This window comes from Anguilla anguilla, chromosome 1, assembly GCF_013347855.1.
Source record: "Anguilla anguilla isolate fAngAng1 chromosome 1, fAngAng1.pri, whole genome shotgun sequence".
Classification (NCBI taxonomy): Eukaryota; Metazoa; Chordata; class Actinopteri; order Anguilliformes; family Anguillidae; genus Anguilla; species Anguilla anguilla.
Window position 1 is genome coordinate 62,001,818 of NC_049201.1, and position 57,023 is coordinate 62,058,840.

Consider the following 57,023-nt stretch of genomic DNA (forward strand, 5'->3'; position numbering starts at 1 on the left):
CAGGCTTGGCATGCCCCAGTGTTACAAGGACAGAATGACCTCTCGGCATTTGGACAGTTAATGGAGACAGGTGGGAAAATGTTTTCATTTTCAAAGAATGTGACAACTGCTGGATAGGGCCTTGTGTTTCAAAGCAGTCACAAACTAGTCTTACTCCCCCTGGCTTTGTGGGGTTCCTGGAATTGGGTAGTATTTATTCATTGATCATTCATCACAACTCTTTCATTGCAAATGTTTTTTTTTAAGTGTGCGCAAATTTAATATGAATTGTTCAAAAGAAACACTGAACAAAAGGTACATGCAGTGTGCAAACCATTTGTGTACTGCTGCCATTTTTGCAGACTTGGTAGTGAAGTCCATCATGTTGTGCACAACCTCAAACTTTTAGAGGCAATGCTTCCTCTATTGTTGATGGGCGCAGACGGTCCCCCATACAGAATAAGCACTGAGCAGGTTTGGCTTGAACTGTAAAAGCGGGTGGAAATTCTTAATTCTTAACGTTTTTGAATAGATTGTTGGTAAAGTTGAAAAAAAAATTTTTTTTTAGTCATTTGAATAAACTGTGTCGCATAGCAGATTTGTTTGAAAAAAATGGTCATTTGTGACCTTGAAATTTCATTAAACTGAGTAGATCAGAAAATACTGTCTTAACCGTTCATTACCTGATTGAGGTGCCTCTTCAATCAGAGCAAAAACAGTCCATGATTTTAGATCTAAATGTGTTGCTGACTTAGAGATCCTTTTCAGCTCCAACATGAGGTTAACATGATGTCATCCTGTTTGCTTTCAGACTGTGTACCCTGTCAGGCCCGAGGGGTCAGTGCACAGATCCAGACAGGAAGAGCAAATGATTCAATGATTAGCCTATACAAACGCTGGGTTCTGTGTGTGCGTGTGTGTGAGAGGAAGAGGGGGGGGGGGGAGAGAGAGAGAGAGAAATTTGATCTGCATATCATGCATAGATCAACCATTTGATGAATCAACTGAACAATGAAAATTTATTTGTCAATAGAAAAGTGATATACATAACATTTATGTGCTAACCAATGTCATTGAAAAACAGCATAATTGGCACTGCATCTTTAAAATGTAAGGTATTATAGAAAAGACAGTTTACACGTCAGGGTTGTATGAGTGTAAGTATCTCAGTATGAGCTGCTGTGTTTTCTATGGCAGGCAGCAGCTGCTGAGAGAGTGAGAGAGGAACAGTAAATAAAATTGCATCTGCTTCTTCTCTTTGGCTGCCAGATATGTTCTTTGTGACTCTTTATGGGCATGTTCTAAATTTGTGTGTGTGCGTGTGTGTGTGTATGTGTCCCTCTGCCACACACACACACACACACACACACACACTTTCAACCCCTGTGGCTCATAACTCGATATAAGTACATTTGTGTTTATATAGACTGCTGGCTCTAAAATCTTTGTTCTTTTCCCCTCTCTCTCTCTCTCCCTCTCTCTCTCTCTGGGTGCTTTTAGAATCCAGCCACTCACACCTGCAGCAGAAACTCATTTCTCATGTAAACATGTGTACTTCCCACGTATTTCCCATTAACCCCCCCCCCCCCAGCAAGGTACAAACTCAAGTTTACTGTGTCTCAGCATGTGAGATAAACTCATCACTCTCATCTCTGGTCTCCTTACTGCCGAGAGATAGCTGGCTATTTTCAGCTCGCCCCTTTAAGTGGGATGTCTCTGGAAACGGGAGTCCAGCCTACTCCTCGCTGACACCAGGCTAGACGAGAGAGAGGTGCTCACAGTTTCCCTGAAAAATAAGGTATAGAAAGGAAGAAGCCTGTCTGTGAACACTCAGAAGCCAGTTGTTCACTGATAACACTAATACTGAAAGTGCAATTTGACTTTCATTTGTCAAAACTGTCAATATGTAAAACACAGTTTTGATGTGCTACACCCTCTGTTGAGAATGCACATTATCCTGACGGGCTATGGCCAAACCCAAATTAAATTGCAAACTTTCCCTTTGTTCAGTAACATTGTTAGCTGCCCATGCTTTCTCTCATTACTGTTGAGGGTTGTCCTGGCACTTCTCCACTGGGCAGTCCTGCAGCTTGTCACGTGCACCTGGCATGTAAGTGCACCAAAAATAGCAGGTGAGCTGCTCTCTCTCCCTCAGTTTCACAACCCAGAGCTGCAAAACTCACTCGCACAACAGGGCAGAAAGTCTGCTGCCAGCCAACGTGCCAGCCCTTTTCATATGCTAATCTGCTTGGACAAACTCACTCACTCACTGTTATACAAATAAAATTGAACTGAATTGAACTGTTCATATACTTTTTTCATAGACAAAAAAAAACAAAAAAAACAAAACAATTTAAATATAATTTTAAATGATTTTTTTTTTTTCATTTTTAATGTTTATTTCTTTTTATTTAGGCCTATTAACTAAAAGTAGGCTGCAAAATACTTGATAGAAAACCAAGCTATTACAATACCATTCAAAAAGTATTGTAATAACAGATCATAAAACCCCTAGCAAATGGCAATGAATGCAGTTTCATAGCATATAAAAACAACGACAGATTTCTCTGTCGTCTGCTCTCTGAGCCATAGTTACCACCGCTCTGGTTCAGTGATCTATTAGGAAAAGCCCCGAGTTAACCAATAGAAGGAGCTACTGAGGAAAGCCGTGTGCTGTTAAGGAAGTTAGAGAGGATGTGAAGTTCTGCTCAACAGAGGCTACTCTGAAGGAATGAGATTCTGCTGCTGAGAGTGTAGGGGCCCGGGCACTGCTACAGGGAGAGTGGTTTGGCCGGTCTCTGTGGGAAACTGGCAGGACGGGGTCTCTTAAGCCCAAACATAGAGCTGTTCCTGAGCGGCATAGCCTTGAATCCACAGAGTAAATACTGTCCTTTATGTTAGTATTAACTGCAGTATTTGATTTACAATATGCAGACACGGTTGTGGTTTTAATCATATTAAGACAATTATGTTTTTAACAGGGGTCAGAACCCCGGTGCTCAGTTTATATGAGTTTGATTTCTGTTTTATTTAAGAGGGGAGTTTTGTTCTTCCCTGTCCCAGTAGGAGTGACGCTGGAGAAAATCAAGTGTATGTGAGTGTGCCAATGGGTCCGTGTTTTTCTCTTGTCTTGTGTGTACACATGTGTATGTGTGTGGGTAAATTGCTTGGGATAATATACAAATAATTGTATCATTCTTTAATGCTTTTGTGCTTTTGTAGCTTCTCTGTCACATAGAGGACCGAAGGAAAACAAGCAGGTCTGGATGTTTTTTTTTTCACTTCTCAAGAATATCTGCTTTTCTGATCCAGTGAATGTATGTTTGGAGGAAGCTGTAAAAGTAAAATGCTCTTTGGTTGTCTTGCAGAGCTTCCCATACTCACATACTTTCTTAGCCTGATACATATCCAGAGATTCTGGCACTGTGCGTAGAAAGCTCTGGGTCTAACCATGAGGATGCTTTGAAGTTTAAATATTTATTTTAAAATAATACCATCTGTCTGAAATTCCAGATCTTTACACAGAAAGGGCCACCCTTTCACAGATATGTCCACTTTGACAGAAGCGTTCTCAACCACATTTGTTGCACATTCTAATATTACACTCTAATCAACTTTTTAACAACATTTTAAAGACGCACTTCACTTTTTTATTTCTCTGAGTAACATGTGCCCTTTTTTCTTTTCAGTAGCTGAATGGATGTGTGTGATGGCAGCTGATAATCTACATCAAAGGTCTCGTTTTTCCAGCTCTGCTACTTAATCTCATTTTGCATTATATTCACTCTGTGGATCCAACTTCAGCACCTTCTTTCCATCATTTTTACAAAACTTGTTTCTATGTGAAAGTACTGTGTAAGCAGTTTTAAATGATATGTAAAATTTATACAGAATCTCTGCTGTATTTTTACTGAACACAAAGATCCCCTTACGCCATGAATCATAGATATGTTGCCAATTGTCACTTAGAAACCTGACCCAGAAAAAAGCATTTCATGTAATCTTGCTAAGTTGCATATCGTGATAGCTGTTCATACATCAAAAAGACATTGACAAACAGGAGCTGTAATAAAACAAAATGCAGTGCTTTGACCTCAGACAGAACAGCAACACGAGACCATTGGGACATAGAAGCATTTTTCTTAGAAATCTCTGATTTCTGCTGCTTTTTTCATGATTCAAAGAACTTTGCCATGACTGCTTCCCAACTTCATCCAATATTTTCTGTGACAGACACCTAGCCTTACTGATCAATAATCTGAAGTATTTTCCCCTTAGAAATCACCAAAACTTTTAATTTCACAGCTGTTCTTTAAAACGTTTTCTTACAGGGTTGCACTTCTCATGGTTTATAATTCATCTACTTCATAGATTAATAGATTACTAATCTAAGAGGTATAAATATATTTAGCACTATTATGTAACCAAAACCAATGTGAAAAGCATTAACTGTGGTGTGTTCCGATTCCCAGAACTGGCATTCTCCTACGAACAGGCGCCCCCAACGGAGAGGCTTCTTGGTCTGCTCACAACTGCAGACGAGAAGGACTTCTTCTAGTGCTAGTTTGGAATAAACGTTGAGCAAAAACACAAAAGAATATGGTAACGTTTCCAAGATTTGATTTTTTAAGTCACAGCCACAATAATTAACATTAACCATTGTTGTATTCCCAATTTAAAAAAATAAATAAAACAGCGCATTTAGTTTTCCGAACTGTAGCTTATTTTAACTGTAGCACCACAGACTCCGGGAAGTCTGCAGTCTGTTGCTCTCTGTTCCAGCTACAGACCTCCAGAGAGGGGGACTATGAAATAGGAGCAGCTGTTGCATGTGTCAGCTGTCATCCCCTGGTGGCTAGGTGTCAGTGTTTGTGTGTGTGCAGAGGGGACAGGTGGCTCGCAGGGCTCTGTCTTAATGTTTGGGGGTTTTGCTAAAGAAACAGCCCTCAACAAAAGCCCAGTGTGCCCACGCCGCGCACACCTGTTGGCCGTCACACAGACAGAGCTCTCCATGCCACAGAGGGGCTTTTCCTCTGCGCAGCTTAGCTTACCTCTTCAGTCAAACTCCGGCAAGTTCTAATGTTTCCCTGGAGACCGCCTGTGTCAGGCATACATTATTTAATATTTGTTAGCAGATGTTAGGCATAATGACACAACAGATGTGGTACAATTGGTTAGGAGATTGCACTTGAACCGCAAGATCATTTATTGAAATGCTGGCTGAGAAACTGATGCCCATATTTACCACAAGAGGCCACGAAAATCTTTAGTCAATGTGTTCAATGATGGCATGCAATCATAATATATTCCGGGTAATGGTCTGTATGCTTGTGTAAGCCCATGATGACTAAAGACAGGTGACTGGGTCAAGCCCAGGGCTTCAGTGGACTGGCGCAGTTGTGGGGCAGTTTTTACTTATATTTTTACAGCAGCTGGTGTAATGTATTGAGAAAAAGGGAGAGAGAGAGAAAGAAAGACAGAGAGAGAGACTGTTTTTTTCAGTCCTTTTTTAAGAGGTGTGTAGATCAAACGTACAATCATGAAAGATCCACGTTCAACATTTAAATCACAGATTCAAACATGTCAGCAAACATGCCTTCATTAATTAAACTGTGTTATATACTGATAGCAACTTTTATCCTCTAACTGTAAATATCCACCAATTCACTGGCTTAAAAAGTTACAACAGCTACTAAAATTAATTTTAGAAACAAATACTGTTAAGGGAAAGAAAGGGAGAAAAGGAGAAAAAATAAGAAAGGAATAAAGAAGAGAATGAAAACAGAATGGAGAATGAGAGTTTCAGAGGTTAGAGGTCAGAGACCAACAGGTGACAACAGGAGTCATGTCAGTATTTCAGAGGGGCCAGAGAATTACAGCACATGCTACGCTCTGTCACCTCTCCCCACTCATCAAGCTACCCTTTGTATGTGTTCGCTCCTCTGCCTAATCCTCACCAACTTTCTCTCACTTGATGGTCTGTTTTCTCACACCTATATGCACATGCACACACCCGCACATGTAGCGTTTCCAAACACACTCAGCCACCAGTCAGAGAATCCCAAACATTTCAGCTTAGTTCTTTCATCAGTAATCTTGGGATACTGCCTCATGCAGCTGTCTAATACAAAGCTGATGTGTAGTAGTGATTATAACAGTGATAACATCATAATTATGATTTTTTTGTGTATAATAAAGAGGTCAATCATTTATTAATGTATTTTCCCCAAAACTAATGTTTATTTTAAATATTGATCAAAGATTACTGGAATCGAACTCCAGCAGCCTAAACACTGGGAAATTAATATTATGAAATGCTGTGGTTATTTACTCCTAGACGGTGATGCAAAGCCTTTATCTCGGTCTCTGTCACTAGGATACCAGACTGCTGTTTTTCACCTCATTCAAGGGTTCCTCAGCCCATATGAACACGCACATACTACTGCCACTTGGTGGTGGCAATGAGACAAGGCAATTGAGAGTCTCTGAAGGATTTCTTTAAAATTCAGCAATAAACAAAATCCTCTTGTGATGCCCAGAACACAAATTAAAGTATCACAGTTTCCACAACTGGAATGAAAGGAAGAAAACTATAACACTGCAAAAACATACAGCAGTTCCACAGAAGTTTCCACAACACAGCCAGTTTGGCTGACCTGGGACAAATACCCATGTATCGCTCTCAAAAGTGGTATGACTCACAACTAGACTTTCCAGTTAAATAATGATAAAAGAAATTGCCAGCAGCCACACCACCGTGCACCCTACTCCTCCTGAATGGCTGAAGCTAAGCAAGTGTGGGCTTGGTTAATACTTGGATGGGAGACCACCTGGGAAAATGAAGTGGCTACTGGAAGTGGTGTTGTGGGCCAGCAGGGGGAAATCGTTCCTCTGGTTAAATAAACCCCCAGCACCCTGGCAAAATTGTCCTTAAGCTTTCAGACCAAAAAAAAAAAAAAAAAGTAAACCTTTGATCCAAATTAATAACACATTTACTTCAAAAAATAAAAATACTATAAATTAGATATGTCAGGTAAAACTGCAAGAATGTAGAACAGCAAAAGTTCACAGCATTAGTGGCACACAATTGGTACTCTCTTCCACTGGTAATGACTTACTGGAAATTAACTTCAGAGGGGACAATCTAAATACCACAATTTGTGTGTACACATCAAAAGGTTGTAATTTCTCTCTCAGCCAGCAGATGTCTCCCTGCTTCACAATAATTATTTGAGCTCACTGTTCCAGAGCCTTCCCAGGAAGCTAGCTTTTTCAGCAATGTGATTTAGAAACAAACTTTGTCAGGACCACTGTCATCAAGTAGAACTTTATTGACAATAAAGGCAATACAGTTATGTTTGGCGGTATGGCTCTGTTCTGGAGCTCTCCCGCCAACCACGCAGCCCGCGTGGATAAGGCCGGGGGGGCAGCAGCCAAACCCCCCCTAGAGGGGTACACACAGAACAGATCCAGCAGCAAAGCAGTTTTTAACACATATGAATGGAGCAAATGCAATTTCTTAACACATAAGGATGGAGCAATACGACTTCTCAACACATAGGAATGGAGAATGCAAATTCTTGACGCATGGGGATGGAGCTGGGGTGGTGGAGGGGATTTACGAAGCAACGTGCAGCGCTTGCATGCAGGAGGAGCAGCCGAATGAGTAGAGGGAGGCTGTTTAAGTAGACCGCCCTGTTAGTGAATGTACTGTGATAGGCGAACATCACTCAGCTGAGCCATCAGCTGATGCGGCCGGAGCGCTTGACTCTCGTGACCTGCCAGAACTACGCGATGCTCCATTTCTGTCAGGACCACTGTCATCAAGTAGAACTTTATTGACAATAAAGGCAATACAGTTATGTTTGGCGGTATGGCTCTGTTCTGGAGCTCTCCCGCCAACCACGCAGCCCGCGTGGATAAGGCCGGGAGGCCAGCAGCCAAACCCCAAAACAACCATATGCCGATATGCTATCAATAAGTGTCTCCGGCTGATGTGATGACTATGTGTACGACCACCTGGAGGAAGCCCTTCGTCCAGTCGAGCCTTTCGGCTTGAGGCCGTCTATATTTTTACATGGATCAGTGGTTATGTGTACCAACAGCATGTTGGACGTTCCCCTGAGGCCAATACTTAGATGTAATATTAATTAATAACCCCAAGGAACATACTATGTGTGGTATGATATTAGGCTGTGTCTACCGACAGCTGTCGGTATTTCCCCTCGAGCGCCGCGATTTGAACTAACCGGGGGAAATATACTACCGACTACGTCAGTGTAAATGAATCCTCACTCGTTGCATAGGCCAGTAGTAGCAGCAGCAGGAGCGCGGTGGCAGTAACGCAGCAGCGTAGGAGCCATAGCGCAGCAGCAGTAAGAGCAGTGATGTAAAGCACGTGTTCAACGATGACGTGATGACTGTGTACGACCACCTGGAGGAAGCCCTTCGTCCAGTCAAGCCCTTCGGTTTGAGGCCGTCTATTTTTAATTTTTTTAAATTTTTAAATTTTTTTTTATTTTAATGGATCAGTGGTTGTGTACCAACAGCATGTTGGACGTTCCCCTGAGGCCACTAGTTAGATGAATTATTAATTAATAAACCAGTGGAACATACTATGTGAGATGTAATATTAGGCTATGTGTACCGACAGCTGTCGGTATTTCCCCTCGAGCGCCGAGATTTAAACTAAACCGGGGGAAATATGCTACTACCTGCATCAGTGTAAATGAATCCTCGCTCATTGCCATCCATACAAGCATGCATGGACAAGACCAGGAGGGGGCAGCAGCAAAACCCCCCCAAAGCAAACATACGCCGACATGTTGTTAGTACTTAGTCTCTGACATAGGGCGACATAGCTCAGGAGGCAAGACCAATTGTCTGGCAGTCGGAGGGCCGCCGGCTCAAACCCCGCCCTGGGCGTGTCGAAGCGTCCCCGAGCAAGACACCCAATCCCTAACTGCTCTGGCGAATGAGAGGCATCAATTGTAAAGCGCTTTGGATAAAAGCGCTATATAAATGCAGTCCATTTAGTCTCCGGCTGAAGTGATGACTGAAATGCCATTCGGCTACCAGAAAGACCCTTCATCCGGTCAGCTCGAGGCTGTTCTAACATTGTGGGTCAGTGGCTATGTGTACCAAGGGTTTTTTTTTTTTTTAATTTATTTATTTTTTTACACTATTTGTAATGTTAAAGGCTATGCCTACGTGTATGGCCTTGGCTTCTATCAATCAAATTTATTTGTATAGTGTATTTTACGGCAGTTGTCACAATGGATTTTACGGACAACCCTGACCTGAACCGCCACAGGAGCAAGCCTAAGGCGACAGTGGCAAGGAAAACTCCCTGTGGCAGATAGGAAGAAACCTCGGAAGGAACCAGGCTCAAGGGGGAAACCCATCCTCCTCTGGTCGGCTCAGGTTGTCGATTGTGACAAGCATGTCAGTCAGTGGCTCAGCTACCTCATAAATCCAAGGCCATTCAAACTAATCACCAAATATCATTAGGCTATGTGTACCAACAGCTTGTTCGTATTTCCCCCCAGCACAGAGACTTAAACCAATTAGAGGGAAATATACTACTCATATTAGTGTAATGAATCCTCGTTCAGTAGTAGTGCAGCAGCAGCAGCAGCAATAAACAGCAGGAGCAGTAGCATCAGCAACAGCAACACGGCAGCAGTAGTGGCAGCAGTACGCAGCAGCAGCAGTAGCACCCAGCAGCAGTAACAGCAGCAGCAGCAGCAGAAGCAGTACCAGCAGCAGCAGCTTCAGTAGCAGTAGCACCCAGCAGCAGCAGCAGTAGTAGTAGCAGTAACTGATTACAGAGGAAACATTAGCGGCTACGACACCGGTACTTGCCAGTAGACAGTAGCAGCCGTGCTCCTATACTGCAAAGCTCATGGCTTTTGAACGGAAATTATGTCAATGCCAACGGATGAAGAAGTACATGTCCAAAGCCCCGTAGCTTCACTGAGGATGCTGGGAACCATCACTGCTGCCGTTGCCACAGTGGAGCAGGAGTGGTGGTGTAGAACTCCGGAATGGGGACCACATTGCCAATGAGACAGAGGTGGACGGCAACCAGATTTCGTCATGGCATTTCCCAATGAAGGCTCCTCAGGGCTCGCATGGGGGCGCCACCACAGGTACCGGGTCATGGAGGAGAGGACGGAAAACAGTGCTAGTATGCAATAATGACACAAGTTTCTTCATTTTCTTAGATTAAAAGCTTGAGGTGTATACAATATATAGCTAATTTAAGCATATTTGCCATGGTGAGATCATATAAAGAACCATGAAACATAAGGAAATGCAGTTTCCAACAGTGGGTACTCCGGGGTTGAAACACTTGCCTTAAGAGAGACCAGTTGTGAACGCAGTTATGAGGCTGAATAGTCTATGAATCTTTTTTTTTTTTTTTTTTTTTAATTGTGGGGAAATGCATTATGCAGATATTGGATGAACATATTACTGTTTCTGCCCATCAGGCGTCACGATGAGGCTAATCTTGCGTTGCGCTATCGGAAGCGACTCCTACCAAACGGATGCGATGGAAAAGATGCATAGCCTGGTCCCGAAAGCCGAGACGATTGGCGATCGTGTTTTTGAGTTTCGCTTACATTACATTACAGGCATTTGGCAGACGCTCTTATCCAGAGCGACGTACGACAAAGTGTATAATCATAACCAGGAACAAGTATGACGAAACCCCTAGAGAGAAGTACCGGTCCAAGTGCAGGGAACAACCGCATAGTTCAACTTGGACCCTGAAGGTTAAACTGATTAACACTAACAACGATAACGGCAACAACGCTTAATTCGCTGACATAAGGGCCACTCCGGGCGAGGGCAGGCATCGAAGCAATAAGGTTCGAAGAATTATTTCTCAATACGTCGTTATTTAAATATTATTTAACAGTTGGGCACAGTGGGCTGCTTTAAAGGGCCACATTGCATTACTAATATGCTTACCGAATGAGTATATTAGGAGAGGAATTGGAACCAGTCTTTTTTTAAAAAAAATTAATTAATTAATTTATAATTCATGTATTTATTTATTTTATTAGCCATCGTATTGCACTCCATTTAGACGAAAATGCAATGTACGATTAAAGAAACTATGACAAAGTTGCGAAAGCACATGCTACAAATCTGCCTGGAACCAGCCATACCGGCAGCAGGTCCAAGGATGACGCGCCACGCCATTCGCGTGAGCATGCAATTGTAGAGACGGCGAAGCCAATACCTAGGCTATGTGGAGCATGTCCGTAGCAGGAGGTATCATTTTTTTCCTCAAAATGTGTGCTCAGTCGTGTGGTCACATGCCTGATCACATGCACGGTGAAGAGGTCAGAGCAGTGACGCGGAGAAGGCTACATGAAATCCCTTCTCCGCTGTGATAAGCCTAAACGCCCGTTTAGGTGTCATGGAATACAACGAGACACTTATGAATGCGGAACGTACGCATTCGCGTCTTGCAACAGCACAATATTGAGAGAACCAGTTGGATAAGACAACGTTAGCCTAATTTATCTCATTACAATAAACATTAGCAATCCCTAAACATTCAGCATCGTGATCTGACAGCTAAATTAGATAGCCAACCAAATTGTATCCTCGCAGATTTAACACCAATATGAATTTAATGTTTTTATTTTTCTGTCGCGATGATTGGGTCCTGATAGGGGGTCCAATTTAAGCGCAAATCGTGAATCCGTGGAGAACAACTTTCAGAAACCGAAAGATGAAGCCGAAGCTGGTTTGCATTTACAACATTGGCTGTAGCCTACTTGCCGGTAACAGTCCAACACTCATTGTAGTGTAGCGATTCAGCGAAGGGTAGAATGCAGCTTTGAACAATTTAGACATCTCAGCTCTTTGCAACACGCCCTGCCGCCCATGTTCAATCTGCCAAACCTATAACAGCCAGAGTTTAACTGCCGTCTCGCAGCCCAATTTTTCCGGAATAACTGTTTAGCCCCATGCCTACTTCCTGGTGTATCTAGTAGCTGCGTGTTAGCGACTGTCCTTAATCCGTCAGCCGTTCGTAATGAACAAAAGATTCTTTATCGATACGCCTACTTTTCCCATCTCAGCCAAGCGTGAGAACTTTGGCGTTCTCAATTCAGACATTTCCGCTTAGATTTACGTGCACGAACCCCAAATTCGCGTAAAACGGTTGATTGGAAGACCCCGCTCTGATCAAGTAGAGGATGTAGCGTACGACCCAATTCTACTGCGTTCAGGAAGGTAGCCGAAAACATTCACGCCAGGAATTCTTTAGCAGTGACGCTGCTTTGACTCTGGTGGTGAGAAACTCGACAATAAGCATGCCATTAACTTGTGCCCGCATAGGTTGGAACGTTTCCGCTTTTAGCGAAAGACTTGCGATATTCGTGGAACCAGCCCCTCTGTGAGACGTCCCCGCAATCGAACGTGTATATTCGGTGTTGTCAATTTAGCGACTTTTAGATGAGGCCATAGCTACTTTCTATAGAAATAGTTGGCAACACTGTATATTATGCGTTTACGCTAGACTCAGAGCTCAGCAGAAATTAAATAAGGTTGATGACATTACCCGGCAAAAATCTGCAGCTAGCAGATATGGACGTGGCAGCAGCTTCCAGGCTTGAACATGGCGTCCTCCATGGAGGGGCGGCGCCGCCGCAAAGCAGCGCTCCTTGAATGAAGCTCGCTGGCCAGTTAGCAGTGAGGACAGTGCACCGGTATCCTCAATATTTGGAATAAGCCGCTTAGACAACGCTTTGCGTGGCTGGCCCCGAAATGGATCGCCTGCCTGCTGCAGCTAGAGCTTAGAGGTAAGGAGCAATGCAAATGACTAGCGAGACTTCTTCATAGTGCCTAGGCTGTGAGCTTAGACTAGCAGCTAACATGTAGCAAGTAGACTTGGTTTAGACTGGCAACGTGCCGTAGGCTAGCTGGATTGCAGGAAGAAGCGCCGATTTACGAAGCAACGTGCAACGCTTGCATGCAGGAGGAGCAGCCGAATGAGTAGAGGGAGGCTGTTTAAGTAGACCGCCCTGTTAGTGAATGTACTGTGATAGGCGAACATCACTCAGCTGAGCCATCAGCTGATTCGGCCGGAGCGCTTGACTCTCGTGACCTGCCAGAACTACGCGATGCTCCATATGTGGTTGCTGAGTTGTGCTGTATGTAAAAGTTGCTCTGGATTTTCTAAACAAAATATATTTTGCTTGAATTTTAATACTTCACACTATACTCATATACCCATAGCAACCATTCTGAAAGTACCAGTTTAATGCTCAGAAATTCAGGGTTGAATTATTGTTTACTGTAACAAGTTTAATACGGAGAAGATAGGGAGATAGGTATTCATATAGAATGTCAGACTGTACAGCACAATCTAATTTTACTCAAGAGCAACGGCCATTTTGGTCAATGGGACATTGAAAAGGCATCAAAAGCTCTTTGGTTTAGGTCAGAGGTTCCCATCCTGGGGCACCACCAGGGACGCCGTAAGGGGGTGGGGGCGGGGGAGGTAGTTATGGTGATGCCACACTGTACACGGTGCCGCCGTGCGGCGACACCACCTCCATTCATTTTGAATGAGAGGTGGCGGTGGCCCCCCTCAAGGCATGTTGGGATTGCAGGCCATGGGGGAGATGGCCAAAGTTCAACTTTGACCCCCATGCTGCATCGTGGTAACAAATCAGATTTGATTTAATGATCTGTCAAGTAAATCGTCCCCATTTTTAAAAATAATTTTAGTTCCACATTCTATCGTTCCATATTCAAAAAAAAAGGAATACTCACTGGTAATTGCCATGTCGGGTTACCTGTCTCTATATGATCCTGCGCTGCCCTCCTACAGAGACACCAACAAGAGGAACGCAGCGTGGAGGAAAGTCACCGAAATTGGATGATTCCAAGGACCCTGACTGACAGGGACCCACAGAAAATATTAGAACATAGGATTTTCTGGGCTGGAGGGGGCCCCTTTTCATGGGGCCCAGAATCCCTGGTGGCACCCCTGGGCACCACTGTGTTTACTGGTTTTCATTCCAACTACAATAGCAAACCCAGCATTTTACCAATCTGTTAATTTTTCTTAATTAGGTGCTTATCATGTTTAGAGGGATTATTTACCCTCTTCAGCCACAATATGTCAGGAATAGCTATGCTTGCCATATAGAATAAATGTCCCGTGTTCACTTTGTGCTTACTATCGTCAACAATTTAATTAAGAGATGCCAACATAATTTAATTGATCAAATTGAAGACTGGGCTGAATTAATAGGCTCGTAATTGGTGAAATTTACATGGCCAGTAAAACGAACCGTTTGGTAGATAAAGAAGAATTGAAAGACAAAGGAAATGATGATGAGCCAAACCTGCAATATGCTAATAAGATTAAGGAAACAAATATGAAAGAACTTAAACACGTGTCCAACAACCTAATTAGGAGTCTATTTATTCTCCTCAGTCTTTATTCAGATCAATTTAAAACCTTTGCAACCTATTTTTATGTAATTGTTCTCAACATAGCATAATAAGTACAATGCGAACATGGGATGTTTATTTTACATGACATGTATAACTATTTCTGACATGATGTGGCTTAAGAGGGCAAATATTATGGCTGATTAAAATTCTAGGATTGCAACTGTGGTTGGAATTAAAAGAGGCATACCCAGGGGGCCCGAGACAGGCTGCAATCCAGTGGTTGCGGTGATCTCAAGTAGATCAGTTGGTAAAAAGTGCAGGACATTGAGTGCAGGCAGATAGGCTTGTCTGTATCAATCCACAGTAGCATGACACGTTGGCTTGGTCTCACTGAGACGGGGAGGATGTTGTGGGAAACAAAATGTCCTACTTAATTTCCTGAACATACGAAGCTATGTGTAAAAAGGGATAATCGTGCAAATCCAAATAGGAGAACGGCAAGATGCTGACATTTCGTATCTCAGCTTTCAATAGCTGATATATTTACATTGGGAAGAAGGTGCACATTGTGGAAGTTGGCCCCTGGGCATTATTTGTTACCTAGGTTTGACTAGCTAAGCACAATTTTAGAGTCATGTCTCTTCAAGAGAAACAAAGTTTTATCAAAATTGTTATTGCTAATTCTCTAGGATACCTGAATAGTGTTCATGAGCGTTGTGTATTTAAACATTCTTTCTCCATTCGAACATAACACAACAGTAGCGTGCTACAAGAGCTGTCTGCCTGTGTATATCAGAAAATCTAGTTCCATCATAGGTACGATACCAACACCCAACCGGAGTACTCGGGAATAGTTGATTTAATAAACATTAATAGTAACAGCATAATTTAGCTCAGCCTACCCTTTATAAAATGTCATATAATGAAAAATAAAGATATATTCTGTGTTCTAAGCAGGAAAGCTTGGTCAAAAAATTAGTATTCTGGTGACAACAGCGTGCGATGACGCAAGACGTCCCATAATTCAGGTGGTTGAGTTTTGGGTGGGATATGCTGACAGAAAGCGGTGCAGTTTAGCGGAACAACGAAAAAAGAACAGTATTTTCTATCGGTAATTGTTACACGGTGCTAGCTTGGGTCAGCTAAGGTTACCACTGTGAAGCTAGCAACAAAGGAACTAGCAACACCTGATAACAAGGTCAGTTATTCCGTCAACTTTTAAATATCAGCCGCCAAGCTAGCAAACGGCTACATAGCTAGCTAGCTTCTAGAACCTATTCTTTGCTGGTAAGCTCGCTATAATTTTACACGCTCAGTTATCGCGTTAGCTTGCTAGGCTGTGTACATAACTAAATATTCTGGTTATATAGCTTGTTAGCATAATGAACAGCACAGCTTTTCTAAATAACATATTTAGCCAGCACTAGTCTACGTGCGACACAGTTAGCTACCCAATGCAGCTATCGTAGCACATTCAGCCACGGCTGGCAACTGCTAACGAATTTCGCCAGCTCGCTACGCGTGCAAGGCAGGTATGTGGTATTAAATTATTTAGTATCGGTAACAGTTTATGGTTGTTGTGTCTAGACTAGTCTAGTCTAGTTGGCTAGTTAAGTTAGGTTAACTAACCCTTGGAAGCTAGTTAACGTTCACCAACAGCTTAAGAAGTTCTTTGCAGTTATCGTTAGCCGCTTGGCACGAATAATAATAATAATAATAATTTTGCACGAAGATACTGGAATGATCTAGAGTTGGCTAAGTGTAGTCGTAGTTAGCCAGTCGTACATCGCATGGCTACCTAGCTATCAGCTGATGCAGGGATTTTTCTTGTGCAACATCGATACGCCGAAAGCGGATGCTGAGTGTGATGGTTGCGAGTCACTGCATGGTACTGTTTATAGCAAATACTGCTAGCTAAGTAGACGGTCTTGAATAACTGTTGTCTTAGGTTCTGTTACAACTCTATTCGTCAAACGTCTCTAGTAACGTTAACGTTGGACTACCGATGTCGTAGCTAGATAATTTGTATCTTATTGGTTAGTTTGTTAGCGAAAACTAGCTAAGCGTGGATAAATGTTGTCAGAGTTTTTATTTATTTATTAGACTAAGGAATTAGCTAAGTTAGTCCATAACGTTAGCAAATGGTATAGCTAATGTTAACGTTTCATGAATAGCTACCAATTAAAAATTAAACGAGAAATTTTTATTATTAACGTAAATTAAAATAATTTAGGAAATAGTGTGGGGCAAGGAGCTTGTAATATAGTGATAGCTACAAAACTTTAGCTAGTAATAGATAGATAGCTAGCTAACGTTATTCTTCTTATTGCTCCCTCTTTCTTATGTTTCCCACGTTCGGACCCTTGTTTCCATACGAATTTGATACTACTAGGTTCACCCTCTGGGTTCACCCCACTGTATTTTCGGCAGGAAAATTTCCTGTTATTGCGAGTGGAAATTCCGCTAGTGACCATGCCAAACACTGTAAAATCGCCCGGATATACAATATGGTGGCGCCATAGCAGATGCTGAAAATGTTTGAGTGCAGTTTTAAATATAAACTGCAGAATTGAACGTCCATTTGCTCAGTCATATAGACTAGCGGCGAGTGTACATCCGTCTTGTATGTGGAGCTACGTATAAACTATTTAATTAAAATGTAAGTGCTATATAATGGAAACACACGTTATATAGCCTATATATTCCTCAAAAGAGGAGAAATCTTCTGAATTAGCCCTTTTCATTGGTACATAACCAATCCGGTTTTGAATTAACCAGCTTTAAAGAAGTAACCATATCTGATTAATGTTCTTCAGCAAGAAATGATGCATGAAAAGCTAGCGCCACCACCACTTTCGCATGGTGAAAAACCATTGCACAGCTAGCTCAGATAAGTATTACCTGGATATTCCTGGCACTTTTCTTTAAGTAGAACAAGTTTTTCCTCAGCAGGAAACATTGTATATTTAAAGTGTGCAGCACTTGCCTTTAACCAAGTGAATCATCTTGTGTTTTTGGCATATGATCTCTAAAACAATTGTAGGCTGCCAAACTGAAACATGTTATGGGATAGTCTGCCTTTTTGTGTACTACAAATTGTTGTTACCGGCATAGTAATATTGTCAGTCAGTTTACTTATAGTAATATAGTTCACTTATAGTAAATACGGGTTAACCAATCCTGCTTTCTGATTTGTGTTTGTCTGCCAATGATTTATGCAGAATCTTTTAAGTGGAATGTTACCTTCCTTTGCGCCTTTTTTGCACCCCCTTGTGGACATAAGATATAACAGGAGGAGCTTAAAAGTGACCTATACATTTCATGGTAATGTAATAATTGTGCAAATATTTAAATATATTAGTATTTCACACAGTTTGGCAGTTGGTGTATGATAACATATTAAGACGGTTACACCCAGTATTTTGTTATCGGCGGAAGGAATTACCTGTCATTGCCCTATAGTGGTACTTTTGATGGTTGTTAAATCTCGTAAAGGTGTTTACATAGTTAATCTTGGGTAATGATCAATTTTAAAGGTCCTGTCACGTATTCCGGCTGTTTCCTGCAGTGAGTCTTCAAGATCCAGCTGGCACAACCAGCCAATCCAGCCATGTCTCAGGACAAAAGTGGCTTCCACGTCTCCGGCGAGACCAACCCTCTGCATAACTCTGTCTTCGGCCAGCCAAACCCCAGTGGATTCATGATTCCCCCGCCCAACTACACTCAGTCCCCACCCACATTTGGGGAAGCGGCACCTGGAGGGATCCCGTACCCTGCTCCCACTGCCTTTGGGCAGCCTGGCTTCCCGCAAGGCGCCCCTGCATTTGGACAAGGCCCTTTCCCCCAAATGCCATTCCCACAGATGCCATACCCACAGGGCCCCTACAACCAGGGCCCCTACAACCAAGGGCCCTACGACCAGGGACCGCCCCATCCTGGCTACAGTGACCCCAATGGTAATTATTTGTGATTTCACAAGTAGCGTTAATTTTTTGCCAAGAGAAGGTAACACCCAGGCACATCTCAATAGGTGTAGTTACAAAAGATTAGCAAGGTGATTCAGGTCTCATTTGTTTACTATCTGAAAGCAAGGAAAAGCCTGGAGATAACTTGTTCCTCAAAACAACTGTCGGAGGGAAATAAACCAGCTTGGTTTATTTCACAGACGGTGGCAGGTAAACTCAGGCAGGTCTCGGTGATCAAGCAAGGTGTGTCGGTGTCCTGAAGGAGCTGTGTCAGGTTGGATACCTGACACAACTGACAAATGTCTTTACCCTCAGAACAAAGTTAAGTTTTTGGTGAGTTTTTATGCTCAGAAAGTCACTGACACGACGGAACCTCACGTTTGTTTCCTGGAATTTGGTTGCTGGATTATTTTGGGCACACAAGTATTTGATTGGCTCATGGTATTGGAGCTGTCAATCAAACACTGATAGATATACCGTTGATTGCTGCTTTAATGTTTAATCATGTTTAATCGGACTCCCCATTTCCTCCTAAAAGGGGTGTTCCCACCTCAAGCTGGTGCCTTAATTGAACAAGAGTTTATTGCAGGGTCACGAGAGGAAGGGGCCAGGCACTTAATTATGTCTTGGTTGACCAGAAAAGGTTAATGGTGAACGTGACTCTGCAGAGGGTCAATCGCGTGGTCAGGAAGCCGATGTCAGGAAGCAGCGTATGGTTACATTAGCAGCTGACTGTTGTGTTAGATACTGGCTTTTAATACAATGATTAGGGTAGTGACAAAATTAAGTGCTTTTAAAAGATGGCGGGTTGTTGTCGTATTATAAATGTAATCGTAAGCCTGTTTTTTAATGTTTTATAACAGAATGCAGCAAGTGCCCATCTCTGCGCTTTTGCCTTAATGTTAGGGGAGGCGCTGGGTCATTTATGGGAGGCGTACTGCCTCTCCTATAAAATGCTGGGGGGAAACCCTGCTGCTTGGGTTTGTGTGTATATGAACCGAAGGCCTTGCATTTGATCTTCTTTTCTTTATAAATTTGTGCCCAACGGGGCACTGAACATGTCCAATTCCCACCAATGTTTGGAATGGCTAGTCATCTGCAACTGTGGACCCCACTGCTGGTGGATTGTAGGCATCTTCTGAAACGCATGGTGTCACCAGCTGCTTTGTGACGGACCACAGACTACAGCTAAGCTCATATAGAGTGGAGTCAGAGGAAAACCTTTCATGTGCATGCATGATCTTTTTCTTTAGCATGCAGTCCATGGGTGATGGTGATCAGCCCAAAATCAACCAAAAACCATCAGAAACCAAAACAAATTGGTCATGAAAGGCATTGTGTAAAAGTGCTAATCCTCTTCATAGATTCAAAGGTCACAAGAGAAAGGAGCATGCAACTGTAAAACTGTTTACCAAAACCGTTTTTCTTTACCACAACACAATAAATATGACCAGTACTCAGGGTACGAAAATATACGATGGCAGTGGACCAAAGTTCCCTCATAATTCTCACAATTACCCTGAAATCACAAGGGATGGTTCAAAAAGGCTTTAAAAAAAAAAATAAATAAATAAAAATAAATAAAAATTAATCCATTCTGTGTTTGTCACAGAAAATTTGTTGAAAATCACAGTAAACCGAAAAAGAGGGATAAATCACAGAAGGTAAAAAAAAAAAAAAGATTTATTAGATTAACCATGTGCAGCAATGGGAAATTATCAATATAATAAGCAGAACTGTAGCAACAGTAGGCTAACAAGTGCTTGAAGTTTAAAAAAAAAACTGCAGACAGTTGCTGAACAAATATAAAAAAAAATATATTCAGATTGCTGATGTAAACGAAAATCGTGTATTTGTACTTTTAAACAAAAACATGGCAGGTACCAGTAAATTTCGTAGATTGAATGTGGACGGCTGTATAGATATTCTCATATTTGTATGATGTGTATTTGTACTGTGTGTACTACACGCTTTATTTTTCTGATTCTTGCTGACATCTTTGTTGTTCTCAGATAGCTAGCTGTCCATTGCTTATCGATAGCTAAATGTATCACTGAAGAAGCACTAATCCTTATCTGTGTAAAGTTGTTTGTCAGAGTTAATAAATATAGCTATGTAGCTATATTAATTAGCTACATAAATATAGCTATGTAGCTAATAATTGAAATGTTTGGAAACTATCATTTGACAATAGGATTTGGAAAGCTTATCTCAGGGATGTCTTGCTGGATGCTCTCCTATTTGGTCGATGTAACTATACACAGCAGGCATTGCTTGACGTGATGCTTGTAAAAAATTAAAAGCATGTGGAGACAAACCCAGTACCAAGAGTGTGCATGCACTACCTTGTGCCCAGGCTATGACAATCCCATGGGAGCGCGCTGCTGAACAGACGTGCAGTGAAAAAACCTCAGAGAATTTATTTCCAGATGATTGGGCAATATTTCTCTCCTTTCTGTCCTTCAGAGGACAATCACGGCCATACAGTATATAAAGCAAGGCGCACACAGCTGTGCTGGTTCTTTATGTAAGTGCATGAAGGCCAAAATGCAGGACATCCATGGTATGATCATATGGTTGCCGTGTAATTTGAACTCTTTGCACAGAGTTAAGGATATTTTTTATGCAATCCTGTTTATTCCTGCAATTTCTGATGAGCAGACAAAGGATTATTTCAGAATCAACTTTTTTCCCCCATTTTTCTTTAAATCTTATGAAACTTTTTAATCTAAATAAAATGTGATGATCAGTGTTCGCCCCTGACTTCAGAGCCGGCCATTACGGTGATTAGTCTCATTCGTCACATTTCTGTCAGTGCTGTCTGCTGAGTGTGCATTGGTTGCGTTGGTTTGTTTGAAAAGGAGGGGAGAGGCAGAGGCAGAGAAGAGCCAGTGCACTTTCTCAGCACTTTCTGCAGGAGCTTTTCATCCGTCTGAATAATTGAGCGGGACCTGGATCACAGCCAGAGTCGCCCTGCATCTGCAGAGGCCTTAGCAAGCTGTATGTGAGTCCTGAGAGTGGGTTATGTTTAAAATGGCAGCTGTCAACTCAAATTAGCCATTCATGAAAACCCAACAAAACGGGGAAGACGGTTACATTTTAGGTCTGTAATGTAACAGCATGCCTTCATTCTGCAGAGCTGTCTAAAGACAAGCCACTATGTGTCTGTCTGTGTTGTTTTCCAAGCACCTGTGGGTAGTCCAGGCTACCATGCTGACGTGCCTCCGTCTTACTATGACAACGATGAGTTCACCAGCTCAGGCTGGGAGGAGGACAAGACCATTCGACGGGCCTTCATTCGCAAGGTAGTGGGGGCGGCCCAGAGGGGCAGCGATTGGAGGGTTTTGGAAACAGAGTGAGGAGGAATTATGGGAAATGAAGTCCAGAGAATGAGAAAGAAGGGAAATAAGTTTAAATGTATGACTGTTTGGCCTCCTAGGTGTTCATGGTCCTGACAGTGCAGCTGATGGTGACCTTTGGCTTTGTGGCAGTCTTCACCTTTGTGGAGGAAGCTCAGACATTTGTGCGCATCAACCCGTGGACCTACTACGTGTCCTATGGGATCTTCTTCGTGTCCCTCATTGTGCTCAGCTGCTGTGGAGAGTTCCGGCGTAAGCACCCCTGGAACCTTGTGGCATTGGTAAGACCTGAAATGTCCCAAACTCATTCCATATTACAAAAAAATGCATTTGTACCGCACACCTTTTATTTTGTACAAGGATCTGTTGAAATGGAAACCGTGACAACTGGATGGCAGTAGTATTTTTTAGAAGGATGGTAATGTTGCTCTTTTTTTTGTCTCACAGTCAATCCTGACTCTGAGCCTGTCCTACATGGTGGGGATGATCGCCAGCTTCTACAGGACCGATACTGTCATCATGGCTGTGGGCATCACAGCTGTGGTGTGTTTCACAGTGGTGATTTTCTCACTGCAGGTCTGTAGCTTTCTCTCCTTCCCCTGCCCAGATCTTCCCCATCACCCCACCCTCCATCAGTCTTATGCAATTTAATTTCCTTTCTCTTCCAAATAGCCACTTTGGCATCAGTGTATTTTATTTCTTCATGAGCACTCACACTAATAAGAAAATAATTAAAAAAACGATTGTATTACAGGAATGCATTCAAAGGTTCTCTGTGAAACTCCTGCATAGTCAGTAGCATTCCCTCAAGTGCTCTATAAACACCAGAGTCTGCCTTGACACCTTTGTAAATAGCATGTGAACAACTGGACATACCGGACTGAACGTTATTGAAATATATGGAAAAACTTGATACAGTGAACCTCAATGGGGCTAAAGTTCCTGGTGCTCAAAGCGACAAAATTTACAAGCAAACAAGTCAACACTTCCCAAATTGACTGACGATATAGAAGCACTGACATTGAACATCGACAGACCTTATTGTGCACGGTTTAATCGAAAACTACTTTCTACCAAAGTAGGCCAGCTGCAGTCAACCAAAGTATGCCAGTATTCTGGGATGCAGTGTCGAAGATTGTTTTTACAATGTTAAAAACCATATTTAAAAACAATGTTGACGCTGCACGCCAGAATTAGAAAATTGGTGTGCTTTAGTAGCATTTGTCCCAGGCACGCAAACCCATTTTGTGGTGTATAAGTGAGAAATAAATCACAAAGGGATTCGCCTCGGCTGCATCACCACCGTTGTAGCCTACATTATTTTCCAATAGTAGGATATGACGGGAATAAACCCGAGTGGTTAATTCTGCTTATACAATGGTTACCAATAATGATTGCGCATCAGTTACTTTTGTCTTTGTTGATTTGTATCAACTTAATCAGCTGAAATTCAAATATTCCTCTGCGGCATATTGTTTTAGCATTGTCAAGCAAGTCTCTGGTTGATAGTTCTATTTTGACCGTTGTTAAGCAAAAACCTCTGGTCCTTAATTCTGTGATTCAATCAGGGGAAAAAAATAGTTTCTTCTCGTTTTTATACCATACATTTAGCATTTTGGTTATTTTTGACATTACATTATTTGATAAAATTTCATGAAACCGTAACTAAATCAAATTTACCTCCCTCTGTCCCTCCCTCTTTTTGAAATGGTTTGGTCAAGCAGTGTCATACCATATTGTGGCATATAATAGCGACTGAAAGGGTTGCAGGCTAACAACGCCTTTTAGCCGTGAATATATTCACAAAATAAGGCCTCTCGTGCCTTATTGCTTAATTAATGCACACCCTTGGAACGTGTCCAACCAATCAAGTATCCAGCCAAGCTGTTGTATAAAATAAGCTTATGGTGTACACTGCTATAAATGCCCTTAACTTCTTTTCCCTGCAGAGCAAATATGACTTCACGTCCTGCCAAGGCGTGCTCTTTGTCTGCCTGATTGTCCTCCTCATCTTCGCCGTCCTCTGCATCTTCATCCGCAACAAGATCTTGCATATTGTCTACGCCTCGCTAGGAGCACTACTCTTTACCTGCGTGAGTCCCCCTTTCAATCATTCTTCCACTTAGAACAGAGCTGTATTCAAAAGGCAGGGCCTAAAGGCACTAACTGGCAGAGAGTTCACAAAGTGAAAGCAGAGCCTATAGAGATCATGTCCAGGTTTACTGTTTCTTCACTTTAGAATGCGAAGGGGTGCTGGTTAGCGAGACACATGACTTAGTGGGGACGGTCTAACCTCCAACCTTCTGGGTTGGCAGACACTAACTGCAGAAGTCAGCGAATTGATTAGTTGGGTGCAAAGGCTGGATCCTTCATTGTTGAGCAATACTTTGAGGTTCTTGTGGTTTGAGAGGGGGGTTGTCTGCAGGAGACATACTGGAGGCCAGTTATATTAGATGGAAGCCCAAATGATCTCAAATGTTTTCCCCATGTAGCATCCAGATTTTAACTGCGCTTTCTAACAGTGACTAAAAATGCCAACAGTCTAACCGTCTATTTGTAAATTCCAGAAAACTGTTAATGACACCCTATTAGACAGAAATACTCTCTACTATATAAATCTGAGGTGGAAGTACAGATTAAAATGAAAGCTATGTGATAAAGCAGTCTGGAACAGAGTTGGCGGTGGGGTGGGAGGGGACGTGTGATGGTAAGTGAGGGAGATGAGGTTTGAAGTGCGGGCTGAGAGAAGCATGAAAGATCAGGACAGGAAATAATGGAAAGAAATGGCAGAGTGGGATAAAAGGAAAAAGCACTGGTGGACTGTGGTGACAAAAAAGCAGCATAAGGGCAAATTGTTTATCATTGTTGAACTAGAGCAGCAACGATGTCAGGCAATGCGTTGCTGGCCATTACATTACACCAGGGAAGGACGGGTTTAGACTGAAGGTCTGGTTTAGTCCCTCGCCTTTCCCATCATGCCGTAGTGATTTCTGTGGTTGATCCTGTGCCTGCAAACATTCTGATGTTCACCCTCTTGAGTTAACAGTGAACATCGCATTGCAGTGATGGGACTGGCTTACAATTAAAATAGGCTATCCTAGATTGGGGGATAGGCTATGACAGGGGTTCCCAACTCCTGGGGATCTATTGTCCTGTAGGTTTTCATTTCAATCCTAATTTGGCACACCTAACTCTACTAATTAGCAGCTCAGTGACATCTCTAGTTGTTGGTGTGCTTTGTTAGGGTTGTAATACAAACCTATGGGACGTTTGATCTCAGGAACAAGGTTGGGAACTACTGGGGTATGAGATATGAAAAGTGATTTGGTTAAATTTGAAAGCTCCTGCATAAGTTGCTTTTATGTGTTGTGGTTCCAGTTTTTGGCTGTGGACACCCAGCTGCTCCTGGGGAACAAGAAACTGTCCCTGAGTCCGGAGGAGTACGTGTTTGCTGCACTCAACCTCTACACTGACATCATCAACATCTTCATGTACATCCTGGCCATACTGGGCCGTTCTCGCGAGTGAGAGTGCCCCCTGGTGGAAAGGAGGAGAGATGAGCGGCTCAGTGTGTAACGATGGCCCTGTTCATTTGTTCACTTTTGTTATGACATTCACTTCTCCAATTTGACAATCTTTTGGAGAGAATTCTGGATTGTGCCTACAGGCCCATAACTTGAGAGACTTTTTTCTTCTTTAAAAGATTCATTTAGAATTGATTTAAGTACCTAAACATACTAGACCAATTGAGCTGTTCTTATTTATTTTAGGTTTTGTGTGGGTTAGTGATCAGTTTAGGTTCTTTTTGGTTGAATTCATTCAGTTATGTGTCTTATATTTCCCGTTTGTTTTTCAACAACCTGAGTAATTTCCCTCATTCTCATTTAAATACCATTTCCCTTCCTTTCTTATTTGAGAGTGCTTGCATGGCGGAGAATGGAGAAAAAAGCACATTGCTTTTGAAGGATGTGAAGGGCATTGACACAAGTTACAACAGAGAATTTGCTCTCAGATCTCTCCTATGCATCTTGGTCTCCTGGTATTTTCAATTACACTGTCCTTGTGTGTTTATCTAACGCTGCTAATGTGGTTGGAAGTCATTAGAAGATAAAGGAATCTAGATAAACCCCCCCACTGCTTTACCTGTGGTTGTAAATACTATGGTCTACGTGGTGCTCAGTCTTCTGTAACCCATAGGCATGTCTAAGTGAATGACACTAGCTTAATAGGAAAACCCTCCTGCATGGAGAAGAACACTAAGAATGACATGTTATTAATTATTTATGGAATATTACATATACAGGACTTATGACTTCTCTTCACAATAGCAAATATGTGTGAATTCTGTTATGATTTGCCAGCATAAGATAAGCTTTTTTAAACTAAGCAAAGGAAACGAAGCTTGAGATGAAGAATATGAAAAGTTTAATCTTCAATTTGTGTTTTTTCCCTTGAAATATACAGTATTTTTAAAGAAATGTGAAACCTTTGCTGTGAACTTAATTATCCTTTGTTTTTCTACTGACATGTTAGTGGAGGCTTTCAGCCATATGTTGTAGTTTATGATTTCACCGACCAGTTGAAATCTAGCATTGTGCAGAAAAATTAAGAAAAGTAATATGAAGGTAAAAATATTAGAAGTCTGCTGTAAAATTGTTTGAAGTTACTCAAATTGCTGTAGATAGAAACTTGGGTTGCTCTGGAATAACAGTATTTATTACTGATTTTAAAGTTTTTGTTTCCAAGGCGTTTGGCTGTTTAGAGCTTGGATGATATTCATGCAGATGTGTGTGTGAAGCCTTGGTAGATGTGAGCAGAATTGCACGAGAACTCTAGCACTGGCTTTGCATGTATTCATATGAAAATGCAGGTGTCTTTGTTGATGTGTTGATTACACTTCAGAACTACCCTATATACTCAAGAGCCTGTTCAGGACCTCTTATTTATAGACTTATGGTTCCTGGAATGAAACAGTGAAATTCTACAGAGGCCTGGTGTGTTTCTGAGTGATTGTGTGGGGTGCTGTATTTTTTACCTGTACAAACATGTTGGAAATTCAAATTATGTAAAGTAGTAAGGTCATTTTTTTGCTGACCAGCTTTAATTGGTCTGATTTTAGGTTTTCAGTGTGTTCTTGAGGTGTAGCCTATATATCAAGTATTAACTGTTAGTTCTATAAATATACATTGGCACTGTACTGAAGCTCGTGTTCCACACTGCTGTTTGCATATGATTAAAGATTTGGGGGTGCTAAAGGATGAGTGGTATTTTTGCATGAAAATGCATTTTGACTTTCTTGTTCATTTCTGGAATCATTAACCTGTTTGATTGTCGATATGCACTGATGTTCGGAATGCACTGATATGTCGATATGCACTGATGATGGGAATGCAGTGAATAAGGATTTACATTTACATGTTTTTTTTGCATTAAGTGACTTAAAAAGCCTGTAAAGAACACAAAGTACAAATAAAGGGTATGTCTGTTGGTATTAGACTGGGGCAGTAATGCTAAATATTAAGGTTATCTTATTGGACTGTCATCCACAACACGATGTAAGATATTAAACACGTTATGCAAGTCAAATTCGTAAAACTTTAGTTTACATACATGGATACAGATACATTCAGAGCATGTTCTATTCCGTTAAATATAGCATTTTAAAAATTTTAATTAAAAATGCAGGACTTTACGGAGTGTGGGTACCATAGAAGTGCCGTATTTATGATTTTTAGACAGACTTGCCACCCTTTCAAAGACAGAACAGTGTCCTTGATAATCATAAGAACAATAACTATTCTAAAGTTCATTTGGTATCTGGAAAATATTGGAAAACCAAACAAGTGAGGATAGCTATACTTTACAGCCAAGACATTCTTGGATGTCCTAAGAGGCATCAGTTTCCTCTTGTTAGAGGTGACTAAATAACACGTATTACTGTAGTATGTATTACTGTAAAATAGCAGGGGGGCGTGGCGGGCGGTTCCAATTATAATGTAATATGCTGATTTATTCAGAGAATTCACAGCATTACATATCTTAAAACTCCGCCCAACTGCTTGTATTTCAGCGTAAAAAAACACGCCTTCAATTGAGTTCGTTGGAATAGTCTTAATATTGGAACAACGAGTCCAGTCGGAACAAATGAAAAGAACGACTAATGTGTGACATCACAGAGGAATGCCATGCCGCTTACTACATAAAAGTAAACTGACATAAAATAAAGCCGTGCAAAGTTATTGTAGAGCACTAGAGGAATTCAATGAGGAATCTGTGAAGCTACACTTGTGGTTAGGATGGATGAAAGCTACGAGGCACTGTGCTCGCAACTGGATAAGCTGCGTGGTGAAAATTCCGACTTGCGAATGATGCTAGATATAGTGAGAGAGAACTACGATCTACAGTCCAAGCTGATGAGCACGCAACGAACCGTCGATGAGACGGAAAATAAAGGTAATTTTTTATTAGTCATTAAAACAATTCGATTGCTGATATATATTGCTATTATGTTTCCTAATTACTACAATGCAATCATGTCGATTGGGCGCATCCAGGTGGCATTAAATTCCCTTAACCTGTAATTTCTCGAATCTATAGATAGGGGGCGATATTGAATTTAGAAAGGCAGCATTAAGTGGTTTTAAACTGTAAATCAGACCATATGTGGCACCGGTTCAGCTGGTTCGCAATCACACGCATAAAATCTAAGCATAAGTGACTTTGTTTAACCTTCCAGCTTGCAAGTGAAATTGGGAGCCTTTTGTTTTTGTTTCCCAGGAAGAAAAATGACCCTTCGCTGGCAAGACACTCTGGATGAAGGAAGGTTTAGCACTGACCTGCCAAACCTTTCTCTGAAAGCATCCACCCCCTTGACCATTCAGTCGCTAGAAAAGGGTTCCTCACTGAAAAAGATTCAAAAGGAACCGTTTTCAGACAGCACTCAACTGTCTCAGGAGGGGAAAGGTGTGTGAAAGAAACATGCTCATGGTGTTATTAAATCACCTCACTATTATATGACCACTTGAAAAGCTTTCAACAAGCTTTACAAGCTTTATGTATGTTAACACAAAGCACTGATGATTTTGATGGTTTTCTTTGAGGAATGAATTATTTTTGTCAAAGCATCTGTACAGGTTTTAGAAAAAATCTTTACGACACCCATTGATTCTTATTAATCACTATTTTCTGTTTTCTATTCAGTGATACTTTAGACTGACTGAGGGTGAATTAGTGTGTGACATGGCTTTACAGTAAAGCTGCACTCATTAATTATTTTAACACCTAGTCAATGCACAATTTTTAAGAGTTGTCTTAGCAGCACTAAGATAAAATCACATATTCCTTATCACATTAATGATGATTTTACCAAACTTAATGCAAATTTGTTCCTATCAAACTCTTTGGGTTATCGTTCCCAGAAAGACAAATAAACGCACAAACGTGGGTGATTACCTAAGCTTCACTCCACTTAGTTAAGCATAGGAAATCATGCTCTCTCCTTCCCTGCAGTTCCTTCAGACTCAAAAAAGATGGAGCGACTGGTGGGAGAGATTGCCTTCCAGCTGGAACGCCGGATTCTCTTTCATGTATTCCCAGGCCAGAGCAGACTGTATGGATTCACTGTGCTCAACATACCTGAGAAGATACTTCAGGTGAGTACTGTGGATTCAACTGTTATAAAAGAGTACAGTACTGGCTTCAGGTGTAATTTTAGGGATTCAAATATTTCCTGTATTTCCAGTTACTCAGCTAAGTCTTTACAGCATTGGCTTTTTTGAAGCTCTGAAGCTGTAGCCCCCCCAAACTCTCTCTGGTCTTATGATGTTTTTAACTTTTTGTTTGGTGTACTTGTACATTCTTATGACTTATTTTTATGAACTGTCATTCCTCCTGCAGATCTCCAAGCACCCTTTGACTGGAAAAGTGGATGAAGACTACCGCTATGACCTGTCACAGCGCCACCTGTCACTGATGGACAGGCTACGCATGCTTGGCTACAGTGTGCCTATACACGCACCATTTGCTGAGTCCATCGTCAACACCTATGGCATCCTCAAACAGCGGCCAGATGCCTACAGCGCTGAAGAGCTGGGCTACAACAACCCTGAATTCTTGCGCGCTATTATTATCAAAACGGCTCCTTCCAAGTTGCTCAAGGATCTCCTCTGTTTGCTCAGCTGCCTATGTTTCATGGCAAGGCAAGACAACAAACCTCTCTTCCTGTGGTAGACATAACAGTCCCTTACCCAATGCTGTCTTTAGTGCCACAAATGACAGAAAAAAATAAAGTTAACTTCATGGGTCCTATGTTGTGTCGTCTCATGAAATTTCTGAATTGTGAAATTTACCAGCAAGAACCACTGAGATCCCCTGAACTATGCCACATATCTCCGGCAACAACAATTTTGCATTTAATGTGAAACCAATATTTCCCACTTTTGCCATAAGCAATACATTAGAATGTAATAAGATGAACAGCTTACCCTGTGAAAGCATGGATGTGGAAACAAGGGAGCGGGGAATGCTGCAAGTGCAGCACCACTGCCATCTGGCAAAGGGATGGTGCTGGAAAGTGCAGTAGAACAGAGAAAGCAATATCCACAACAACCCTGCACCTCCAAAGGAAAAAACAAAAAACAAAACAATCCCACATGCCTGTGTGAAAGCACTCTTACTATATTGTAGTCAATGGTATGTTCACCCTTTTAGAGGTCTCTATTAAAATGCTACAAAATTGTTTAAAAACTGCGTATTCAATTCCAGATGCAAAGGGCTTATCAGGTTTGACTCGGCTTCGGTGTGAAAAGGTGAGCCGATCTAGGCATCAGAATCAAATTAGTTTTTTATTAACTTGATTGAAGCTCCCTGCATCGTAATAGGTATTGGGACAAACCCTTAGAATTTGGTAAGGTGGTGCTTACGCATAGTGTTAACGCATCCGTGGGAGCGAAAAATACAGAGCTCCTTTATTGTAGATGAGCATAATCTTATGGTCGATGAGAAGCGAGACCGGAGACTGAGTAACAATACTCTACAGCCCGGTAGCGCGCTTGCATGCTCAAACCAAAGGAAACGAGAATGCGCACTGTACGCGCGTCGCGCGATCCTTCCGTACGCACCGAACCACACATCGGGAGGTCAGCGTGTTCTCTTTATCGTGTACAGTAAAATGAAAGTACGCCAACAAGGAACTGGTTAAAGAAAACTGAAAGAAAAAGTGTTTTCAACCAACCGTTCCAAATTCGTGAAGAAAGTTGAATAACAACATACCTACACTGAAAGGAAGGACAGAACATCGTTTCGTTTACACCACGGAAAGGATCACTCAGGTAAGAGAATGCAGCAGGTAGCCCTGGCTGGGTAGCAGGCTGTAAAGTTAGCTAACTAGCTATGCTAACGTAAGTGATTTTTTTCTTTCGCTTGCTAGCGATAAGGTAGTAGCTAGTTAGCTGGCAAGGGAATTCTCGTCTTTATTCGCTTAGTGACAGTAACGCCAATATAACCCTAGAATAATTAGTGGCTGGTGAGCTAGTTCGCATTTCCATCCCTTTTTTTGTACAGTACGTTAGCTAACAAGCAAACGTTGCGAATTTGGCAGGTAAATAACGATATAAATCAGGCAGCCGCTTGCTAGACAATTGATGTGCTGTTTGTATGAAATTGGTTAAGCCTGGCCACATAGATAGCCAATAATACACAGGCTAATGTTTACTAACGTTAGTTAAGAAGTTAGTCTAATTACATCAAGCAAAATTAAATTCCTAAATTGTAATTTAGCGCACCAGATCGCTTGCTGACCTAGCTACGTGTAACAAATGCATAACTATTAGCTAGCTAAATGATTGATTAAAACTTTTTATCTCGTTAAATAATTTCTTCCGATGTCACTTTGCACATACATGTCCTAAAATAGTTGACTGACTTGAAATGGTAAGGTTATTTGTTAGATGGGTTCTTAAATTGTTAGACTGGCGTCACGTTAACTAGTTGGCTAGCCAAGATGGGCAGCGTCGCTGAATTGCTAACGTTAGCTTAGCTAACTCTTTTTGCTGCAGTTTTTCTAGCTACCTAGCCAGCTAAGGTGTGGTTTCATGAAAGAACGTTGAACTGAAACCATACTGCTAGTTTAACCTCGCTGCAAGCGAACGAGTTCAGCATCAACTTCCTGCAAGACACAGTGTCTGAAGCTTACCAGCGATTAGTGTACAGATGGTGAGGGGGATTAACGCCGATATCAACCCCCTTTCTCCTTGTTCAACTCTAACGTTAGCTATCGATAATTTTCTCACAGAACTCACATCGCACGACGACGGGAAGCGGGTGTCATCTATCTCGGCGCACCAGCTGCCGTTCGTCTCTGTCGTTTTGTATTTTCCCTATGTTACTTTAAGTGTACTCACATTCGGTCAAAGAGTTTTTATGACAGGTAACATTAATAAGCAACTGGACAACTATATTACCTTTTTTTCAAGTAATTGTATTCCACAGGGGCAGCACGGTGGTGCAGTGGGTAGCACTGTTGCCTCACAGCAAGAAAGTCTTTCCTGCTTCTCGATCATGTACAGTAGGTTAGGTTAATTGGAGAGTCTAAATTGCCCCTGGGTGCGAGTGTGGGTGAATGGTGTGTGTGCCCTGCGAAAGAGTGGCGACCTGTCCAGGGTGTGTTCCTGCTTCTGGTCCGATGCATGCAGACCAGGAATAAACGGGTTAGATATAATGGATGAATCGAATGATGGATATCTTCCACCGTTGTTGTAATTTAAATGTAATTTATGTTCGGATTACGTCTTGAAATCGACAATACGACAGGCGGCTGTATTTTTTACACGGAGAGACTGTTTTCTAAGGGTGTGCCGTTGGCCTATTATGGCCATCTCACTATTAAGACAGAATGAGGTCTGGATGTACTCAGTTGTGTTGTGGGTGTGTTCTGTATTCAATATGGCATCTTCAGTAATTCTTTATGTATTGATTTTATTCATCTTCCCTCCTCTTATAATCCAATATACGGGAATGGAAAGAAAATTTCATTAAGGAAAGACATAACTTTCAGGCTAAATTAAATCACTGTTTTAAAAATGAAGAAAAAAAATCTATTTACTAAATTTGTGGAGCCTGTGATCTTTGGCTGTATAACAAATAAAATTCTACATAGAGTACACAAAAAACTTGTAGGGCATGTTCATTTTTGGTTGAGAATCTAACCAAAGCCACACCAATTTCCCCACAAGACAGATTGCTAAATACACATGTTTAAACTTGCAAAAATACAGTTTAGTTGAGATTGCTGTTCATATGCTCCGTATGTTCTTTGGATCATATAGCGGTTAGAAGAAATGAATGGCTGTAAGAAACACATCCCGGCAGTTTCTGTTTGTTGTGCCGGGTAGTTCTGAACACTTACATTAGAGGTGGTTCAGTCAACTCTCCAGTGTACATATGGAAATGCATTTCGACAAGCTCAGTGGAAACCGGTGTACTTTGTATTTAACTCTGACAGCGTCACCCCTCCTGAATTCTACTCACTGTGGGAAGTTCTAGGGTCAATGTACTGACTGCGTCCACAGTCTAATGGAAATGCTGCCAATTCTGCAGTGACAGATGTTACAGCGGCGTAGGTTTGGAAACATTAACTATTTATGTATTTGTCCTCAAACTGGATCTGACATGATTCAGATCATAATAATTCAGTTTTAATGTGACTAAGACAAAAGTAAGGCAGAGGCTACATATACACCTGTGTGTGGAAAATTTCACTTTAACATAAAGTTTAAGTGGTCTGAAGTAGTGCGTTTTGAAAAATGAGTAAAACGGTAAATATGAATGCATAGGCCTATATACCAGTGTGTGTTGTGAAAAGTGACAGAAGAAGGGAATGTTACTGTGGGTGACTGAGTAATCCTGCAGGAAGAAGCCTCTGGCTCCTCCTATTCTGCTGTTTGCTGATTAAAGCGTACTTAAAAGTAAACGCAAGTATTGGGACGCACATCTTTGCAGACACATGCGGACGGCTTAACTGCACGAATTGTTTTAATTACAGTGTTGACAGTAATCACGAGCACATTATGTGCATATAGACATAGTCAGTGGAGGAAAAAACATGTTAAGGCATAACCTAACTGTTATTCAAGAAGGATGTTCTAGGTGTTTGTTTCCATATGCATTGGTGGTTAAGTTGATTTGCTGTAGTGAGATCATGGAATATGTTAATAATAATCTCTTTGCTAAAATATTTTCAAAAGCAATGAAAGGTTATTGTTTAAACTATGTAAATCTGTTTGCATAGTCTTTGATTGCATTTAAAAAAACATTTTATTTGTCTTCTCCAGAGGTCTTCAGTGGGACAGTGGGCTTGTGCAGCACTGGCCAATGTGGCTTCGGTGAGGCGAAACAGTGCTGGGGACCCCGATGTCCATTCCCCCCTCACGGGCGCGTGGAGGCAAGTCATGGCCCTGCGGGAGTCCCCCTTCTCCAACGGCTGCGCGGCGGGCCTGCATGCCCTGGGCTGGGCTCTCATCCTGCCCTGCTTCTGGTTCCTGAACAGGCTGCTCGCCGTCTGCAAGCCCACCACCCTGGAGCGGGCCCGGCGGGCGGAGCAGGAGTGCTACCTCCACCCGCTCAAGGTCTTCTTCGGCGCCATACTCTTCTTCATCCTCTTCCTCCTCACCGCCCCGCTGGCCTTCCTGGGGTTCTTGCTGTGGGCGCCGCTTCAGGCAGCACGCAGGCCCTTTTCCTACCACCAGGAGGCGGTGCCTGCCACTGAAGGGGAGGCGCTGGGCGGATGGGAGCAGCAGGGCGGGGGCGGCAAGGTGACGTTCGGCTTTGCGACGGCCAACCTGTGCCTGCTGCCGGAGGGCCTGGCGCGCTTCAACAACCTGAGCAACACGCAGTGCCGGGCGGCGGCCATCGGGAAGCTGATCGCGTACGGCGTGAGCCGCCCGCGCATCCGCATCTTCGTGGACTCGCCCAGCAGCTGCGGCACGCTCAGCCCCTCCAGCAGCCTCCTGCCCCCCACCACGCCCTCCTCCTACGGGTCCACCGACACCCAGGACCAACCCCCACCCGCAGACGGCCCCGAGGAGCCCGGGGGGCCCGCCAGGACCAGGGCGGGGGACACCACGATCGAAATGCCGGGCGATGACACGGAGTCCCCGGCTCCGCCTCCCTCCGCCGCCAACTTCAACCAGAACTCCCACCAGCACCGGCGCAAGGGCCACCGGCACCCGCCGCGGGCGCTGGGCTCGCTGGGCTCGGCCGACGACGTTCCCTGGGAGGTGTCGCCGCTGTTCCCGGCCGGCGTGGACATGGTGTGCCTGGAGGAGGTGTTCGACAAGCGGGCGGCCCAGAAGCTGACCCAGGCCCTGGGCCCCCTGTTCGGCCACGTGCTCTACGACGTGGGCGTGTACGCCTGCCAGGCGCCCGGCTGCTGCTCCGGCTTCAAGTTCTTCAACAGCGGCCTGTTCCTGGCCAGCCGCTACCCCGTGCTGGAGGCCCAGTACCACTGCTTCCCCAACAGCAAAGGAGAGGACGCCCTGGCCGCCAAAGGCCTGCTCGCCGTCAAGGTGGGGCCCTTTCTTTCCTCTTCACCCTGCTCCTTCTCTTGCTCACTGGTCCTCAGGTTTGTTAATAAGCCCGGCCCATTTACTGCAGCATCCTTCCTCTGTTGGGTTGTGCTCATGTACAGCCAGTGTAGGCACCCAATTAGGGGTGGGAGATATGCTGTTTTAATATCTTCACTGGTGTAGTATAGTACACACCTTTTTATGGATTGCCGAGCCTTTCTGAAAAGCTGCTCGGGGTAAGTCCAACTAACATACTTAAGGCTGAAATAGAACTGCAGTTAAATCGTTCAGTATTTTACCCCATTACATCTGTTTGTTGCTAAAGATCGCACGCTGCAAAACTGGTCACAACATGTCACCACCTGGGTTGGTGATTGCGTGTTTACCATGTAATGTAAATGCAAGGAATTAATAGAATGAGTTGATACTAGTGTGTATATACCCTCACCTTTGAAATCATCTGCCCCAACGTTTCATGATTATGAAGGTATAGCTATGTTAATGCAAGTTATTCAGGCTAAAGACTTGAAGAAACTCTTATCAAATTAAAGTTTTTAAAAAAAGCAAAAACATTTATTAGTATTTATTAAAGTATTCATATTATTGTTATTGGGCCCATCTTATTCTGGTGTTTTTTATTGTGTTATGATTGCTGAATAGTACTGATATCTAGGTATTAATGCAAAATACCTTCTTGTCTGTACTGTGCTGTCATGCACTGTCCAAACTTTCGACAAAAAAAGAAGTGTGATATAATTCTTTACCATTTCGGCAGCCCCCACACCCAGTCACAGCTGCAAGTTCTCCCTGTCAGGCAGCGCTGGCATCGCACGTGCTCACACGCTCTGTTTATCTTACAGGTCCAGAGGCAAGCACACTGACTGTGGCGCTTATATTATCCTTACTGCACCTTTCTCTGGCTCTACTGTGTTTTTTATCACTTGAAATGCGCTTTCTCACTTTCTCTTTGGCTAAAAGCGTTTGCTAAATGACTGATTTTAATTGTAAATTGTGAGCTTTCCCAAACTGAGGGAGGATGTTTTATTGATAGCTTAGACTCTGAATTGCAATTATGCCTTCCGGACAAAGTAACAACTCTGGAGTAGGAAAATGTCAGAATATATATTTCTTGAAAGTATACAGTACATTGATGGAGAACATAGAAACTGTGTTATGGCTTAAATTTTTTTCACTGCATGCAGTGTTGCTTAACTAATAATAATTTTTAATAATGCGAGTACTCTATTATCAGGCTCAACCTGTCAAGCCCATGGCTTATGTTGGATATAAAATTGTATTTAAATAACATTGATGTTATTTGAGAAATACATATAAGTATTTTTTGGGTTTCTGTACTGAATGGTTTTTTTGGGTGTTCGCAGGTGCTGATTGGTCAGAACCAGGGGCAGAATGTGGTGGGCTATTTTAACTGCACGCACCTCCATGCTCCTGAAGGTGAGGCAGTCTCACTCTTTCAGCAGCTCGTCTCGTGTCGGCTGCCTGCAGTGATGATGGCAGGGCTTTCTGCTCTTGCAAAGAGAAATTTGTGCTCATCCTTGTGGATTAAATCAGCCCTAAATCTTTTGGGATTATGGCGGGCTCTAAATCTATGATTCCAGAGGCTTTGCTCAAATGAAATGCGTGCCACAGAAACTCGGCCGGTCAGATCATCGATACAAATAATGCCCCACAATCAATGCTTTGTTGCAGTTTTAATGAAGTCTGAATTAAATGCTTGTGATTTATTGTTTTTTTTAAAGACACCAATTTATGGTAACTGAAAACTTCTTGACTGTCAATGTCAATGGACTTGAATCAAATGCTATATGGGAAAACACAAATAATGAGTTAGACTGATTAGACTGTTTAGTTGGACATAGGAACCTCTCTGACAGCCCGTAACAGGCCAGCCAGTCTCCCTCTCTGGGTTTTGGAGCAACGCTGCATGTGTGTATTGGTCCAGGCGAGGGAGCGGTCAGATGTGAACAGCTGAACATGGTGACCAAGTGGATCGCCGAGTTCCAGGCCCAGACCAGGAGGTCAGACGAAATGGTGGTCTTCGACGTGCTCTGCGGCGACTTCAACTTCGACAACTGCTCTCCCGGTACGTGTGGGAGCACAGTGTACGAGTGTGTGGGTGACAGACTCTAAAATGGATCAAGATGGCACAGTGAACAGAAATGATAAAGTGAATGATGTGATGTTTTTTTAGTTTAAAGCTGTATGGTCAGTGAGTTCTGTTTTTCCAGCCTCTGAAGTGAATATGAAATAGCCAGACTACTGCATCACTAGGAATACAGTGGTTTTATCTTTCACCGAGACACTGGCTGCACCTCTACCCCCTCACAGAAAGCGGTTATTTTTTAAAAGTGGGGCAGCTGTCTGCTGGACTGGCTATGAGACTGAGCTTGTAATCAGAGCTGCAGGTCCAAATCCCCAGTGGGACACAACTGTTGTGTCCTTCAGCCATGTACTTAACCTGAATTTCTTTAGTAAATATCCAGCTGTATAAATGGGTACTTGACTATCCTCTTTGTCTCACATCTGTGTGTGTGTGTGTGTGTCTGTTTGTGTGTGTGCATCTGTCAGTGCGTCTGTCTGTGTGTCCCAGTAACTCATTGTGTGCGTGTGTGTGTGCATATTTGCATATGTGTGTGTGTGCATGTGTGTGCGTATGTGCATTATGTGAGTGAACTAAGTGGATAAGGGGTCAAGTCTAACCCCAAACTGCTTCAACACAAACCCAGACTGAAAATCTGACTAATGATAAAAATACTAATTTAATATGATTTTAAAAAGCCATTGTTTGCCATTGCACTTCAGTTTCCTGGGGCTACCTACTCTTAAAAAGCTCCCATTTAGCTAATTTCCCGGACTTTCACCAATTCTGATACCAGTTCCTTTACTAAAATGTTCCCTCTTTACCCAAGCTGGTTGGCTGACTTTAGTGTGCAGTGGACTTCATGTAGGGCCACTCTGACTTGGACTAATGTTTCCCTTCCCTGGTCAGACGACGTGCTGGAGCAGAAGCATAGCGTGTTTGAGGACTACAGAGACCCCTGCAGGGCTGGTCCAGGCAAAGAGAAGCTGTGGGTCATCGGTATGTTCACCCTCACCCTGATTCCTCCATCACCCTGGGCTAAAACCTTAACCTTCACCCCCATTCCTCCATCACCCTGGGCTAAAACCTTGACCTTCACTGCCATTCCTCCATCACTCTGGGCTAAAACTTTCACCCCATTTCTCCATCACCCTGGGCTAAAACTTTCACCCCATTTCTCCACCACCCTGGGCTAAAACTTTCACCCCATTTCTCCACCACCCTGGGCTAAAACTTTCACCCCATTTCTCCACCACCCTGGGCTAAAACTTTCACCTTCACACCCATTAGGTTGAAGGTTGTTAATTAGGGGCGGGACAGTTTATGACGAGCTGATTTGTCCTTGTGATAACTTTGATTCACTTTGATGTCTTTATGAGCACCTGACAGCTATTTGTCTTCTTTCCAATTATTATCAGGCTTTAGTAGACTGATGGGCTACAGGCTTTGTTTGATGGAAATTTAATTTAGCAGTTCTAGTAAACAAAGTCATATAAATAGACAACGCTAGGCTACATCTTAGAAATCATGGCCTAAGATTGCAGAACATTTAGCCTTAAGCCGAAGGTTTTGTGAGTACTCGTGTGTACTGCTCTCTAGGGGACAGAGGCCAACGGTAAAATATGAGGTGTTGTGGAAAATAAATTGTTTTGTGCTAAATTATGTTAACCATCTCTTAGATGGTTAGACAGTGGTTCCAGACCGAAACAATGAAAAAGGAGAGAGGGTGACACTTAAGAACACAATGTGTGGGTCTCCCAAACTATGCACAGTATTGTCTTGTAGGCTACACCTGCATATGCAACTCTCTTTGGCCTACAAAGAATAAATGTGTGCTGCAAGAGATGGTCTATTGATGATTTGTAGGCTATTGTATCGTATTCTGACAGTTGTGACATTTTGTGAATTACTTTCACGGCTATAAGCCTGCCTCTTTAATAGGCTGGAATAAGCAGTGGTGTTGATGCAAAGCCGATGTAGCCTGAAGATAGTAGCCTAGCGCCTGTTACTCAAAACACGGTCCTCAAGGGCTGGGAACTGCTGGTTTTCCACCTTCCCTTCACCTGGGAGTAGGTGTGAAGGCAGTCTGCACGGATTAATCTGTTAATTACCTGGGAGAAAAGAAAACCAGGATTTGGTTTTGAAGGCCAGATTTGAATATCCATGGCCTGGACAAGGTTAGGACAAGGGTTGTAGCGGCCTTATTTTTTCAGTGAAATACATTTTACAAAATGAAAAACTTCAAACACAAGTTATAATGAATCTAGTGGTGAGTACTTGTTTACTTGAGTAAACGGTCCCACCCCTACTGTTAATATGTATCTGTTCCTAGTGAATTAATGCAAAATAAATAAATATATTTAGGTTAAACCCACCCCTCCCCTCACCACATACCATTTGGTAATTATTATCTCTCTCTCTCTCTCTCTCACACACACACACACACACACACATACTCAGTATTAAGTCTCAGTATGTGTTTATTCAGGTACTCTTCTGGAGCAGCCTACCCTTTATGATGACGATGTGAGGACCCCAGAGAACCTGCAGAAGTAAGTCACCATGTCGCCGTGTCTTTCTGGTGTGCCTGAGTCACCTCATCTATTCAAATATCCCACTGCAATGACTGTAGATAAGGGTCTTTCTGATGGAAATGTATTGCATTTCCTCAATGTGGGTGCATGTGTAGGGTGGATTAGTGTACTGGAAGACAAGGTTCAGCAATCAGTTCTGGCAAAAAACTTACTTGGTTAGGGTATTAAATTGAACCTAGGTGTGTTGAATATGTATCAGTTATTATTTGGTCATGCCTCTCAATTAACATAACTGGATTTTGAAAATGTCTCGTTGGATTTGTGCAGAAGCATCTGGAGAACACGAAGCTGCAGTGTTGAGTGATACACTGAGCACACAGATCCAGCGGCACAGCCTGATCTATGAGGGCTTGGCGCTGTCACGCGGATATTTCCCTGCATTTATCCGCTCCTGGAGGCACCCTTGTGCTTCCCTGTGGGAAATGGGGCTGTGTGCAGAGAGACGTAGAGCCAATTCAGGACTTTAGCGCCCCTTTGGTCAAGAAGTGTAACTGCAGGACAACCATGACTGTAGGTGTAGTGCAGTAGTAGGCCTATGAAGAAGCACTACCATTGTATCCTCAGGCAGGGTTTTTGATTTTTTCCCCCAGTAAACATCCCCGTTTACAAGTTGGTATTTTATTAAATTAAACTGTAGGCGTTTTCCTGTAAAAGGATGTCCACCAAACAGATAAATAATGTAATGTAACAGACTTTCCTTGCTTATAGCTACAAATGACTCAGACCTTGCCACGACAATGTTTGTTTCCCTCCTTCAGGACTTTGGAGAGGGAGGAGCTGAGGAAACGGTACATCTCGCCCCCCGTCCGTCTGGCTGGGTGCCCCCTGGATTACCCCGAACCTGGACAGCCCTGGGTTGGCCGGCGCATCGACTACATTCTGTACCGGGAAAGCACCCTCGATAAACAGTGCCACACCGTATGTGTCCCCTGAACACAGCCCTACAAACCCCTGCCTACATCAACCGCTCAACTATACCACACTATAGCTCAGCGCACCTAAACTCGACTGGGAAACAATAGTGATACAGTTTAAATGGATAGAAAAAGGTGATTATATATAGTGACAACTACAAATCACCTTCAGTGATTGCATTAAAAAGAGATCAGGGTAGCTCCCAGAGTACCATAAATTTTTAGTAACATACTCCTACATTTGTATTCATACTACCACTACACTGATTAATGAAAAAGCACAATGCAGTTAGAGGTGGTCATTTTTTGGAAGTGTATTTTTGTAGGGTGTATACACTTAAAAGGCGGACCTGTTCAGGAACTTTTAAGCGTATACACCCTATAGTCAATCCATTATCATAATGAAAGCTGCAAAGAATTATTATTATTTTTTTTTACAGAGAGCATCAGTAAGTTAACATGGCTAATATCAAAAAGACTTTAATAAAGGAATTCAGTTTGGCCTGTTCCCAATCTCTGGGGTCATTTTCTCAGGGCAGGTCTGTTTGTGCCCAGTCTACTGAGTGCTCATCTGTTGATCTCCATTTCCTCCCCTGACAGGAAGTGGAGGATTTCACTTTTGTGACCCAGCTTGCTGGCCTGACCGACCACATCCCTGTGGGCCTAAGGTTATCTGTAACACTGGATTTGGATGGAGCCAACCCCTGAGGATCTGTCCCTTAGGATCAATCCCTGAGGATCTGTCCCTTAGGATCAATCCCTGAGGATAAACCTTTGCTGTAAAAAGATGAGGTGGCTTTGATGAACAGATGGGCAGACGGTGGTTTCACTGTCTGATTTAAGCCCACAAAGGGCCGATCAGTGAGAGGGGCTGGTCTGCTGGTGCTGGAGACATACCTCAACTGTCATTCTGGTGTTTACCAAAGAAAAAAAAATGTGCTTGAAACACAGTGGTGATTCACTGTGGTGGTGCACAGAATTACAGTTTACAGAAAGCCAAAATGAATGAACAGCGAGAAAGTGATATGCAACAGTGACCAATGCATTACACATATATGCCCTCACTTCCCCTATGCAGTACCTCTCTCAGTGTATGGACCCTGTGAAAAGGGTAAGCATGTAAATCATGCATGTTTTTCCTCATGTCCTGATTTGCCCATGAATGGGAACAAATAAACAAGATGTGCCACCTGCCCTTTGTTTGTAATTGCATGGTGTAATGTGGCATTTGATTATGGAAAACTGTCTACAGTTCAGGGGCCTCATTTATAAAAATGTTCTTGTATTTATACTTGAACTTAGTCTTAAGATCATTTCCGACGGTGTGCTTACGTTCGATTCATAAAAGATACTGAGCATAAAAAACCTTGCTTATGCAGGTTCTAACAAGCCCATTTGTAACTTATGCACCTATGATCTATAAATCTCAAATTGACTTAAAATTGACGGCACCTGAACGTGCCTTACAATCAGCGATTTCCCCTTATATAATGCTAGTACAAATGAGGGTTTAGTCAGGAATAACCATGGACCAAAAGAGATAAGCAAACTTTTTGGAAGACGAGAGCACAGCGATGGTAGAAGAGATTGAAGACAGGCAACACGTATTATTCGGTGGACTAAATAGTGGGTTGACAAACAAAGCCAAACAGGTAGCTTGGGAGTGTGTCGCCGATGCAGTGAACAAATTGTTCATAAAGCAAATGCAAAATTCACCACAGGCTTGGACGCATATGCATCCCAAACTACAATACCCCTACATAGCCAGCAGGAAAATCGCTTACGTCAAGTCTAGAATTTGCGTAGAGATAAGATCATTTCCACGTCAAAGTTAGGTTTTATAAATAACTACTTATACATGATTTTCTGCCATAAGTCCATACTTAAGATCAAAACTGATCGTAAGTCCATTTATAAATTAGGCCCCTGGTCAGAAAATATGTTGTACATGGGAACACAAAAACAACTGTTAGGTTTAAAAAAAAAAAAAAAAAAAAAAATCAATACAGGAGGACGTTCTTTGATGCCCAAAATGAATGTGGCATGCCATACCTTCTTCAGTTGTAGACATGTCAGAATGTGTCCATTACCGTATTTAAATATAATGAACTGAAAATAAAATTTGAATTTCATAATTGATGCATTTATACCAAGTATAAATGTTTTTACATGGCCATTTTTTGTTGTTGTAAATGTTAGGGATCATTTCTGAATTCCACGTTATTACATGGGTGTTACTACCTTGTACCTGTTCTGTAGAAAAATATATGTTATGGGATGGAATTAAAATTTTGTTACAGGATAAATTGAGAGAGTAATAAGTGTGGAGTATTTCTGGACAAAATGTTTTTTTTTTGCCTCATTCACTTTTCTTAAATCATTCTTACTTTTGTTCTTAAAAATGTTCCTACGAAAAACCAATATGTGGTTCATGACAAGTGCAGACCTTTGTTTTTGTGTATATCTCAGGTGTTTGTAAATTTTATGTGGAATCCTGTTCATCTGATTGGATGAAGGAAACAGTCGAACTAATACAGATAAAAAGAAAAAAAACAGAAAAAAAGATGAATGCCGAAATGTTCTTATGGTTCACGATTAAATATACGATCAATAGTTTATGTGTTTTGTGAATGAGGCCCATTGAGTTTTCACCTGTATCACTGAGTTGTGGGGGGGTACCTTTTCACTTTAAAGAGAACATGTGAAAATGACAGGTATTCACATTTCATTTTATACAGTATATGTGGTAACCTGATATGAATTCATTATGAACACTGAAGTGACAGAAACAGAAGATTCCAGAATAGCTCTATTTTTTCTGATAAATCCACACATTACATTTTGAAATAACAGTTTGCAAATGAATGCCACAAATTAGCATGTCCCAAAGACTATGAGTTTAAGTGTAACAGAACATAGCAAGACTGGCTACTGTACAACAGTGGTGAGAGTTTATAAGTAGAGTGTAAATTAATACAGTGAGTCCACCACATTTATGCTTTAATACAAACTTGCAGGAAAAAAAAGCTGAAACCATTAGGTGAACACCATGGGCTACCAACTATGAGTTCAATACTTTTTTTTATTCACTAGTTTCCGTAAAAAAACTGGTTATGACCAGCTGTATATTTACTTTTTTTTTTTTTTTTTACAAAAATAATAAAGCTTGATTAATGTATGGACTATTTTGGTCAATTGCTACATGTATTCATCAGTTTAACTTTCAATTGACTAATAACAAACAACTTGGTTAAGGTTTACATAATATAAATAATTTTTGCAATGTAGGCCAGTATTTTCCAGTGGAAGGTTGTTTCCCCCCGCCATCAGCTGCAGTGGAAAAAGGAGTCAGTGCTGTCTAAAATTTCACCTTCATCTTTAATACACAAAGGCCTTGTGGATAAAACATTTTCAACTCATTCAAAATGTTCCAATTCGAGGTAAAAATAAAGTGCTTGTATTCAGTGATACTCGAGGGGTGAAGGAATTACCCAATTATATAATATCTGGATAACACACATACATACAGTGATGAATCAGATCACAGTAATTCTAAAGCAACATTTATAATAAAATACTGCAACTGAATATTGAATGTATGCGGCACTGCACTGACTTAAATAGTACATTTTTAATGTATTTTTCTTCTTCTAATGTTTCTACTCCACTTTAGATTCAAATGCAAGGAGAAACTGGGGGATGTAATGGATGCTGCGGAGTTGTGGGTAATGTCAAAGACAAAGGAAGGACAGAACATGATGGGCAGAGAAAGAACAGGGACAAGATAAAGACTGCATGGTTAGGGAGAGCCAATCAGAGAGAGGGGGTGAGTTCAACAGGCAATGTTTTCTCTCGGCTGGTGGTGGGAGATGAAGTCCCCATTCCTGCAGTGGACTTCACTTCCGACCCGGCCCTCCATGAAAGGAGCTCGGTGGGAGTTTGACGCTGGGCGGTGACGCACGGAGACCTGTCAGTCGGAGGTGTACTGGTCCCCGGAGGAGGGCAGGTTCAGGCGGCCGCCGGTCACGCTGGGCAGCAGGGAGAGGTCCGGCAGGCTGCTCAAACGAGAGCGGAGCTCCTTCCGCACCTGCGACACCCGCGCCAGCTTGTGCTTGTACTCCTGGAACAGGGCGGGAGAGCGTCCTTATCGTTCCTGCTAATGCTCATCTCCATACTGCCCCAATGCCAACACATAGCAGGGAGAAGCTGTGAGGAGCTCAGGTATGTTCGGGAAGGTTCTTGTCCCAAATGCATTTACTTTCTTTAGTACTTACTCTTCGGACCAAGACTATGGTTATTCACTGACAATACGGCAAGAAAGGTTTTCAGTGTGTCCACTTTTGTTAGTGTTTGCAGACAGGTTTTAGTTAAACCTTTTCAATTCAAAACTAAGGGCTATGATTAATCAATCCAAACAATTAGTCCATTTTAATCCTTACATCTAAATGAATGTGATCAACATCATGAATGAATTCAGTGCCAGCATACACTTTCTGTTCTTAAGGCCTTTTGTCTTTTCTGCCTTTTACATATTACAGGTGGAAAGCTGCTAGCATGAATATTAGCAAAGCATTTATATTTTGTTTAGTGAATCGTTGAACATTTTACTGTGACCAAGCCATGTATGTTCTATGTACATACAACATGCTAAACTGGTTTCAATACAAATAATCAAAACCGGCTTCATTCCAGAAAACCAATTTGATTATTTGAAATGAAATCCTGTCCATACTACAGCTCGCCTGGAACTGAGTTGAGTGGCTGAAGCTAATCAATGGTAAGCAGTTATATCTAAGAACAGTATAAACGAAACTAAACGAGGTGTACGCACTTCCAGCTTCTGCTCTTTCTCAGCTAGGCCGTCGCGCTGGCTCTGCAGGAACGAGGCGAGCGTGCGTGTCAGCTGTCTTCGGTCGTCAATCTCCGCAGCCAATCGGCCGCTGTAGTCCGCCAGCAGCAGACACGCCTCCTCCACTAGCCGTGACAGCCGCTCCCCGGACTCCTTGTCTGCGCCCACCCCAGACAGGATGGAAGCGTGAGTTAGGCAAAAAAATATTTATATATGCAGTCTAGATTTGAGAGCTTCTGCTTGGAACCCTCCATTGAAGGCATGCCTGTTTGTGCAGGTTATAGTCCTTTCTGGATTGCATATACCACCTGAAAACTAACAGGAATGTGTGGTGCACATAATTCCTAATTAGTGAAGTCTGACAAGGGGAAGTCATTATAGGCAGTTGAAAGTGTTCTTGTTTGTAAAGTACGAATGGCACTGATTAATATTCAGTCAACTTTTAATTTATGCCTGTTCGCTTTCCAATGTATTTGTTACAATAATTGTGGTTGTGACTTGAGTTCCAACCGTATTGTGTATGAACATTGGGAGAACCAAGCTAACTGGAGAAATGGGTACTCACCATCATACTTAAGACAGTGGGAAGGAGGCCTTATTTCACTTTACAGAAGTATTACATCAGTACCATTAAAATGAGCTTACAGTGAATCTCACATGAAGAGGCAGAGCCACAGCCAATCAGAGCTCAGAGGGAATGCACTGTTGCTGATTGGTTGCGGTGCTCAGTATGTTTCTGTGCATACCGGTGATGCGGGTCAGCAGCGAGGTGTCCAGGACCTCGGGGGGCAGGGAGGAGATGCGCTGCCGCACTGTGGCGTCTCCAGACGCTGCGTTCTCCAGCTCCTGCAGGGCCCGGATCAGCTCCGACGTCTGGGCACACGGAGCGAGAGCACAGAGAGAGGATGTGGGTTTTCTATTAGGTTTTTAGTTTTTGCCTGGACCGCAACAGCAGGGCCAGCCCTACAAACGCGAATGTCTGTGACTGACTGAGCGACTGAGTGATGAAGTTATACTATTGGTCGGCCGAGTTATGAAGTTACACCATTGGTCGGCCAGATCATGTGTTATGGGTCCAGCCATATACTAGGTTTCCTAGTCTTGTTTAAACTAGGTTTTGTAACTGACCATTAAAACACAGGAAACCTGAAGGTCTAACAGCAGAGAATCTGTAAAATTGAAAAAGAAAAAGCCTGTATTGGTGAGAAAAGGACTGAGGATGACGTGAGAAGTGTTGAACAGGCCCACAGCACCCCCCTGTGGCTGTGTTTGGTATCGTTCAGTACCTGTGGGGGCTCCTCTGGTGAACTCTGACAGGGGAAGTCGCCGTGGTCCAGCTGGATCTCTTCATAGGGCCGCTTCTTAGGCTTCTTCTCACCGTCTGCGAATGAGATAAAGACCTGCTGTACACATTTCCCACTGTCCTAACAGTCCTAACAGACATTACAGCACCCTCTCAGCACTTAAACAAAATCACTAATGTGGCCATTTTTTCCCTTAAATTCAGGCATTTACCTTCACTATAAATCCCAGGGAAAAAGCAGAAGGACCAGAAGGGCAATGTATCACAGTATTTGGGAATTGAACTTCTAAGCAGTAGGTCAAGCAGTATTCCTGTGTAACATGGTGAAATCACCAAGCGGCATAAATTAACATCATGTCAATTAAAAGCTATATATGTGGTCTGGAATAACAGTTGCCGCTGAGCACAGAAATAACGCTGTGTGAAAGGACTACAGGGCGGTTCTGGTTCAGTGGGTGCCTGGGTCAATACTTACGCAGGACCTGTGCCAGCTTGTCCAGCAGCTCATTTTCATACACTGCCCTCTCCTGCCAGATGGTCAGAACCCGACCCAGCTGTTTCTTGCAGTCCCCTTCACACTCACTACAGAAGGGGATGAAGAGTCTGGCTGATGCATGGTACATAACCCATCCTGCATGCTCACATATTGAGCCACAGAGCACTCCTTACATCACACTATGGGCTGTTCTTTGAAAATAGAGCAGCACCTTTCCTTATAATTATGCAATAACCAGCCATATATCCAATGGGAGCTTGAAAGAAAAGGCTACAGCACTGTCTTAATTACGTTAAAAAGACAGTTACAATTACCACTTGGTACACCCAATCAAATACTTTCTATAAGACATTTTTCTCAGACTATTAAGCTCTTGTAAAAGGTAGTTATTCCAACTTTCAAATCAAATCATTTTCTTAAAAACAGACACAAACTTCAGTGCTGTGCAATGGATTATGTCCTTGCAGTGTTGGGAATTATGAATACATGCCTGAGGTGCTACAAAGTCAGACTCTATTACAGCTGTGTGGAGAATGGAAGGATGCAAAAAAACAAGAAGCACTCCCAATATCAGAGCTAAAAGTATATGAATCTCACAGTGCCCCACTCACCTGGACACGTGTTTGAAAGCATCTACAATGACAGGCGCAAAGTCATCTGTGAACTCCGGCCCTTTTCTCTTGCTGTTCTGGATGACATCATTGGCCAGGTACAGGAAGGTCAGCTTGCGCGCCACCTTGGCTGCAGGCAGAGACAGACAAACAGACGCATACACACATGCGCACATACACACACGCACACAAAGACAGGCGCAAACACACATAGACGCACACAGACACGCAAGACTGCTGTGAGAAAGACCCGTGCTGCAAAGAACACTGTCCCACACACTGTCACATATGAGAGAAAAGAACTGTACTGTGGCACTGTGCATGCTAGGCATTATGCTTGTTTGTGTACGTTGTGGTTTGGCCTGCAACCATATAAAAGCTTGCTTAGAGATGTGTGCGTGTGTGTGTGTTTAAAAATACATACCCTAATTATACTCTTCTTCTACACACATAAAAACAAAGCACATTTCCTCAGGAGAACTCAATGGTCTTTCCCAGGAACATTGCCTTCCTCATGAGATGCTTTATTTTCAAATCTACATGTCCAGCCCCCAACCATCACTATGGCAACTTAGGGGCCCTGGTGAACCAGCGTCTGAAGAGATTTTCTCTCCAGTGTCCCAAAACCCTCTGTGTGTCACTTAAAATTACAACCCAGCTCTAAACAGGGCCATGAGGGTGAGCTACTTTCTTGTGTAGCTGTTTGGTTTTTTTTAGCTCCACACCCAGTGGATTACACTGGGATTGCCATCGTGGTTGCACTCCCACCAAGAATCTGTATTTTGAAAGATGATACAGATTACTTGTGATATTTTACAAGGCTCTGCAAAGGCTATTAAGTTTAGGCAACAAAATTGTGCCAACTCTCATCGATTCAGTCAATGTGCTGAAAGACTGATGGATTAATTTATTTCGAACGGTGAAACTGTCTTTGTACTAAATCTAGGTAATACTACATAAGAAAAAAATTCAGTATACCATTCACATTTGAACATATATTTTGAGAACAATAATAGATGCATATGAAAAATAAACTTGTGAACTGCCATACACATTGAACTGAAAGATAGCTTAACTAGATTGTGGGATCTTGTATTATTAACAGGATTATTTTCCCTGCATAGAACATTTAAAATTTCAATTCTAGGTTTGGTAAACTAGGTTTTACTTTATTTAAATTAAATCTGAAACTGTACTGGATAATAGCCTGCAGAAGTATGTGTATCGCAGCTTCCACAAAATTATTGGCTTTATTTATGCAGCATTCATGATGGAAAACCTGGAACTTTGCATCTGCCATTTTCCCATGGCTGCTGCCACAAACCAGTGCGAGTGAGTGAGACACATCCTCGTTAACGGTTATGCATCAGACAGGTGTGTCAGTAGAAAGAGAAATGCACATTCAACACCATCCGCAATGACAAACATGATTATTAACATGATTTTCACCATTTCCATCTGTATGTAAATTGGTTATGTCTACAGCTTGCCTAATTACTTATAGAAATACATTCCAAATGTAGGCCTAACAAGATGTAATCTTTGGAATACGGTAACGTTGCAGACAGTGAGGGAGTTTTACTTTAATAGTATGGAATGGATACACTTCAAAGTTTTTTTTGTCATGAATGAGCTATTCAAAGGCAAACAGACTGAAACACTTTTCTAGGAATTACATGCACCTCTATCCACAGTTACGGCACACTAACGTGTCAGGTCCTCAGCTTAAACACTGCACTATAAAAGGACGCACGAGTAGTTCCACAACTTTGGCTCGCGTTATGAATCTTTGATTTTTTCAGTCATTTCCAAATTACATGTATATCATCGCATATGAAACAGAAAAGTCAGTTGGCGTTCAGAAGTGGTATACAGAAAGCACTGCATTCCTTTCTTTAGTTGGTGAATGTCTGCAAATACGGTTTATAGTGAATTCACCTTTTAACCAGACAACTTATGTAGTCTTCAACTCCCTTGTCAGGTGTGATTCATTAGAAAACACATGTATACCTAGCAAAGAAAAGCATAGTCTAAATGACACTGAAATTATTTCATACTCTTTGTTTAATTAATCATTTTCCTAGAGGTCTTGAGTCCCACTTATTTTTGCTTTCTGGAAGATTTTTTTTAATTTTTTTTTTTAACACTGGCAGAATCTACACCATAGAGCCCAGCTGTAAGGCATACAAAAAAATGTTGATTTATGCTTCCCTCAGAATTTTTAGGTATTTATATGTGCAGGTATTGTGTGTGCAATGTGGATAATGTGGTTGACAGAATAAAGGATGTCAGCAGTGCTGAGGAAGAAAAAATAAATCAAAACCAAAAAATAAGATTAAGTACAAAATGTAAGAATTTGCAGTGAAGAGAGCATATAATCCACCCTCTTTATGTTTTTTGTACTTTATTCAGAAGGGGGAAAGCAGAGAGATGATCACAGTACAGAAAGTGCAATGACAGGGAACTCAACCCCTGACTGCATGGGGGCTGCATATAGGAGGCTATAGGGTGAGAGCTGTCAGTCCTGTGGATTGTACTTTGTCTCACCATAAGTACTCTACCTCAGACATAATCCTGACTTTATCAAGGATAACTAATAAAACAGCATATGAAAAGTAATTCTGAAACCTGTTACTATTTCAACCGGGTAGTTATTGCAATTCTCACACTGTTATATTCACATTTCTTATTGAAAAAAAAAGTTTACCTAATGGTTTGTGGCCAAGTAAGGATCAATCACGTATAAAATTCTATTATGAAATGCTCAGGAAAGTGAACAATTTTGTTAACGTGGTAAGAAAGCTATGTGTACCTTCCTCCGGTGCTGGCATTGAGGTCCGGAGATGCAATGCAATCGAACAGTTGTAGATTAGTCATGTTATCAGACATCTAGAAACACAAGTATTAGCTGGATGGAAGACAGTCTACTTTGCCTCACTTAGACACCTGTCTGCTCAACACTGCTGGTAATTATCAAAGTTCTAAACTGAGTAATGTATGAATAGTCAGATATGTCATAACAGAAGGTATTTTACCTGCCAAGGAGGTAAAATATAGGCACTTCAAACTACAAAAAAGACAAATGAATAGGCAGAAAGACTCCTCATAATCCTTGCACACAATTTCTGACCCAATTCTTAAAACGGATTGATTGGCAGCAATGAAGTTATCGCCAGTGTCCTTACTTAATTTAAGTGTCATTTTGTTGTGACTTGGGATTCATTCTTGTTAATTTAAGTAATGGTTTCCTCAATTTTCCACAAAATGTGTGATATTCCTTACAAAATAATGGCCACTGAAGTGTGGTAGATGAATGGGAATTTAAAAAGATTTACAAGGTGTTGCAGGACGCTGTGAATTTTTCAAAGGTAATGAAAAAATTGATGCAGGGTCCGCATGTGTTGCAACAGTAGACACCGCCGTCGAGCAACGTGAAGTAGCCCTACGTACGTCATTGCACGTCGTGGTTGACTAGAAACCATATGCTAACTTTCCAGCAATGTTGCTACTAGGTGGACTCGAACATTTTTCTCACTATTACAAGTACATAATAAAACTGCTTACGTGCCTCAATATTACAATAAGGACTGTGTCCATAAGCAAAACTGTACAGCTCCGTGCTGCCTGGACTTACAGGGGCCACAAAATATGATACATTGACTCACAAAACAATTAGCAAATATAAGCTAGCTGGCTTCAAAACATGCACGCAGCGAAACGCTGTTCTGATAACTTAGGATAGTAGCTAGCTAGAAGTTGGACATTTGTGGACTAACAAACGAACGTTACTGCGTAAATGTTGACTAGTTTTCTGGATACATGGACAGTTAACGTTAGACATCTGCTCAAACGCCCTGGGGTCAGGCTAACGTTAGCCGGCTTGCAACACGATCATATATTCTAAAATTCCGAAAAGGCTCAAATAATTTTGCATCCAGATACCTAGCTAGCCACGGCTAACAACATAGCCAGCTGGTTGGCCATTTCATTCGTCAGACACGGCAGTACACCACGAATGCAACGCGTAACGTTACCTTTTTTCAGCTCGTTGTACCAAACCGTAACGATGGTTTTCGAGTGTTTTCTGTGGTGGATTAGCCATAACGACAGTGTCTGAACGCTTTGCTGCGAATTGCTGAGCTCCGAGAGTTTCTTTTCTAAAGCGGCCTCGGAAAACGCCGACATTTTAAAATATAGCAGTCTCTGTTTATTGTGTTTTGTATTGCATTGACCTCTTCAGATGCAAGACAGTAGGAGTATCCACCGACAGCAGCAACAGCCGTAACAAGCCAGTTCACCCTCCGATAGTTAGTAACGATTCCCCGAACTCCGTTGCACACTGTAGCGTTAACCAAGCTAGCTAGCTAGCTAAATACAAGGGGAGATGAGATACAATCGTATTAGCGAGGATCAGTCCACCGAGGACGTTGCGCAGGCCCTGCACGGGAGACGGCGCACGAGCCCATTGGCTGGAATCACACTGAGGCGCTTTATAGCGACTTTAACTCCTGATTGGGTGCAACCTTTTGCTACTTGGGGAGGGTCTGTTTTAGAGTTTTTCTTTCCGACTTTGGCTTATGTTTGAATTGAACCTCCTAGCAATGCTTATTTGGTTAGAGCGCAGACAGTCCTGACGGCGCAATGTATTCGCTGTACTCGTAACGTTAATAATTTTAATGGGTGGAGTAGCGAAATTCTCTAAAGAATCTCACTGTTACAACTGGAATATTTTCACCCTTTTCCTGTTTTTCAACAGTCTCGTGAATTTAACTGGTCAATCTATTTATCATCGTCATACAACGTTTTGACCCAAAATGCTTTTATTCACGATGTAGCAATGGCCAATAATGTATTTCAGAGACATATTCTCGCTGCAAGAAAAACCTGTTATAACCTGTTATAAAACAAAATCTGTTATGTTTCCAATGTGTGTAACATGAAGAAATAGTGTAGCAACAGAACTTTAGTTGAGGCTTGCCATTAACATGGTGATGCTACGTGCTTGTTCAATTCAAAACCAATTGCTTGACAGCACAACTGTGTTAGAAGTTGTGTTACACATCCGCCGCTAGATGTCACACAGGGATCACCATTCTGCCTTAAAGATTGTCTAGACTCTAGACTCTAGAGTGTCAAACACTGCATTACTACTGTATACTGCCTTTAATTTAACATTCATTCGCCTCCAAAACCTTTAGTTTCTCACCCAAAAGCATCTTGTTTTTCCATCCATCCATTATCTATAAGCGCTTATCCCTGGTCAATGTCACGGGTGGTCCCTGTATCCCAGCATGCATCTTGTTCACACAATCTTCAATAATAATCCCTGATAAAAGCAGTTTATTAGGCCTTATGGAGAAAAGAGGCCACCTTTGCTATGATCAGTTTCGGCTTAGTTATTTTCTAAAACCCGGCTTAGTTATTTTTTTCTTTCTTTGTGTCAGAGGGGTAAGAGTTTTTGTGTAGGACATTTTGGTGAGATCTGATTGGGTGTGAAGGGGTGTGTAAACAGCAAACAACTGCATCATTAATCTATAAATGCTTTTTACCTTTGAATTTTTTTATACCAGTTTTCATGTTCATAATGATACAATTCAGATGCTGAGACAGTGCTGACAGGCAGTTCACCCGGCACTTATTGTAGACTGATGTCTACGCTCTACAGGAAAGCCCTGATTATAGACAAACATATACAGAAGTTCTCCTTCTTCCAAATCCAGGATATGTGCTTGAGCAGAAAACAAACTGTATGTTCTCTTTGATCTCATTCCTTACTTTAATTGCATGCTTGCGGAAACCATAACCGGCCAAAGAATATTTGTGACTCCTGAAATCAGATCTGACTTCAGCAGACATCCAAATCTCTTGTTATTACCTCATTATTATATCCAAACATCCTCTTCTTTATAATGATTGGGAATTCAATGTTGTTAGGCCTGAACAAAATTATGGTGGTAATGAATCACCATAAAGACTGTGGGGTATTATTTTTCATTAGGATTCATGTTTATACATTGCCTTCCAGGATTCAAGCTGAAATTGGACATGATTGGAGGTGATTGCTGAAGGAAATGTGGCGGGATAATGCTGGAGCCTTATTGTGGGTATTAGGTGAGTGTCCACTTCACTTAGTGGCCTTAGCTATTCTGCAATGCTTGGAGGGGTCTGTTTGGCTGCCTGATGACTGTGCCCCTAAAATGGCTGTAAAATGTCAGCTACAAATAAGAGCAGATGTTTACAGCACCTTGCTAAATCCGGTGAATAGTTCCAGCCATTAGTTGATCTTGCCCTGAAATGTGATTCCCTATTTGCTTACTGAGCCACACTAATTACTACCAATGTCACTGTATCACTATAAAATGGCATGCAAGTAGTCTAGACAGAGCATCTGTACATGGTTACAGAGTAACCAGGATTTAATGATTTTCTATGTGGTACCCCATAAAAGAATTGAGATTGGCTGCTTTCCATTGCTCCCTCTGTGTCCTTCCTGTCGTTTACCATGATCCTGCCAGAAATCAACCAGAGAATGAAAAAAAAAACACATTCACATCCATTTCTTTCTAATTGCTTCATAAGAGCATTTTATTGCAAGATGTGTATACATACTGTTTAAGTGGTGGGTACAGAAGCAATAAGAGTTCATTGTTTGGATGAATTCCTAGTCCAATCCCACGTTGACCTAAAATGGCACTGGCAGCAATGGGGGATGTTGAGCTTGTGTGAGTTTGGGAACCTGACTTCTGTTTTTCATAGAGAAGTGCAATAGAACCAATGCTTTCTAAGGCTTCACGAGTGCAAGGAGGGTGAACTGATTACATCTTCCTAAACATGTTTCAAGTCCATGCAGATTAAAAACACAAAATAATGTAATCGAAGCAAAAAAAAAAAAAAAAAAAAAAAAAACTCTGAACGTCAAATTCAAACGTAAAAGAGCCTCCCTTAAACTCTAGCATTAGCGACACATCAGTTTCTCTTGTTGAACCATGCATGGCTTGTTTTTTTCTTTAAATTACAATTCACAGAATAACACTGCTATTTTTTTGCCTATTATACACTATTCTACACAAAATACAAACAAACATTGAAAAAGAAACAAAAATAAAACACAAGGAGTGACATTTACATAATTTTACAGTATTTGTCCTTTTGAGTCTAAATTTTTTCGTTTTAACTTTACATTTTATTTTTATTGTTTCCATTTTACACTTCTCATCTGAGAAAATGTTACTGAAGACACTGACTTTATCACTTTCTTGCTCATTAATAATACTCTTGCTATTTTTATTTAATAGAAATCTCATGCTACAAATGGTGAATAAGGTGCTGCACAGTACATACTACGCTATCAGTACTATCAGGACAGTACTATCCTCCATGAAAATAAAAAAGCAAAAAGAATGAACGTAGTGCCGTTTAGAGAAGTGACTTGTTTGTTTATCTCAAGTGTTGTGCAGTCAAGAGTGTGAATAATTCTTCACGATAAATAATTCCAAAAAAGTTTACTAAAACCATTTTTGTCAAAAAAACAAAAAACAAAAAAGAAAAACACAACAGCAGTAAAAGGCTAATTTGAGATTTAGTTCCTTTACCATCACTAGAAAAACAATGTAGCAGAATACTTTTAACTCTGTGGAGTTAGAAAAGGAAAAAAGATAAAACTCACAGCGGTTGAATGACCTGTTGAAGTCTGGTTTTCTGACTGTCTGATTCTGGGAGCTTGCTATTTATGAGCCACCCAGATCTCAGCCAGCCCTTACATTACAGAAGATTACATCCACTTAAATTTCTCCCTGAACATGGCTGAATAAATAGAGAAAGGCACTCGGTCATCTAAAGCCCTTCAAATTAGTTTCTATTAAAAACAAACAAACAGCAAAACAGTTTTGTAAATTCTCCTGATGTTGTTTAAATACTCAAGATTTTTCTATCACTTCCACACAGTGGGAGGAGCTAATATTTATCCCCAACTTTCTGCTCTCCAATCCCAACGCCTCACTGAGTCAAAGTTCTTGGGCCCAATGTTGATCTGACCTTTGGCCCCTCCGCTAAACGAAGGCCACAGATCCCATCTCTTTGCTTAGCATCACTGCTATCCACAATGGGCTGTGACTTCACAGCTTTCAGAGGGGCGAAGTGGTCAATCATCTTGTTTGCAGCATCAAAGACAATGGTCGTAACCCAGATGTATACAGTGGTCCGATTGTGCACCGTTCTGTCTGCCTCCTCCCACGCCTCTCTCTGACTGGCTGTCACGTAACTGAGTGTTTAATCACATGATCAAAATAATGACACCATTCACATGGTTTGAGGAACCCGATATTCTGTGCACAGATGTAATCAGCTCATGATATCTTACCCTGATGCAAGACAGCACAACTCCGAGCCAGAGTGTCTACAACAAAATAGAACTGAAAGAACAAAATGCTGGAAAAAATGTGGACATCAACATACGCTAAAAGAGGACAAAGCAATGTATCACTGTTGCACACACTGTTATGACAGGGACAGACTGCAGGTGGAACACTTACATGCCCAGTATTGTAAGCCTTTCTGTCAGTAATCAGTCTGATGACATCTGACATAAGCAGAGTGCACTTATAGAAATATGAGGCATCTGTTGAAGTCTCTAGAGTACAATCTAAAGTGTAAGTGGTACAGCATGTAGGATTTCTGTTTTTTTTGCCTACAGTTTAAAGGGGGTGTCACTACTGCTGATTGGGGTGTTGTGTCTGTTTGTAATCTTAATTATGTGAATTACACCATCTGTGCAGTACGTTACACTGCTGACCCACATATCTGACCCTCCCAGTTAACACTTCAACGTAGACATATTTGTGCTTTTGCTCTGTCTAAAGCC

General features: G+C 41.9%; 4 protein-coding genes across 10 annotated transcripts; 3 read left to right on the top strand and 1 right to left on the bottom strand.

Annotated features, from left to right (window-relative positions):
• The first annotated feature begins 15,416 nt into the window (after positions 1–15,416).
• On the top strand, positions 15,417–27,222 carry LOC118207291 (protein lifeguard 1-like). 3 transcript variants are annotated; one of them, XM_035380723.1, is made up of 7 exons: positions 15,417–15,607; positions 17,946–18,365; positions 21,561–21,679; positions 21,814–22,014; positions 22,181–22,309; positions 23,683–23,826; positions 25,112–27,222. In XM_035380723.1, the coding sequence occupies exons 2-7, from the start codon at positions 18,020–18,022 to the stop codon at positions 25,259–25,261; spliced, it is 1,089 nt and encodes a 362-aa protein (XP_035236614.1). In that variant the 5' UTR covers positions 15,417–15,607; positions 17,946–18,019; the 3' UTR covers positions 25,262–27,222. The 3 variants fall into 3 exon arrangements, with proteins under 3 accessions (XP_035236614.1, XP_035236605.1, XP_035236625.1); XM_035380714.1 differs by having other exon boundaries at positions 15,418–15,607; positions 17,978–18,365; XM_035380734.1 differs by lacking the exon at positions 15,417–15,607 and adding an exon at positions 15,685–15,941 and having other exon boundaries at positions 17,978–18,365.
• A 533-nt stretch (positions 27,223–27,755) lies between these two features.
• LOC118212619 (speriolin-like protein) lies at positions 27,756–30,031 on the top strand. Its single transcript, XM_035390724.1, has 4 exons — positions 27,756–28,186; positions 28,511–28,696; positions 29,243–29,385; positions 29,630–30,031. Exons 1-4 carry the CDS (start codon positions 28,030–28,032, stop codon positions 29,960–29,962), a joined length of 819 nt encoding a protein of 272 aa, XP_035246615.1. The 5' UTR covers positions 27,756–28,029; the 3' UTR covers positions 29,963–30,031.
• Positions 30,032–30,790: 759 nt separating this feature from the next.
• smpd5 (sphingomyelin phosphodiesterase 5) lies at positions 30,791–42,098 on the top strand. Of its 4 annotated transcripts, none has more exons than XM_035429716.1 (8): positions 30,791–31,062; positions 34,063–35,295; positions 36,678–36,750; positions 37,259–37,399; positions 38,306–38,395; positions 39,885–39,948; positions 40,749–40,908; positions 41,505–42,098. In XM_035429716.1, the coding sequence occupies exons 2-8, from the start codon at positions 34,180–34,182 to the stop codon at positions 41,610–41,612; spliced, it is 1,752 nt and encodes a 583-aa protein (XP_035285607.1). In that variant the 5' UTR covers positions 30,791–31,062; positions 34,063–34,179; the 3' UTR covers positions 41,613–42,098. The 4 variants fall into 4 exon arrangements, with proteins under 4 accessions (XP_035285607.1, XP_035285614.1, XP_035285625.1 ...); XM_035429723.1 differs by lacking the exon at positions 30,791–31,062 and adding an exon at positions 31,080–31,131; XM_035429734.1 differs by lacking the exon at positions 30,791–31,062 and adding an exon at positions 31,229–31,331.
• Positions 42,099–43,695: 1,597 nt separating this feature from the next.
• LOC118233793 (regulation of nuclear pre-mRNA domain-containing protein 1A-like) lies at positions 43,696–52,631 on the bottom strand. 2 transcript variants are annotated; one of them, XM_035429748.1, is made up of 8 exons: positions 52,198–52,631; positions 50,976–50,987; positions 48,164–48,293; positions 47,532–47,638; positions 47,040–47,134; positions 46,500–46,626; positions 45,736–45,911; positions 43,696–45,024 (listed from the first exon to the last, which is right to left on the bottom strand). In XM_035429748.1, the coding sequence occupies exons 1-8, from the start codon at positions 52,346–52,348 to the stop codon at positions 44,875–44,877; spliced, it is 948 nt and encodes a 315-aa protein (XP_035285639.1). In that variant the 5' UTR covers positions 52,349–52,631; the 3' UTR covers positions 43,696–44,874. The 2 variants fall into 2 exon arrangements, with proteins under 2 accessions (XP_035285639.1, XP_035285649.1); XM_035429758.1 differs by lacking the exon at positions 50,976–50,987 and having other exon boundaries at positions 52,198–52,630.
• Positions 52,632–57,023: the final 4,392 nt, after the last annotated feature.

Bases quoted from the DNA above. Each gene is read 5' to 3' on its own strand.
- LOC118233793 (XM_035429748.1), bottom strand. From the start codon at position 52,348: ATGTCGGCGTTTTCCGAGGCCGCTTTAGAAAAGAAACTCTCGGAGCTC. The intron at 47,639-48,163 runs GTGAGTGGGGCA...CCCCTTCTGTAG, and splicing joins GCTTTCAAACACGTGTCCAG to TGAGTGTGAAGGGGACTGCA. The intron at 45,025-45,735 runs GTGCGTACACCT...GCCCTGTTCCAG, and splicing joins AGAAAGAGCAGAAGCTGGAA to GAGTACAAGCACAAGCTGGC.
- smpd5 (XM_035429707.1), top strand. The intron at 36,751-37,258 runs GTGAGGCAGTCT...GTATTGGTCCAG, and splicing joins GCACCTCCATGCTCCTGAAG to GCGAGGGAGCGGTCAGATGT. The intron at 39,949-40,748 runs GTAAGTCACCAT...TCCCTCCTTCAG, and splicing joins ACCCCAGAGAACCTGCAGAA to GACTTTGGAGAGGGAGGAGC.
- LOC118212619 (XM_035390724.1), top strand. From the start codon at position 28,030: ATGGATGAAAGCTACGAGGCACTGTGCTCGCAACTGGATAAGCTGCGT. The intron at 28,187-28,510 runs GTAATTTTTTAT...TTTGTTTCCCAG, and splicing joins CGATGAGACGGAAAATAAAG to GAAGAAAAATGACCCTTCGC. The intron at 28,697-29,242 runs GTGTGTGAAAGA...CCTTCCCTGCAG, and splicing joins ACTGTCTCAGGAGGGGAAAG to TTCCTTCAGACTCAAAAAAG.
- LOC118207291 (XM_035380723.1), top strand. From the start codon at position 18,020: ATGTCTCAGGACAAAAGTGGCTTCCACGTCTCCGGCGAGACCAACCCT. The intron at 18,366-21,560 runs GTAATTATTTGT...TTGTTTTCCAAG, and splicing joins TGGCTACAGTGACCCCAATG to CACCTGTGGGTAGTCCAGGC. The intron at 23,827-25,111 runs GTGAGTCCCCCT...TTGTGGTTCCAG, and splicing joins GAGCACTACTCTTTACCTGC to TTTTTGGCTGTGGACACCCA.